This window comes from Magnolia sinica, chromosome 9, assembly GCF_029962835.1.
Source record: "Magnolia sinica isolate HGM2019 chromosome 9, MsV1, whole genome shotgun sequence".
Taxonomy (NCBI): domain Eukaryota; kingdom Viridiplantae; phylum Streptophyta; class Magnoliopsida; order Magnoliales; family Magnoliaceae; genus Magnolia; species Magnolia sinica.
The window spans coordinates 37,022,204-37,094,292 of NC_080581.1; the positions used below are offsets into that span (position 1 = coordinate 37,022,204).

A 72,089-nucleotide genomic window follows, 5' to 3' on the forward strand; every position below is an offset into this window, starting at 1 on the left:
TCGAAGTGATATCGAAATGTCATCGAACGATCATGCAGAGTTACACAGAGTTGCATAAATGTGGAATTATTTCTTATTCTAATTGCGATTCTGATAAAGGCTATATATATATGTGTGTGTGTGTAATTGGGATTTGGAAAGAATACAGAGGAGTTCTAGGTTTTCTAATTCATTCCAAAGGGGTTCAAGGGCTTGTAAGGGAGATTCGAGGCTTAATTAAATCAAGTAATCTCCATCTCTTATAATTTCTTCTTTCATAGTACATTATTGTCGCTTCGTGCGGTAGTTTTTTTTCCCGAAAGTGTTTTTCCACATTAAAATCAGATTGTTTGTGTTTGAACTCGAATATGCGATCAGAATACTTTGCTTAATTTATCTTTGTATGCTTCCGTAGTCGCCCAACAATAAATACATGAAGAAATGCACCGGGCAGTCCAAATTCAATGGAGAAAAGGAAGAAGATTTGATGGTACGGATAAATCAACCATCAGATCTATGGCTTACATAAATGAACCATGCATTGGCCCCGCGTGAAAAGATTAGGTGCCAAACAAGGAAGTTCCAAGTTCCCAGCAAACAGGAAAACTCAGCCTCAGTATAAAAGTTAAAAATCAAAAGCATACCTAATATGTTGATCACCGGCCTAAATTGTAGTCTAAGACGCTCAGGCATCAGGCATGGCTGATGAATGGATCTGATCTTGTACACGTGTACCATGAGCCACAGGACGTCTCATTCGATAGTGTGCAGCCGCCATCACTCTTAAATAGTATAGTCTATCCTCCTCTAGTCAACAAAGACTTTGTTCATGGACTTACACTGAATTGCTGCAGCAACTGCTAATTTCTGGTGCATTTTCTCCTTCCTCTGAACAGCGCGAAGCTAGACAAAAATCAGAGGTAATCACTTATTATTATTATCTTTTTATTCTATGTTTTTTTATATAGGATGGTGCTAGCTAGCTTCACCTCCATGGTAATACAGATATTGTTTTTGGTGCTAATTAAGCGCTAAGTAGGATAATATCTATCAGATCTGTGTCGTCCATCAGTTCAAACATCAATTTTCACCATAGATCCTAAAAATCGATTAAATCAAAGACTTGGGTAGGCCATACAATAGGGAATGGTGTAAAATCATTCCTAAAACCTCTAACATCACATGGTTTAGCCACCTTAATTTTGAAATGTTCTGATTTTCAGAAAATCCATTTATCCTGATATTGTATCCACAACCGCTGCATCATCATCCTTTGGATTGCATTTATGTCTTATTTTTCTCTTTTCTCTTTTTTTTTTCTTTACCTTTTTTTTTTTTTCAGTGCTGTTGAACACAAGTATCCAACCTTAATGTCTGATGGTGACGAGCATGACCTTCTCGTCATCTGCCCATTGTTAGCCAATCTATAAATCCTTGGATTTCAAGCCTCCTTGGAATTCAGGTATCTCCTCTTCATTTTGGCCATAAAAGTTGGTAAGAAAAAGCCAATTTAAGATGAACTACTCAAATAACTCATATACACATGCACATATTCTTCACACATCAGGCCTTCATGCTATGCCAATCCTCATCTTGTTGTCTGATGCACACAACATCCTCAGTTTGACCCTTGACTACATGATTATGTTCTCGGCACCATAGACACAGCCTCACCCATGTTAGGCATGGTGATTGTTGCACAAGTAGAATGATGGTGAAGGGCCGGTTGAGATTGTTGAGGTGCACCTGTAGAGCACCAATGAGAGGAAACAAGAAGATATGAGTCATTCTGTCCAGTAGTATGGACTAACCCAACCACTATTCTCTTCTCCTTTCTTCAGGGAGGCCGGATCCAATACAAATGATTATAGGATATCATTAACATAAACATACAATTTTATTTGGTCCAATTAACCTAATCACAAGGCTACAGAGGGTAGGCAGGACCTATAAATTGGACGTGAAGTAGATGTATGCTGGACGTTTGAGATCGAGGTGCATTTATGCCAATGGATCCTCACTCTCTCCAGTATCAATTTGCTCTTCATTCTCTAAAGCAGCTTGTGTTATCGTTACACTCTGCCTGAGTCAACATCATACGCGGATAGCGACGCAGGGGATGACGTGTTGAGGTTGAGCACCGTGCTCCTCAAAGGGATAACTGTTCCAAATCTGCCCAACTTCTTCTAGAAATTCATAAATTGATTGATGATTGGAATAGAGGAGTTTACCACCTCTTAAAAGGATACTAAGCTTGGAATAAGTTTCGGAATTAAACTACAACTAAAACTCGGGTTACTATAAATAGTAAACTTATTATTTATAGATGGTCCTGATTTCTACCAGTGCACATGGTTTTCAGCCAAAAATGGTAAGTGTCCTGTTTATCCGAATCATGATATTCTTCTAAAATGAAAATAAATAGGGAATTCGGCTGTAGATATGATGGAATTTGGCAAATTCAGCAGTAAATACTCATTCTGATTGGCAATATGCACGTCCGTTTTAAATTCTGGTGGTCCAAATCACCTCTGTATCCTATCAGACCTTTTCTAGTCCATCTCGGCAATGAAATTATCCGCGAACCGCTCTACATGGATCCTCACCACTCCCTTATCTCCGTTATCCTATGCCCTTCCATGCTCTTGGTTGTGTGGTTGTAATTCCAGCGCACCATATTTTAGAACACAGGAAGCTGACAAACATCTTATTCAAGGATCCTTTATCTTCATCGTATGGTTAAAGATTGCATTGCACTAACTACGGGACATAACTTTGAAGTCCATGCCAGCTAGTGGAAAGCGAGGAGAAATAAAGGACGCGGATTGCGTCCTACCCCGCCCATCTCCAGCTGGCATGAGTTTTAAGTGACTACCAAGATGTATGGGTCTTAACCACACGGTCCATCTATTTTTTCTTATAATTTTAATAAATAATCTCAAAAAAGAGGTAGATCCCAGCTTCAAGTGGACCACACCACAGGAAGCAGCGGTAATAATGATTCTCACTGTTGAAACTTTTCTAGGGCCTGCCGTGATGTTCATTTTCCATCCAACCTATTCATAAAGTTACCAAAACCTGGATGAAGAGAAAACACTAATATCATCTCCATCCAAAATTTCTATGGTCCCAAGAAATTTTCAACGGTAAAAGATTAATCCCCATTGTATAATCCACATATCTCTTGGATCTACCTCAATTTTGGAATTGTATCCTAAAATAATACGAAAAACTGGATAAACCGTATGGATAAGACCCATACATTGCGGTGGCCACTTAAAGAACCTGCCCGTTCCCAGCTAGAGACGCTGGGTAGGACGCAATCCGCGTTCGGAAAGAAAAGGTTACTGTCTTTACTAATTAAAGGGGACGCTGCTGGGAACGGATTAGGTGAGACGTCGACCGAGAATCACCCAATACGATGCAGCCCCTAAATACAGGCCCACCTTGATGTATGTATTCTGTATCCACGCCGCAGTCTGTCTGTTTTTCCATGTGATTTTAGGGCATTATCCCAGAAATGAGGTAGATTCAACTATCTAGTGGACCATATCATAGGAAACTGTGGTGATTGAGCGCCCTACCAATAATAATTTCTCAGGGTGAACCTTAATGTTTTGGTAGCATTTGTTTCCCATCCAACCTGTTCACGAGGTCACATGGAATAAATGAAGAAAAAGCATACATCAGCCAGATCCAAGACCTCTATGGCCCCTCATTGTTTTCCGTAGTGTAGTCCAGCTGAGGTCTGGATCTGCCTCATTTTCATGATCAAGCCCTAAAATGATAGGGTAAAATGGATGGACGGTGTGGATATAAAACATGCATCATTAATCGGGACCACAGAACTAAGCCACGTTAACACACACCAGGCAATCTGCTTACGCATGGCCTGTCATTCCCTACATCGGTTTGGGATACGGATTGGCCACTCCCCCTGCCATCGGCCCCGTGGCTGGTGGTCAGTGATCTGTCGGCCCCAACATGATGTACGTGTTTCATCCATTCTGTTTATCGATTTTTACAGATCATTTTAAGTCTTGATCCCAAAAATCAAAGGGATATAAATCTCAGGTAGACCACACCACAGGAAAACAATAGTGATTGGATATCCACCATTAAAATCCTCCTAAGGCACTGTACTGTTTATTTGACATCCAATCTGTTGATTAGGTCATACAGGCCCAGATGAAGGGAAAAAACAAAGATCAGCTTGATCCAAAACTTTTATGGCCCCCAAAAACGTTGTTAATGGTTGACGCTCATTCAACATTTTTTTTCCTGTAATGTGGTCCACTTGAGATTGTGATATATTTCATTTTTCTTTCCCTTACATAAAATGATCTGAAAAAATAGATGGACGGCATGGATGAAACACATACATCATGGTAGGGCCCACAGAGCACCGACCACCAGCCATTGGCTGTTGTCAATGGCCGGTGTCAGGGTAGTAGCCAATCCGTTTCCATCGGTTTGCAAGCCATAGACAGATGGTCTCCGCTTATCCAATTAAAACTTTTATAATATATAATGGAGGATCAGGATCGATGTACCGTAGATATACTGAATAATTTTATGTGCCATACTAAACTTTGGGTTCCAAGGAGTGGGGATGAAGTCTCGTGTCTTTTTCTTTTGGTTTGTCATGTTTGGGGTTTGCATATGGTTGCATACGATAGGCGGGACTCTGGCCTTTTTAGTGGAGCTTCGCCTATATGTCTGTGTATCCTCTTTTCTTTCTTTAATGAACTTTTTTACTTTTTCCCTTAAAAAAAAAATATTTCAAGTTCTGTTTGACCTTATGCTTGGTGTGGCCCCGGTAATGCCATTACTATGCCATATATATCCACTTTGTCCATCAGTTTTTGTAACTCGTTTTAATATGTAAACACAAACACAGAGAAAATCCAACTGTCTAGTGGGCTACGCTACAGGAAACAGTGGGGGATGTAAAAGCCCACCAAAGAAACCTTCCTGAGGCCCACCATGATATTTATTTGGCATCCAACTCTTTCATAAGGTGACTGAGTTGGGATGAAGGGAAAACACAAATGTCCAGCTGGGATTTATATCCCTCAAATTTTTGGGATCAAGCCATAAAATGATACGTAAAAATTGATTAACGGAATGGATGAAACACATATATCATGGTGAGGCGCACAGAGCACCGACCACCAAGCTTGTGGCAGGGGGGAGTAGCCAATCCATTTCCTTGGCAGATGTGAGTTTGTGGATTTCTTTTGATTATCCTCTTTATTTTCTTCAGAATAGGATGCGGATTGCGTCCTACCTCGGCCGGGAGTAATCCGTCCGGGCAGGGCTTTATGGGACCCACCGTGATGTAAATGTTTTATCCACGCTGTTAATCACTTTTCTAATATAATTTTAAGGTATTAGACAAAACATGAAGCAGATACACAACTCCAGTGGACCACATCAAAGGAAGCTGCAGTGATAATGACACCCACCGTTGAAACCTTTCTAAGGGCCACCGTGATGCTTTTTTACCACCCAACCTATTAATAAGGTCATGCAGACTTGGTTGAAGTGAAAACACAAATATCAGCTTGATCCAAAATTTCTCCAGCTCCCAGGAAGTTTTTAATGGTGGACGTTCAATACCTACATTGTGGTCCATTTAAGCCCTTAAATTATCTCAATTTTATTCTCATACCTTAAAATGATATGATAAAAGCGATTAACGGCATGGATAAAACACTTACATCACGGTGGGCCCCACAGAGCCCCATCCGGGCAGGGGTAGGACGCATTCCGCGTCCTTCGGAATAGCCCTGCTGTTTACCCATCAGATTCTGGTCGGTGTGTCTGTTCATATCCAGCGCCCGCTTTGAGTAGAAGAGGACTCATTGGCCTTGAATTTTCCTGATGTTAGTGGTAATCTTCATCTGGCCGTTTAGTTGGCTGAGGTACGTGTTGTTTTATTTTGTTTCATAAATTGTTATACCGTGTGATTGATGGTAGGAGGATCGTTGGTTTTTGTTGTCATCCAGCCTTAATGGGAAAAAGTAATTTAAAAAAAAAAGTTTGGCATTTAAAGAGGTCGGAATGAATATCATGTGGGCCCACTACAATGTGTAAGTGAATGTTCTTTGCAGGCAATTGGAGATCGTTCATGCAAGAAAATTAGTGGGGCCCACCGTGATATGTATGTGAAATCAACTTTGTCCATAGGGTGCATCAACCCAGGTTAGGCCTGAGCAAAAAATCCGGTGAACTAGTGATTTATGTATGCCCAAAGGAAAATAGTTGAGAGGGGGATGCATGATACCCAGTCAACCGATTGGATCGTACAACTACTTTGGTAAGTAGTAAATAATTAATTTTAGTATGATAATAAATTGGAGAATAAATTATGGGAAGGAAAAAAGGGTCAACAGCTCACATAGGTCTCACCAGGATGTTTACAATCCACGAGTGCTCACCCCATGTTATGTTGTATTTGGTTTTACACACACACACACACACACACACACACACACACACACACACATATATAGAGAGAGAGAGAGGAACGCTCCACCGGTTTGCACGTCATTACATGCGAACCTTCTTATCAACTGTCAAATAAGATAGACGGTTGGGATAAAGGCACTCTTAACGCGAGCTTAAAAAAGCGAGTTTCCTTCTGTCGCACCCCTCTTCACCTACTCTCCAAAGGATGCGGTGGAAACCTTTTCACATAAAATTCTTCTGCTGGAATGCTAGGTGGGTCTCACTAAGATGTTAGTGATAAATCTACACTATCTATACATTTTTAAAAATAATTTTGTGGTATGAACCCAAAACTGAGATAGATCAAATTCTCAAGTGGGCCACACAATGTTGATTGAACTCTCACCATTAAAAACTTCCTGGGGCTACCTAAATTTTGGATCAAGCTGATATTTATTTTTTTTCTATCATCCAAGTCTATATGACCTAATCTACAGGTTGGATGTCAAATAAATATCACGGTGGACCCTGAAAAATATTTAATGGTGAGAATCATTATCACTGCTGCTTGTTGTGGTGTGGTTCACTTGAGATTTAGATCTGCCTCAGTTTTGGGATAATGCCCTGAAATGATAAGGAAAAATGGATGGACGAGGTAGATTTTTCAAAAACATCATGGTCAACCCCACGTAGATTTCTAACAAACTTTGCAAAGTAGGTGCGTCATTAGGGGCAGATTTGATCTACTGTGAAAGCCTTTCATAGGAAGTTCCTCGTTTCATATGGTTGCATACGATAGGCGAGACTCTGGCCTTTTTAGTGGAGCTTCACCTAAATGTCTGTGTATCCTCTTTTCATGAAGTTTGGCGGATGGAAACGGATTGGCTACTGCCCCTGAAAGCAGCCTATGGCTGATGGTCGGTGCTATGTTGGCCCCACCATGATGTATGTGTTTCATCCATGCCATCCATATTTTTTAACAGATCATATTACGTTATGAATCTAAAAATTGGGTATATCCGAATCTCAAGTGGACCACATTACAGAAAACAGTGTTGAATGAGGGTCGACCATTAAAAACATTTTGGTATAAAAGTGTTGGATCAAGCTGATCTTTGCTTTTTCTCTTCATCTGGGGTTGTATGACCTAATCAACAGATTGGATGTCCAATAAACAGTATAGTGGGCCTTAGAAGGATTTTAATAGTGGATATCCAATCACTATTGTTTTCATGTGGTGTGGTCTACCTGAGATTTATATCCCTCTCATTTTTGGAAGCAAGCCATAAAATGATATGTAAAAATGGATGAACGGAATGGATGAAACACATACATCATAGTGGGGCTCATAGAGCTCCGACCACCAGCTACTGAGCTAGTGGCAAGGGGGAGTAGCCAATCCGTTTCCTTGGCAGATGTGAGTTCATGGATTTCTATTGATTATCCTCTTTATTTTCTTCAGAATAGCCCTGCTGTTTGCTCATCAGATTCTCGTTGGTGTGCGTCTGTTCATATCCAGCGCCCGCTTTGAGTAGAAGAGGACCCATTGGCCTTGGATTTTCCTGATATTAGTGATAATCTTCATCTGCCCGTTTAGTTGGCTGAGGTACGTGTTGTTTTATTTTGTTTCATAAATTGTTATACGGTGTGATTGATGGTAAGAGGATCGTTGGTTTTTGTTGTCATCCAGCCTTAATGGGAAAAAATAATTAAAAAAGAAGAAGAAGTTAGCATTTAAGGAGGTTGGAATGAATATCATGTGGGCCCACTGCAATGTGTAAGTGAATGTTCTTTGCAGGCCATGGCAGATTGTTCATGCTAGCAAAGTAGTGGGGCCCACAGTGATATTTATGTGAAATCAATTTTGTCCATAGGGTGCATCAACCCAAGTAAGGCCAGCAGAAAATAGGTGAACCCTTGATTTTTGTATGCTCTATGGAAAATAGTTGAGAGGGGGATGCATGTTACCCACTCAGCCCGTTGGATTGTACAACTACTTTGATAAGTAATAAATAATTAATATTAGTATGATAATAAATGAGAGGATAAATTAAGGGAAGGAAAAAGGATCAACAGCTAACATAGTCTAACAGGGTGTTTACATGAAATGTACATGATCCACAAGTGCTCACCCCATAGGGAAATGGTACCATGCGATCTAGCGCCTTATATTTCACCGTTCCAAGCGCTTTAGAAAAAGGCAAAATGTATGATGCCGTTAACAAGTTCTGTGAGCTCCAACAAGATGTATGTGTTGTATCTATACCGTCTATCCGTTTGGAAAGATCATTTTAGTACATGAGCCAAAAACCTTAGGTAGATCCACAACTTAAATGAACCACATCAGAGAAAGTAGTGGGACAATGATGCCCACTATTGAAACATTCTGACAGCCCACCATGATGTTTTTTTTTTTCCATCCAACCTGTTCATAATGTCACACGTATCTTTCAAAAGGTTTAAAACAAAAATCAGCCTGATCCAAAACTTTTGTGGGCCCCAAAAAGTTCTCAATGATAAGAATTCAATCCCCACTGCTTTCTATGTTATGGTCCACTTCAGATTTGAATCTATCTAATTTTAAGGCTAATGGCTAAAATGGTCTCGCCAAATGAATGGAAGGTGTGGATTTAACACTTACATCATGGTATGGCCCACGGAACTTGGTAACAGTAACACACTACCATGGTCAATGGTTGTGGCACACCCGCCATTCAGCTTCCAAAGCCGATGGAAGAAAATTTAGTGAGGCTCAACTTGATCTTTCTATTCTATATCCATGCCGTCCATCTGTTTTAGAAGATCATTTTAGTACACGAGCCCAAAAATGATGAAGATCTAAAGCTCAGGTGGACCATATTATCAGAAACAGTGGTGATTGAATGCTTTACCATTAAAAACTTCCTAGGCCCACAATAATATTTACATAATGCTTATTTTTCATCCAAACTATTGATAAGGTCATATAAACTTGGATGAAGTGAAAAAATATATATTAGATTTTTTATTTTATTTTATTTTTATTTTTTTTTTTTGACGAAGGTGGTCTCTTGCTACTAAGTTCAATTAACTCGGAAAGAGATTTGTACAGCCCTTCGGGCATAGCCAGACAAAAAGAATGGGCCAGACCTATTGTGAAATGCTAATTACAAAAGCGGCCACCCAGCAGACATTGAGCAGGGAGCCCAGACCCAACCTGACTCTCACAATACACAGGAAACTCCCAAAAAACAAACAAAAACCAGAGCACCAGCAAAGGACAGGGATAACTAAGAAAGGGAAGATCTCACCGAACCAATGCCAAGTCTATCCAAGAAGAGGAGGCCACGAACAAGAGGAGAGAGATCGTTGGCATCTTCAGTAACACTGGCAACCTGCTGCTGACTACCCTCCCTAGCCATGCCATCTGCTGGCCCATTTCCCTCTCTAGGGATTATCATAAAAGAAATGGACCCGCTTAGCACCAGCCTCTTGATTCTGGTGATCACGGTCTCCATTTCCAGGGAACAGGCGACGTGGAGGTAATGAGGCCTATCGCCACAGAGGAATCCGATTCAACTACAATATATTTCAGGAGACGCTCCATGCAGAGCAGAATACATCATGAATTGCTCTAACTTCGGCCCTGTTGTTTGTGCCCACCCCGTATCCTGCAGAAAAAGCAAACCATAACTTACCATCCTCTTTTCTACAAACACCCCCTCCACCTGAGCGCCCAGGATTTCCACTAGCCGAGCCATCAACATTCAATTTCACCCAACCTGTAGTGAGTCTCTCCCACCGAATGACCTGAACGATACGAGAGGGGCTAGTGGAAAGGGCCCCCACCAAACTGTCCCCCTGAAATCTGTGTTGGACATCGACGTTACCTTCAAGAAGATGGAGCGCCCTCCACATGATGCGGGCGATCGCAGCATACACCTTCATAAGATGGTCGTTAAATCTGGCCCCGTTGCGGCTCGACTAGAGCTCCCACAAGATCAGAACCGGCACGACATGCGTGACAATCGCAGAGGCTGCCCCAGGCGCATTGGCACCCTTCCAATGGCGCAGCCTGTCCTCTATCGAAAGGTGAATGAGGAAAGAGATTCCACAGTGAACCGAGAAATAGCGCCAGATAGAGGTTGCTTGCTGACCCAGCAGAAACAGATGGGAAATGAATTCCTCCTGAGGGCTGAAGGAGGGGCCAACCTGATAGCAGGAACATCTGGAAGCAAGGTGAACTCCTTTGCTCTGAACCCGAGTATCCACAAGAAGAGCTCCCTGTAAAAGTCACCAACCAAGCAACGACATTTTATGGGGAATGTTAGGATGCCAAATCCAGTTGTTCCACCAATGACCTTGCCCCATATCCCTACCCAGATGCCAGGCTGACTTAGTAGAAAACTTTCCTGAAGAGTCTAGAGGCCAAAAATAGGAGGGAGGATCCTCAGTGATCGCAAAACCAAAGCTGACGATGCTATTGAAGAGGTCCCCCTAGCAAGAGAAGATTGACAGAAGAGGACGGGCAAGGCCCCGCCGGGCCCAAGAAATCGCTGACCTTTAAGGGGAGGAGCACCTGAGGGATGGGAGTTGGGACCATGGATTGAAGAGGCCCCATCCCCGTCCAGTTGGAAGTCCAAAGATTCATATTGCCATCACCAACCTGCCATTGGACAGTATTTGCTAAAATCGGGAGCTCATTTCTGACCTCTTTCCAAAATGGGGACACCGAGGACGAAGGACCGGACGTGTTCCCCTCCTCTGAATCCTTCCGCTGCCTTGCACGCATGTACATCACCCCAAGGACTGACAACCTATCCATATTTGACGTTCCAGGCCATTTTCCTTCTCAGCGCCTTCATCACTTCCCGCAGTTTTCGAATACCTAAACCACCTTCTTCAATCGGGTGGGAGATCTTGTTCCACGCAATCCACTGAGTCTTTTTCTTGCCTTCCGCCCAGCCCCAGAAAAAATGGGCAAACCTGCGCTCCAGCTCTGACAGCAAACTGAGAGGAATTTTTGCCGCAGCCATAGTATGGAGGGGATGCTACCCAGCACATACTTTATCAGCGTCAATCAACCCGCTTGTGACAACAACCTGGCCTTCCACCCTGATATTCTGCTCCCCATCTTGTCTATCAGAGCGATGAAGGATGTTGTGGTAACTCTACCCTTGAATAGAGGAATGCCCAAGTAAGGCACCCCTGCTTGAGCTTTTGGAATTCCAAGAGTCCACTCAGTACACCATATACGCCCCATGGACAGCTTGGCAGAGCAAATGAAGCTGCTCTTTTGGAAATTTATCCGCTGACCAGACTCTTCTTGGAAAGACATCAAGAACACCTTAATAGAACGCAGGGATTCCTGGCTGCCATTCACAAAAAATAAAGTATCGTCAGCAAATAGGAGGTGAGAAATAATAGGGCACCCATGGTGGAGCTTGAAAGGAGAGCACCATCCCCGCACCATAAGCTGCTTAAAATTCCTAGAGAAGACTTCTGCAGCAAGAAGGAATAAACCAGGGGAAAGAGGATCGCCCTGGCGAAGCCCCCTTGACGATTTGAAGAAACCAATAGGCTCCCCGTTGAAGAGGACCAAAAACCAACAATTTCCCCAACATGCTTCCATCAAAGAAATCCACCTATCAAAAAAACCAAATTTCCTCATCACCTTCTTTAAAAAGCCCCAATCCACCCTGTCATAGGCTTTTTCTAGATCATGCTTGATAATGAGGTTACCACCTCTAACTTTCCTGTCAATGTTTCTCATCGCCTCTAACACCATCGTAATATTTTCTGTAATGGACCTACCCTGCACAAAGGCCCCTTGCTCCGTAGAGGTAAGACTAGGGAGGAGCTTTCCTAGCCGAGAAGCGAGGAGCTTGGAGAAAATTTTATAAATGATGTTACACAGGCTGAGCGGGCGATAGTCAGCAAATGTAGCAACAGACGGCTTTTTAGGGACCAAGCTGATGTATAAAGCAGTAAACGCTCTCAGCAATTGACCCCCTTCCAGAAAATAAGAGATTTCTTTGTGAATATCCTCCCCTACCGTCTGCCAGCAGTCCACAAAGAAGGAGACAAGAAACCCATCTGGGCCAGGAGCACTGTCCATAGTCATAGACTTGATCGCTTCAAGCGTTTCGGCGGGCGAGGGAGGAGCAAGCATGTCATCTGAGGAAGAGCTGTGGTCTGCTTGAAAAAGCGCAGAGAAGAAGTTAACAGCTTCAAGTTTCATTTGAGACACGTCAGAAATAGTCGCCCCGTTAGAATCCTTTATCTCGAAAATATTAGCTCTCCTAACGCGCTCTTGTGCAGGAGCATGAAAAATTTTTGTATTTCTATCACCTACTAGGAGCCAGGAATTTCGGGCCTTCTGTTTCCAAAAGACCTCCTCCATAAGGTGCAGCTGCACCAATTTCCTCCTAGAAGTCATACTTTGAAGCATAAGGTCCTCCGAAACGTCATCCTGCATTCGATTTTCCAACTGAATATATCAGCCTCTGCCGCTTTAATCTGGTTGAACACGTTACCGAACACTTCCTTATTCCACATCTTCAAAAGCTGCTTAGTCTTCTTCAATTTTAATTGAACATTTATCATAGGATTATGGGAACAAAGACCCTCCCACGCTTTCCTCACCACAGGTTGGAAAGAGTTATGCATAGACCACATGCGCTGGTATCGGAAAGGTTTTATAGACGGTTGAATAATGGGGGAGGGAAAGAAAGCAGGAGGGGCGAGTGATCCGAGCAAACACGTGCCAAGTGGGTGACTCTGAAAGAAGGAAAGGCAGCCAACCACCTGTCATTTACTAGAATCCTGTCCAGCCTGGCCCAGATTCTTGCTTGCCCTACTCGGTTGTTACTCCACGTGAAGGAGTTCCCAACAAACCCCGCATCCAACAGACCAGAATTCTGAATGGCATCTGAGAACTCAGACATGCTGATGGAGCCAGCCAAAGTCTCGCATTTTTTCTCACTAGCATTGGCTATGGCATTGAAGTCACCCCCACAGCCCATGGACCTGCCACAGTTCTACTGGTATTAACCAAGTCTTGCCATAGCTCTCGACGGAGAATGTGAGAACATTTAGCATAAACAATGGAAAGTAGCCCCATCGCTGAGCCATTCTGAAGGGATACATTCAAAGAGAGCAGCTGATTTGACGAGGAGTGGACGGAGACTAAGAGCTGATTAAGAAAATAAACCTAGATCTTACCTCCCACTCCAACATTTGAGAATGAGGATTGATATCCCAACTTCAGACCAATAGCAGTACATTTTTTTTCCCTAGCCATAGGCTCCAAGATGGCCAACAGCATTGGATTATGAAGACGAATAAACCTCGTTAAGGTCCTAATCGTTGCTTTGTTCCCTACCCCCCGGGAGTTCCAAATAATTGCACTATTCATCAGAAATACAACCTGAGTTGACTGTCCTTCTTTTGAGTCTCCTCAGATGACAGAACCATTCCCCTTCCTCTGTCAGTCTGGCCATTTTCCTGGTAGAAACAAAGCGTCTTCTGCCTCTTCCTAGATGTCTGTCGGCACGACGGGGACATACAACTATCTTTTTTCGCTGCTTGGTGATGGCCTCAATGTACCCATCATTCTGGATCATTTCCATCGTAGACTCTACCTGACTATTAGCCCTGTTCATCGTTGCCTGACCCTACAGCTGATCCTGCGCATAGAGCTTTTCACCCGACCGAAAATATGGTGAGAGATTAACTTGCAGTTGGTAGATCAACTCCTCTGCACCATTTTGAGACTGAACCTGCTCCACCTGCTCCCCCCTAACTCACTGGTGAGATAGCCGGTGATGAAATTGCCCCTGATTACTGAGGATGGCACCTGCGTGCTGATCAGGTCGGAGAGGCGAACTGCCCACAGATCAGGCCTTAAAGGAAGATGGAGCAGTTGAGTTTCTGTTGAGGTGTCCCCATTGCCAATTTGCCCTTAAATTGACAGCTTTTGGGGAGAAAGGTTTACTCTTGCCGCTATTCTGTCGCATATCCTTGATCTGGTGCCGATCATCACCCACAGCCGATTCGTGGGGTATTAGGGCGATGACATTCTGCCCCCTAGACGAAGAGGGCCCCAGCTAACGATGGCCAGGACTGAATTCTGCTACCAGAACAGGGTCCGTATGAGCGCCCGAACAACCCCTATCCTGCTGATTTGCATGGGAAGGACCAATGACAAAAGGAGGCGATGTAGGCCTGCCGCCTTCGCTGAAGCTCCTAGGCTGCTGATTACCAAAGGAATGCAGCCCTGCCACATCCTGAGAATCCGTCACGCCAGCAAGAGGGTGGGGGTTAACCTTGTATACTTCATTTTCACAAACATTGACTCCTGCATTCTTCCAAACAATAATATCTGCATTCTGACGATCATTGACACCAACATTCACACCTGCATTCTCACCATCATTAACACCTGCATTCTCATAGACGTTGTCACAAACATTCACACCTGCATTCTCACAATCATAAACACCTGCATTCTCACAGACGTTGACACAAACATTCACACCTGCAATCTCACAAACCTTATGACTTACTTTCCCACAGACATTTTCACAAATAGGTGACGAAGGAGGAACCGATTTACCTAGCCCAGCAATATTCTGGCAAGCATTCTCCCAAGCAGAAGGAGGACATTTTCTCTTGTAGCCTCCTGGTTGGTAGAAGGACTTCTCCACCCAAGCTTTCGTCGACTCCCTACCAGCCGTCGAGACTTGGGTTGCTGAAGAAGGACCATCTTCAGTAATCTGACTCTCAATGAGCCCAAAGATCGAATAATCGCGACCCTTCACCTGAAGTATTCTAACTCGCTGCATTTCTGAGAAGGAAGATAGCTTTACCCGGACCCGGGCAAACCCTTGAAACAATCCCCTAGCAGTGACACTATCGATCTCCACTACCTCTCCGAATGAGTTTGCAATCCCCTCAATGGCATCAAGGAACCACGCATTGGAAGGGATACCCACCAGGTGGATCCACACTCCGCGACGAATAGTTGTTTCCCGCTCTGACCGCTTAGCGATTTCCTCTAGTCCCAAGAGCTTTTGGAGGTCATGGTCCACGAGAAACCTCTCCAGATCTGAGGTGGATTTGAACTTAAACAGAAACTTCTTTGAGGGTAATCTAATAATCTCTGACTGAGATGAAGCCATCTCTGAATTGCGCAGGGAGTCTATGAGGTGGACGACAGAAACTTCCAAGGATGAGAAAACAATGAAAGCTAGGGCTAGCTCTTTCTCCATCTTTTCTACTTGCCGGGGGTCGACGTGAATATAGAAGGACTTAGGTCCCTCCGTGGGAGGAGAGATTGGATTGGCAGTGGATGGGTTGACAGACAAACCTTTCCGATAGGCTTCCTGAGCAGCTGCCACATAAGAGGGATAAACAGTACCTTCCTTCAGACGCACTGCGACCAAACGGGCAGTCGCCATAGCCCCCTGACTCTGATTTCGAGCAGGGCTCTGCCTTTTCCCGTGGCCAGATTCAACAGGGGAACGTTTAGCCCAGTCCAAATGGACAATCCGTCCATCAATCCGCTTGCCATGGAGGCAGCTTGCTGCATTGAAGGCCTTCTGTTCGAAACAGAAGGACACGAAAGCAAACCCTTTAGATTTTTTTTCCTCACATCATCCCTGGGGATATGCACCCCTTCTATCTTCCCAAATCTGCCGAAAATCCTGCGCAGGTCTTCTTCCGAGGTGTCAAAAGTGAGATTTGCCACGAAGAGGGTGAAAGGGAAGTGTTGCTTATGGTGCCGACGAGCCTGAACTCTCTCCCAAGCCAGCTCCCATTCCCCTTCTGTAGTGTTTCTTGTGGTTCAGTGCATTTTTCTTCAACCTCCTTTTGCACTGAGTTGGTGTGAAAGCATGCGGGCCAGAACTTTGGAAATCATGTTAAAAGCCAAGGGGCAAGTGGGAGTAGAAGACGGGTCATATTAAACTAGAAAAGAAAAAAAAGGCGTAGAAGACGTGTCACCAAAAAATATATATTAGATTGATCAAAACTTATGTGACCCATTAATTGTCAATCACTACGGTTTCCTATGATATGGACCACCTGAGAATTGGTTCTACTTTGGTTTCCAATTCATATCTTAAAATGATATATAAAAATGGATGGCAATGTGGATATAGAATACATACATCAAGGTGAGCCCATGGTAAAGCTACACCGACTTGGGTGGGGCCGCACCTAATCTGGTACCGACACGGGCATAAGCGAATTTCTTGCAAAAAGCTTTGACAGCAATGCATTGGGAAGAAACGCCTACAGTTAAGACCCTCATCAGCTCCATTTTGATGTTTATACGATATCCAAGCTGTTTACAATGTAACCACTACGATGAACTAAAAACACAAAAAACTTGACCTGATACAAACTTTTTGTGACCATAGGAATGTTTCAACGGTGGTTGTTCAATCCCCTTTTTTCCTCTCGTGTGGCCCATTTGAGTCTTGAATCCAGCTCGTTTTTAGTCATGTGTCCTAAAATGATCTCATAAAACAGATGAACAGAATGGATTTATCATAAACATCACGATGAATCCCACCTATGCTCCCAACACAAAAAACTTATTGTTAAAGGCTCTAGAAGGAAATCCCATCCGTGTGCCCATTGCCCCGGTTGTGTTGCCATCACGTTGCCCCGGTTGTGTTGCCATCACCAAGTTCTGTGGGGCCCACCATGATTTTAGTGTTATATCCACACTGTCCACCCATTTGGAGAGATTATTTTGGGGCATTAGCCCAAAAATGAGGTAGATCCAAAGTTAAAGTGGACTACAGCATAAAAAGTAGTGGGGATTGAATGCCTACCGTTGAGAGCTTTTTGGGGGCCACTAAAATTTTGGACCAAGCTTATATTTGTTGCATCGAGTATGGGTGATCTGACGCAGGGGAGGACGTGAGGTCGAGCACCGTCTTCCTCAAGAGGATAACTATTCCGAATCCACGGAACTTCTCTGGACTCCTCACAGAGACTTCTCGAATCCACGAGGAAAGAAAAGCAGAAAATAGAAATAAATTCTAATAAAATCGAAATTGATTGATGAATGATTAAAATCGAGTTCACAACCCTTTAAATAAGGGTATCAAGCAATGGGAAAGAAATCATAATCAAACTACAACTCAAACTCCTAGAATCCGCGACTTACTATAAATAGTAAACTTACTATTTATAGACGGTCGTGATGTCTACTAGTGCGCAAGGTTTTCGGCCAAAAATAGTAAGTGTCCTATTTGGCTTCACCAAACCGTTCCCCTAATTATTCTAAGCTCTTTTCACGTTGGGCGCAACTCCTAAAGCCCAACGGATGAAGAGTTATAATCAAACTAAAACTTACTATTTATAGTAAAAACGAAATTAAAACAGGGAAACGACCGTCAATCAAGGGGTTTTTCGCAATTCCGGGCAGCGCAACCCGGCGTAGCGGGGTTGGTTGGCTAAAGTAGCTCGTTCTACCCCAAAATCATATATTTTACGTCAGCTAACTCATTCCGGATTGCGAGATACGCCCGATCTAAGGTCCGATGGTCCGGATCACTTCTGTCGTCGACCGGGCCTTTTCTGATCCATCTTGGCCATGAAACTGTCCGCGACCCGCTCTACATCAGATAACAAATAAACATCATGGTAGGCCTTAAGAAGGTTTCATGAGATTTTAATCTAGCTCAGTTTTGGGCTCATTCCCTAAAATTATCCTAAAAAATAAATAGATGGCGTTTATAAAACATATATACATCATGTTGGGGCCCATAGAACACTGTCCAATGCATAGATGTGTCTTTGGACCTAGACGGTAAGGTTTATGTAAATGTAGGGAATGTACCGTTATACCTAAAGCCATCAATGGTTAGAATGTTGCAAAAATGTTTTGGACCATTGGCTTATTAATCCAAATGTTTTAGACCATTAAATCCTTAATCTAGTCATTTGGAAACTAAATGCCAAGTTGTTCACACCGTTGGCATTAACCCGCTTCAGTTTCTAGTTTTTCTCAGCAACGTATGGATCTAGCCATTTCAAAAAATCCATACAAACTGTCCGTTTCTCATTTTGCACCACAATCACACAGCCTCGTGAGGGTTTGCATAAGGTGGCGAGGGAGTGACTACTCATGACATGATGCTCATGTGCGAAGCATGCCACTAGCGCCTCACCTCACGTATCTTTGGCAGCACGCACACATCACTGGAAAACGCAAACCCAAGCGCTCTCTCTCTCTCTCTCTCTCTCTCTCTCTCTCTCTCTCTCTCTCTCCTTTTTCCAAGTAAACAATCTACTAGAAGGTTTATAAATCACAAAAATATTCCATCCATAAGCCGGGGGGGGGGGGGGGCACAAATGAAAAGTTTAATTTTTCACAAAATTTTAAAATGAATTTGGAGGGAAACGAAATTATTTCAAATGCACACTTGTAGAGTGAAGTTCATCTAAACATGTGCCATGCTAATTCCATGTGGTGAATATCCAGACCATCCAACAATCCATCCTTACGAGAGTTTTACCCTTGTGTCAGTGATTCCATAAGCAGTTTACATCATTAAAACATGTCACAAGGTCGGATGGCTATAATCCCAATTTAACTTCGGTGGTCCCAAAAAAGGCTTCAATTGCAAGCATGCCCATCTACAGTATTCCTTGTGGTGTGGCCCACCTGATCATTAAGATCATCTTTATTTTTGCAATCACATCATAAAATTAATCTGTCTCAAATGATGGATAGAGTGGATGTCACACAAATGTCAGGGTGGACCCTCAGCTTTCTATTGCACGGGTTGTAGGATATTTACATTATTGGATTGGTACGCATCTACTGGAAGGTTAAAAATGGGAGTCGTCCATTGCTTCTATTTCCATAGAGAAATATGCACGTACAAATCAATAATCTCTCTCCCTTTATAGAAAGATTTACATATTTCGGAAAACCTCTTTGTTGTATATGTAAAATCCTCTCCGTCTATCAGGTTTTATATTGATGCTAGGCTCTAAGGCCAAAAACCAGATAAATCCACAACTCAAATGGGCCACACATCAAGGAACAATGGGATGGGATTCCAACTGTAAGTTTTTGTGTGGGGCCACCATTGTATCTTTCATCAAATTCATTAGGGATCCAAATAATGATTCTGACCTAGTCAATGCAGTAGAGTTTACATATACAATACTCCTGCTAGGTATTTTAGGGGCGGAGGGAACAAATTAGAGGCTTGTTAATACAACTTAGGTGGACCCCACCAAAGGGAAGAGTTGGGATGTGAATACCCTATAATTCTAAAACTTGGGTGACTAGACCAGAAACTCAGCCGAGCCAACCCAACTTGGGGAGAGTTTGAGCGCAAACTCTTTGGTGAACTAAACTCGATCCACAGTTGTCGACTCAGCTCACTGAATTGGTTTACTCGACACAACTCTTTAATCGGCCTAATTTTCTATACGTAGCATCTCTTTAATCGGCCTAATTTTCTATACGTAGCATCCAAATAATGATTCTCACTTAGTGAACGAAATGGACTCAACATAAACATGAACCTTGCATAGGTGGTTTAGGGGCTACGTTCGTGTGGAGATTGCTACATAGGGCAATAGTTGTTGATGAAAGAATTCAATCTAGATGCGTGATGCTGGAGTCAAGGTGCGTCTGCTGCGCAAAAGAGATTGGATGCTACCCAAACGTGGAAGATCTGGACCATTTTTTCCTCCATGGGGTGCTAGCTTCCAAGGTTTGGAAGCATTTTGGAGACATATTTGGGCTCCCTGCCCTTCTGGCCCACTCGATCGAAGCAAGGTTAAAGCAGTGGTGGTTGATAGAGATGAGAGGCAATAATAATGTCGATTCTAGAAAGATGGCTCCCTACCTGATTAGTAGGGAAATTTGGAGGGCTAGAAATTCCATGAGGATGGGGGGAGGAGGTTGTCACAAGTGCAGCCACCATCGCCAGGGTGAAATGGTGGTTGGATTCTCTTTGTTGTGGAAGGACCCAATGCACCCAGAGAGTAGGGTATGAGGTGGTTAGGTGGATTAGCCACAGGGCAGTTGGACCAAGTTGAATCTAGATGGGTCGGCACGAGGTAACCTGGGCCCATCGGGTGCGGGTGGAATTTGCAGGAACTCAACCAGGAACCTCATTTTTATGTTTTCGGTGGGGTTCGGAGTTGGATCTAGCAACAAAGCGGAATTGCGCACAGTTTGGAATGGGCTCTTTATATGTCTGAGTCTAGGGCTCTCCAGGGTGGAGGTGGAGTCAGATTCGAGATTTGTGATCGATCTCGTGAATAGAGGCTCACATCTGAGTTGGGTTTGGAATCATTGGTTAAAGATGATTGATACTCTTAAAAATAGTGGCTCGTTTTCCTTTCATCATATTCCAAGGGAGGAAAATGGCCCGGCAGATGGCTTGGCTCGTTTAGGCTGTTCTCAAGGGAACTCGGTTTATTTTGTCATGTTTGATCTCCCAATTGAGATTAGATGGTAATTTTGTTAGATAAAACTAGGTCAGGGGGCCATTAAGAAGAAAACTTAGGAGTTAGTGCGAGGGCTAGTTAGATGCCTAGTCATATGATAGGCTCCCCTGCTTTTTGGGTGGGAGCCCAAATTTTTGTCTAGCTCCCGTAAAGATAGCTTTTTTGGAATGAATATATTATACTTCTTTTAGAAAAATAAAAATAAAATCCGGTATGGTAGACAATTCGTCCATCAATAAAACTTAGGGGAAGGAATGTTGCATAGTGCTAAAACTCAGTTCACTAGACTTGAAACTCGGCCCTGTTAATTAACTCACTTGGGGAGAATTTGAGCTTGACTCAGTCGACACTTGACCAGACTTGTCAACTCGACTCACTGACTTGGTCAAGTCGACACACTTGAGCTATGTGTGTATGCTCACTTCACTTTAAATAATGTTACAAATGTTGAGTTGGAGTATTATGAGATGATAAACTTCCAAAGTAATTGAACAAGTATTTCAAGAGTAATAACTCCATAATGATAGTGTGGCATAATAATTTAATTTCTTTAAAATTTTAAATTTGGTGATGATTTTCAGTTAAGGTGGGTGTGAATGTTTAATTAAATTCAAATGAATATATGTGACGTCATGAAAATTAAATAATTTAGACCACGTGCTTGGTATTTGGGCCTTGAATAGCTATATTCGGATACCCCGGATTTCAAATTTTGAAAACTCTAATCTAAGCCTTTGTGTTTCAATTGCATCTTTGGTTTTGGTGGTGTGAGGATTCTTTGTAGGATTTTGTGGGACTAATCTTTGCTACGAACAGAAATTTTCTATTCGTTGCCCTGTGATTGGGCCACATCATCACAAGCCACATTTAATGCAGTAGTGCCCCAATCAGTGATGATGTGGACCAATCACAGTGCAGGGAAATACGAAATCCCTATTCCTGGTAAACAGACTATGGGGACTAAGGCACGCCGGTGTAAGGATTCTGTGAGACCCACAGTGGTGTATGTATTTCATCCACGCTGTCCATCCGTTTTTATCAATTCATTTTATGTAATACTCTCAAAATTGAATAAATTGAATGACATTCGAAGCTCAAGAAGACCACACTTACAGTAAGTAGTACGGATTTAATGCTTACCATTAAAAACTTCTTAGGGTCACATAAGTTTTGGATCAAATTGATATATATGTTTCCCTTCGTCCATGTCTTTAAGGCGTTAAGAAGAGGTTGGATGGTAAATAAACATCGTGGGCGTCATTGTCCTGTGAAATGATCTTCTTCGTTTTTGGGCTCATGCATAAATCTGATCCTGTAAAATGGATGGACAGTGTGGACATAACACATGTATCATAGTAAGGCTCACAGAAGTTTGCCACGTCAGTACGTCTGTTGCTATTTTCTGTAATATGCAGTCCGATTCCAGGGAGAGAAAAGGGGGGAACCGAATGCGAAAATAAGTATAAGAACAAAGTTTAAATATGTAGGTATTTATTTTTTATTTTTCTTAATTTTCTCAGCTGACTAATAATAGGAGGCACCACAGGAATTTGTTGTGCCTTCAACATAGAATATCCGCACTCATATATTTGACATTGGTTGTCTTCATTTCTTATTTTACAGAAATTCCGATGACGGACAGTATCGTTCAATTCGGGTTAGAAACTCTGAGTGCCCTTCTATCTCGAGAAGCATCACTAATAAGAGGAGTGCGCAATGAAGTAGAAGAAATCAAGCTGAAACTCGAGAGGATGCAAGCTTTGTTGAAGGATGCTGATAAAAGAAAAGAAAGCAATGAAGGAGTGAGAACCTGGGTGAGGCAAGTAAGAGATTCCACATATGATGTGGAAGACATCATCGACGAGTTCATGTATCGCATGGACAGACCACAAGGAGGTGGGCTCCGGAGTTTTCTCCTTAACATCGTTTGCCTCCCGAAGAATATCTACAACAAGCATTGCTTCGCCATCCGACTACAAGAAACCAAGGTTAAAGTTCATAACCTTTTCGATACAGGAGTTGCTTTCGGTCTTAACCAAATAGGAGAAGGAACAAGCTCTCATGATGTTAGCAAAATGTGGCAACGTGATGTAGAAACTTCTCTTTCCTTAGAGGAAGATGACATTGTGGGGATGAAGAAAGAATTAGATTTGATAGTCAGATGGTTGGTGGAGGAAGAACAGCGGCGCACGGTGATTTCAGTGACGGGTATGGGCGGGGCGGGCAAGACCGTTCTTGTCACTAAAGTCTACAAGAACAAACTAGTAAAGAAGCACTTCGACTGCTCCGCATGTGTTTCGGTCTCACAGACTCTTAGAATCGATGAAGTACTGCGAAGCATCATAAAACAATTCCTTGAGGCTACAAAGGACGTTGTTCCAAATGACCTAGCCACCCGTGATGCTAGCGACTTAAGGCAGATGATTAAAAGACATCTCGAATCGAAAAGGTATCTGATTGTCTTGGATGATATCTGGAGAATGAATGATTGGAAAGAACTAGGTGTCATATTTCCAGACTACAGATGCGGAGGCAGGTTAGTAGTTACAACAAGAGACAGTGATGTGGCTTTGGCAGCGGGAGAGGGAAGCCGTGTCTGCCAGCTTCAGCCTCTACATCCAGAAGAGGCATGGCAGCTATTCTGTAAGAAGGCATTTCGGAACAAACCCTGCCCTTCAGAGCAGGAGCCATTGGCTCTATCCATAGTAGAAAAATGTCAAGGTCTGCCTCTTGCAGTTATTGCGATGGGCAGCCTCCTGTCATTGAGAGATGCGAACGTGTTGGAATGGAACCGAGTCTATAATAACCTAAGTTGGCACTTGAATAACAATGAAAAGCTTGAACCAATAAAGCGCATCTTGTTGCTTAGCTTCTACTATCTGCCTTACCGCCTAAAGCATTGTTTCTTGTATTGCTGTATGTTTCCAGAAGATTATTTAATTCGCCGCAACAAGTTGATAAGGTTATGGGTGGCGGAGGGTTTCGTTGAAGATGCAGGTAAAGTTCCAATGGAAGAGGTGGCGGAGGACTACCTAATGGAACTCATCCATCGTAACACACTTCAGGTTGTCAAGACGAATCTCTCTGGTAGGGTGATTGCTTGTCAAATGCACGATATTGTACGTGAATTGGCCTTATCCTTATGCGACGAAGAAAAGTTCTGCATCACATACGATGGGCAGCAAACAAGGCAAGGGGGCAAAGTACGTCGCATGTCAATCTACAATTCTGGAGAAACTATTCAACATAGCATGAGTATGTCACAGCTTCGCTCTCTTTTAGTGTTTGAAAGAAGCACATCTTTATCTTCTTCTCTAAATACCATAGCATCAAGTTTTATGTTATTGAGGGTCCTAGATTTACAGGGAGTTCCTATTGAAAGCTTGCCGGATGAATTGACAAATCTATTCAATTTACGGTACCTTAACTTGAAGAATACTAATGTTGGCGAGCTTCCAAAATGTTTAGGAAGATTACGGAACCTGCAAACATTGAATGTTAGAGAAACAAGGATAAAGACGCTACCGAGTGGGGTTGTGAAGCTACAGAAACTACGCCACTTAATCGGGTATCGATATAATATGGAAGATCTAGGGACTTTCGAGTTCGCGAGTAGCATCCAAGTTCCTATAGGAATATGTAATATAACAAGTTTACAAAGTCTAACTAGTATCGAAGCAAAAGAAGGGGAAATTGTGAGACAAATTGGAAACTTAACCCAACTGAGAAAACTTCACCTTTCCAAGGTCAGAGCAATCAACGGAGCTGAGCTGTGCACTTCCATCGCAAAGCTGAAATACCTTGTTACCTTGAGTGTTAAGGCAATCAACGAAGAAGAAGCACTTCAATTGGAAGAGCTCTCTCCTGATCATCTGCCACTTTTTCAGAAGCTTGTCCTGTGGGGACGTTTGGAGAAGGTGCCTCAATGGTTTAGGTACCTTGCGCATCTCACTGTTTTGAGTTTGAGTTGGTCAAAGCTGAGAGAAGAAGATCTGCTTTCATCACTCCAAGCATTGCCCAATCTGGTGCGCCTTTTTCTTTTGAAGGCCTATGAAGGGCAGCAGTTGTGTTTTCACGATGGATGGTTCCCTAAACTCAGGGGACTAGAGTTATGGTATTTGACACAACTAAATCGGGTAGTGATAGAGAAGGGAACATTGCCAAGCATCCAAGAGCTAACTGTGTTCAGATGTGAAGAGTTGAAGACGCTTCCAGAAGGGATTGAATACCTCACCAAACTCCGACTTCTCAGGTTATACGACATGCCAACAGAATTGACAGAGAGGTTGCAGCAAAAAGATGGAAACGAGGAGGACCGTAGAAAGGTGGGGCACATTCCCTTAATCTACGGTGGACGCTGGAAAGAAGAGGGGTGGGATGTGCATCGACTCAACTAATCATCCATCGATTCAGGTAATCCTTCTTTTGTTGATGTGGTAAGGCTAGCTGTACAAAATTTCGGTTCTCCATGAATTTTCAAATTTCCAAATTTATTTCTTAATTCTATGCATTGGGTGCTTTTTGTGCATGATCAACGGTTTGGATCATTGAACATGACCAAGATCCAACGGCTATATTCCTGAAGGTGGCCCATGGTTAAAAGGCCCGGTAACTCAACTCGACTCGTTGTGCCCTGAGTCGAGTCTCGACTCACCTGACTCCAGGCTGAATTGGTATTACTCAACTGATTCGGGAGCGAGTAATGGTATTAAACCGGATCGATCGGTATGACGAAGACCGAGTCCACTTAAATGAGTCGCATTAGACTCGTCAAACCATGAGCTAGCCCAAGCTCCACCTGATTCTCAATAGGGCCTGAAAGCATGGACCATCCTGGCTATTCCATTGATTAATGTAGGCCCAACTCAGCTATTATCATTGTTAATGGGCCTTCTTTTGGGCTCAGTTTGGATTTCATCTGGCTAGGGTCCCAAGTTCTTTGATCAGGAAATCCTAGCTGTCCAGAGTTCCATTAATCTTACTGCATTATTCTTAATAATCTATGAGTTGGTGGAGATTCAGTGCATGATTATCCTTAGCACAGCCCATTGAACCAACAGTCCAGATCACCAAATGATGAGCACCACCCGTGGAATTAGAGAAGGATGCCCCGCCCCCAACTATACATGCACCGTAGCTGTTAATACAAATAATAATAATAATAATAATAATAATAATAACTATATATGCACTGTATTTTCTTTCCAGTCTTGTACACTTAATGCCCATGATTCACTGATCCAAACTGATTAATACTAATTATCCATTGTTTGGCCTTCTTTCAATTTAATGTGGACTGTAGATATATTTCCTAATTATTAACTCACTTTTTTGGCTATCAATCAAACAGTCAGGATTACATCATATCAACCATCTAAATAACCGAGAAGTGAATATCAAATGTACAAATAAAAGGTGCAACCAAAGTTCTATGGTCTATAACCAACCCATCAATTGCTAGTGTTCCCTTTGTGTGTATTTTGGTGTATAGCTGATCTAACGTAATTCAACAAGAAGCAATCAAATGAACGGTCTAAATCTCATATGCATGCCACATGTAAAGATATTGCATATTGGTCTAATTTCAAATTACATATTTTTTCTGCTTCTAATTTATTCAATCAGGTTGTTGGTCAAACATCCCATCCCTATAAGTAGTCTACCGTTGCGTTGTTTTGGTGCATATGTACCCTGTTTTAACCCAATAACATATATGATGGGTCCGACCTGATCTATTCAATGGCTGTACATTTGGGACCTCGTTCAGTAATCCAAACCATTGATCTCATAGTTCAAGATGAATGGATCTGTTATTCTTCTATCATGGATCTATTTGTGAATCTATTATGGATCTGTTATTATATATTTTTTGAATTTATTATTTGTCCACTATTGATCTAATACTGTATCATGCTAGTTGTGAGGAGATTAGAAGGATGATGAACATTACAGGAGCAAAATATCTGAGGTGGTGCTACAATCATGGAGGATGCGGAGTTGAAGTACGTGTTCTCAACCATTGACTCAAGTGAGGGGCTAAGGAGGTTGTTGATGTCTACTGAATTTGAGATCTATTTGGTGCTTTGTGTCCTGAACATTGGACATGTGGTGTTTGTGATAAGTGTGGCTGTGTGTACACAAATAGAACAATGGTTACCACCCGAATGGGTTTTATGTGTGGCTATATGCCTTGCTCAAGATGATTGTTATCTAGGCATGATTATGTGTTAATAAATGTGGATTTTTTATTAGCATATATAGGTGGAAAGTGTGTTTTAGACATCCACTGTATTGGACATGTTGGAATGTATGTCATTTTAATTCAATGAATCATATATATTTTTAAAATTAATACTTTGTTTATTGTTCATTATCATTGTGTATGCATGGAAGGATGTAATCAGGAGGGATTTGTATACATTGCGAGCTTTATATTCCTAGGGAATGAGGCAGGACAAGTTTAATGTGAAATATATTTTAAGGTATATAAGACTTATTAGGTTATTCATATATTTAAAATATTGCCATTGCCAAGATGAGATAACTTATCTCCTTGGGTATTATATATTTTGTGTGGCTGTTGTTGATGGTAATTCTCTACCATGGGATGGTGTTTCCACACATGGATAAGCATGTGCATGCATGCGCATTGACTAAATTGGGGAAGTTAAGCTAAATTTAGCTGTCTGATATTAGCTTCTACCTTCTAATGCTTGTTTTGTCTTTAGATTTGGGAGAACCTAAGGTCCTATTAGGGATGTGATTGATTGCTTTGATTCATAGAAATCCATTCAGCACAAATCCTGGAATCATAAAGAAAACTAAGACCCACATCTCATTTGAGTTAATAGTGAGAGATTTTAGTTTGATTCAAAAATAATATTAATAATCCATAATTTATATAAGGTTGCATTTTGTTAGGCCAAATATCATGAAATTTCATGATATTTAGTAGTAAATGAGTCCAAGTCGATCGGCTTTGATATCACAAAATTTCATGGTGCAAAATATCATGATTTTTTTATTTTATTTTATTTTATTTTATTTTTTGCAATGAATATAGCCTAATCTCAGTAGAGTGCATTGTAAATATAGTTGAACTCTAGATTAAGGTGTCGAAATTGCAGCTCTTCTCTAAATAATAATGGCAAGAAACGGGATAAGAAATGGTGGTAACAAGGTAATTTGGAGGAAAAAGGATCTGCTAAGTTATTTGTGGGTGCTTAAATCTTAGATAGAGCAGGAATTGCCAATAAAAGGGTAAATGGTTAAGAAAATAAGAACATGGTTTGAAGTAGGAGTGGTGATGGGATCTGGGAGTTGCCCCTCTTCTCGAGTCCAAGGGATTATTCATGTGTTGGCTTGGAGCATCTCTTGTACCTCCATCACAGCAATTATTACATTATCTTGATCCCAGGAGTTCAAATTCCAATCATCTTTTTGAAGCATCATGGTAAGAAGTAGCCCAGATTTGTTGGAGAATCATGAAAGCAAACCCAAATTTGAATTAATTATCAAGAGAAAGTCAAACACAAACAAACCACGTAGAGAATACATAAATTTACGTGAAATATCATTGTGCAAAAAGTTGTTGTCGAATGTCTTCAATCTGGCTGGAAGATGGTCTGTCGATGCCATCGACAGACTACTCGATCCCATCGAGCATAAGTCGATGCCATCAACAAACATCTCAATCCCATCAAGAAACTCCTGATTTATTCCAATTACTCCTTGGACAGTTTTTGAAGTGCTACTCAATGCCATCGAGGAAGGCTTCGATCCTATCAAAGGACCTTCGATGGCTATCGATCCCATCGAAAAAAATGCGCAATTTTACAAAATTGCGGGAATTATTTCCTATTCTGGGTGTGATACTATATATATGGGTGTAAATAGGATTAGGGTTAATTTTAAGAAGGGCTAATCATTTATAGGGTTTGGGGATGAGAAAATGAGGGTTATCCAAGCATTGTAAGTGATTTTATCTCTTGTATTTTTTGCTTTCATAGTAATTCGTTGTTGCTTTGTGCCATAGTTTTTTTCCACAATGGATTTTCACTTAAAAATCATGTGCTTTGTGATTGTTTTATGATGCAGAGAGGTCTTGATGAGGTCGAGCACCATCTTCATTGATCAATGTTTACCTTGAATCCACAAGGCGCTCTTGAATTCAAAAGAGATTTCTCAAATCCACGAGAGAAAATAGAATAACTTTTAAGAATTTTACTAATTGAATGATAATTAATTGCTAAAAAATGAGTTTAACATCCTTAAATAAACGTAAAAAAAACTCTAAAAATATAACCAAAGAGTTTTAATCAAATAAGGAAAAAAATTCTGAAAAACTTGTAGATTTCCACCGTCAGTCAACCTCTCATCGACCGATCAAATTGACAGGTCAAAATAACAAAAAAGTGTCCAGAGATTTATTCTAGAAATTTTGTGATTTTCGACCCGTCGACCCATTTTGTCGACCTGTTGAACAATATTTTGACCTGTCTAAAATGGGAAAAATCAACCAACAAGCAATTTAGAATTTCTGGCGAAATTTCGACCTGTCAACCACAAAGGTCGACCGCTTGAACTATGTTGGTTTTGTTTCAATTTTTCCTTAGGCTTCTTCTGGTCCATGTGCATTAGGGACGTGCTTAATCCTCGTCCTACATCAAACCCCTCCACTTGGGGAAAAAAAAAAAAACTTGTCCTCAAGTTTGTCTCCCGATATGTGTTCAACTTCCTCGAGTTTTTCGACGAACTTGGTTCACAATACGTATTCTAGTCTATTACATTGAATGTCCTTAAGATCTCCATGTCCTCTTGAAGATTAAGAAGAAATGTATTATCATTGTTTTTCTTAAGAATCGAAACATAGCCTATATTCTTGTTGATGCTGATTTCTAGTCGTCTCTGCTAGATCATCGTGTGCCTGCAAAACCAAATAACAATGGAGACCCTGACTATAGCAGGGACCCTCTGATGTCAAAGTTAGAACAGATGCTCTGGGTCTAGTAGAACTAAGGTTTTCGTGCCTAGCTTCTATTATACGTGGGGTTCCATTTTATAGCCCTTTGGTGCTAGCTATATATATGGCAATGAATTTGTCATACAGTCACGTATCATGCAAGGGATCATCCCCGGGATATTAGGCGTTATCCTCAACACGATTCTTGGTGAAGATCTTGAGGAATTAATCATTCTTGTACACAAAGAAGATCTCCTGATGGTCGGCTTCTAAGGAGGTCGTGGTCGACAGTCAATGTCGACCTCTAAGTCGGGTTAACTGAGGTCCTACAAACCAAGTTGAATTGTTAATTATGGTCGGAGCCTATCTTAGAAGCCGAGTGGGACATCAGCCAGAGCCGGGGTCATCAGCCCGGCTCTGGCTGATGTCCCACTGATGGTCGGCATCTAAGGATGCACTATTGTTATCATCTTTTTGTCTTGATTACAAAATAAAAAATAAAAAATTCTCAATTTAAAGATGCTTTTGAATCTTTCAAAAGTAAATTTTTCAGATTTATGCATTAGTTTCTTCTTATAATCTTTCCAACTTAGAAGTACCTTAGCGATTATGGCCCCAATGTAGAAGGATTTAGATAGATCAATTTTTAAGACTTTATTTTATTTATAATCACTTACAATTATTGGATCTTGACTAGCAGAGGCTCATCATCTACTATTTGAATTTGAAGTACCTGACACTTCATTCATTCTCTTTCAAACTTGTATTCCAATGCATTTCAAATTTCTTTAATAGAGGTTGTTTGTGTACAGGTCATATAGACGATCAGATGGGGTGTTCAAGATGTGACCATGATAGAACAAGTCGTCTTCTTGTTGTTTGATTCTTGCAGTGATCAATTCTATAGAATTGTTGTCAGTTGCTTCTGAAAATGGTTGTAGGTTCAAGTACAGGATGTAAAAATATATAAATAAATAAAAAATAAATAAATTTAGAGTGGTAAGAAGGAACTTAAGATTATCTTGCCACTTGGTGATGTTTTCATCGTCGAATCCGTCAAGCCTTATTAAATCATGGTTCATCAGCTTGATTAATGCAATACTTTTGGTATCTATGTCAATCACGCTATAAGATTGTTGAAAAAAATAAAACTAAACTTTTGAGAAATGAAAATAATTTTAATAGATTGGCTAGAATCGAGCTTAAGCATGTATTAGATATGCTATCCTTAAAGCATTCGGCCCCTCTCCTTTGAGATTAGAGATCACTTGCAGGTTGGTGATAAATTGCTTACAGGATCGGACAAGCTAGCCTTTTTTGGTCCTGCATGCAGAAATTATGAAGGAACCACCTTAGGAACTTGACTAATGCAATTAGTCTTCTCCAACAAACTCACTAAGTATTCGAACTCAAAAACTCAATGAGTTTGAAAACTTAGTGTTATATAAAAGAAATAGAACTTTTTTCTATAGACAAGATCTGGATTGTGATGTTGATGCATTGGACTTGGAGGGGTCCAATTTTTATAGATGGAGTGGACAATTTCTTCCAAGGCCATCAAAGTTTAGAACGTTGCAAAAGCAGAGATCAGATCGTTTAGATCACTGAATGACTAGCCATTTCAAATCATTGGCATTAACCAGTTTTTAATTCTACACCACCAGCGCCGCTACAACCACACTGCCTGGGCACATGTGTGTGTGTGTGTGTGTTTCTAGTGTTACATGCAACCCAAGCTCTCCCTCTCTCCCTCTTTTCTTCAAGTTAACTATTCAAAAGATAGCTTATAACACTAAAATGTTTTCCATCTCTAAGTGATATGGGGTAAATGAAAAAATTATTTTTTTTCACAATTTTTTAAAAGAATTTTGGAGGAAAAATAATTTTATTTTTGAATTTCAAAATTCAAATGCATTTTTAATTTAATCACCATTATGAGAGAAATTCTCAATAGGTGCGGCCTCTCTCTCTTTCTAGTGTGGAAATGAGAGGTTGTCCACACCTTATATGCATGGGGGCCTATTGAACTCAAATTGAGAGAGAATCTCTCATTTTTAAAGTTTAAAGTTTCTTCCTTTGGCAAGGCTCTTATATCTAGAGTACATGCTATCCAAGCCAACCAAAATGTGGGCCACACCTTGAATATAGTAGATTTCTCAAAAGACATTTTACAATGGTCAAGATTTTTCACCCATCATATGGGCCACAATTATGAAAATAATGGAAATGTGATGTAGAGAGGGTCGCAGACACTTTCATGTTCAAGATGGATCAGAGAAGGCCCGATCAAAGGAAGTTCATCAAGACCGTTAGAATCGTAAAACAGGCATATCTTGCAAATCGGAATGAGTTACTCGGCGTACCATATATGATTTTGAGGTAGGACGAGCTACTTTAGCTGACCAACCCAGCTATGCGAGGTTGCCCATGCCGAATTTGCGAGATTCCATTATATCGACGGCCGAATTCCATGTCTAGCTTTGTTTTTACTATAAATAGTAAGTTTTAGTTTGATTATAACTCTTCATTCGTTGGGCTTTAGGAGTTGTGTCCAATATGAAAAGTTCTTGGAATAATTGGGAGAATAACGTGGTTAAGCCATATAGGACATTTACTATAAAAGTAAATTTACTATTTATAGTAAGTTACGAATTTTAGGGAGTTTTAATTATAGTTTGCTTCTGATTTCTCTCTTATTGCTTGGTATCCTTATTTAAAGGGTTGTGAACTAGTTTATTTGAAAGGAATTAATCAAAATTTGAATTTATTAGAATTTATTTCTATTTTCTTGCTTTTTTTCATCATGGATTCGAGAAGTCTCTGTGAGAAGTCCAGAGAAGCTCTGTGGATTCAGAGAAGTTATCCTTAAGGAAAATGGTGATCGACCTCATCACATTCATGCTGTGTCAATTGGTATCAGTGCGAGGACTCCCCTCGGGCCAATGACAAATAATGAAGGTATGAATAAAAATCTTGTGGACGGTGATCCAGAGATACATTATCTTTCGGAAAGAATGGAAGCTTTCCACCGGGAAAGTCAGTTGACCATGCAAGGGTTGCAAGCAACCCTCAACCGTATTGCGGATGCGCTAAGTCCGCAACGAGCCCTATATGATGCTTAACCACCCATGGTTGCTATATGACACAGTCTCGATTTTTGTTTAGCACTACTAGTGGTGAATCATAGGGTTATACCAGATAATGCGAGTTCTAGCGACGAGGACCTCGATGATGGCTTTGCCCAATGACCAGTCCATGGAGAAAATCGTGTATATCATATTGAAAGATATTATCAAGGTAAGGCCGAACTTCATAGTTTTAATGGATTATTATGTATAGAAGATTTACTCGATGGATTGCTCTCCATGAGGGATATCCAACATCACATAGGCCTTGTCCCTTGGACTAGTTTGCCAAACCACCTTCACTGTCAGGTGAGTCAGAAAGAATTTCAGATCTTAAAGGCAGGAGTGAAAGATCTAATCGGTACTAATTAAGTCAAGGAAAGCATGAGTACATGTATTGTGACAACTCAAGAGCCTAATGCCAAGTACAAGAAAAAAGGCTAATAAACATCGGCATAAAAAATTATCTCAGAATCATGAACAAAGTCCCTTGAGTAACTCGAGGACGAGTTTTTTTCCAAGCGGAGGGGTTTGATGTAGAATGTGTCACAAATACATTCCTAGCATAGTTGGACCAAAAGGTGGACCATAAATTGATCATAACTTTTGATCTGGGTATTGTTACGGCGCACCAAACCGAGTATCATGAACCGAGGCAGCATGAGAACTCGAGTACGAGTTCTTTTGAAGTGGAGGGGACTGATGTAGAGTCGATCACGGACACTTTCATGTTCAAGATGGATCAGAGAAGGCCCGATCAGGGGCAGAAGTCATCAAGACCATCAGAACCTTAAAACAGACATATCTCGCAAACCGGAATGAGTTACTCGACGTACCATATATGATTTTGGGATAGGACGAGCTACTTTAGCCAACTAACCTAGCTATGCCAGGTTACCCACACCGAATTTGCGAGATTCCATTATATCGAGGGTCGAATTCCATGTTTAGTTCCATTTTTACTATAAATAGTAAGCTTTAGTTTGATTATAACTCTTCATCCATTGGGCTTTAGGAGTTGTGTCTAATATGAAAAGTGCTTAGAATAATTAAGAGAATAACGTGGTTAAGCCACATAGGACACTTACTATAAAAGTAAATTTAATATTTATAGTAAGTTACGAATTTTAGGGAGTTTTAGTTATAGTTTACTTCTGATTTCTCTCTTATTGCTTGGTATCCTTATTTAAAGGTTTGTGAACTCGTTTATTTGAAAGGAATCAATCAAATTTCAAATTTATTATAATTTATTTTTATTTTCTTGCTTTCTTTCCTTGTGGATTCGAGAAGTCTCTGTGAGGAGTCCAGAGAAGCTCCACCTCCCTGCGTCAAAATGCAACACATGTTACTCTTTAATGTAATTTGGTCAGCTCTAAATTGCACCAAACCCACAAGGCGGAAGAGTAACTTCGCCTATACCGGCTGTGCATGACTCTTGATACAAGCGAGCAGATTAGGTGTTACCATGATAACACTTTAGTGGCTGTTACCCTTACCTTGTGGCGCCCATATTGAAAATGTGTTGTATATCCGTAAGGGCCATCTGTTTTTTCAGCTTATCTTAGGACATTATCCCAAAAATTATGCAGATCCTAATCTTGGGTGGACTACACAATTGGTAAAAGTAGTGAATAACCATTGAAAGCTTTTTACAGGCAACAAAAGTTTTGGATCAAGCTAATCTTTTTACTTTCCATTCATCCGTTTGACCATTGATGACCTTATCAATAAGTTGGATGGTAAATAAACATTCATGTTGGGTCTTAGAAAGTTTTTAATGGTGGGTGTTCAATCATGACTGTTCCATGTGGTATGCTCTACCTAAGATTTGGATGTGCTTTATTATTATTTTTTTACCTGTCCTCAAATGGACTGAAAAAATGAATGGACAACTCGGACAAACAACACATTAAGGTGGGCCCCACGCTGAGCGTAAGGTAACAACTAATTGGCTCTCTTGATATACATGCACCTATAAACAGTACAATTGGTGTACCAAAATTAAACTTCTTAAAATGTAGAATTCAATTTCATTAATTTATATAAAAATCAGGTTAGTTGAACAATCCTGTCAAAAGTCAAGTTGGTTGAACAATGCTAACATCTTACTTGTGAACACTTATTCATGATACATCTAAGCTTTTAATTTCCTGTAATTTAAACTGTTTATTTGAGTAATTTCTAACTGCTTGTGTATCATCTATTAAAATCTGCAGAGCATATCAATGTATTCCTCAGTTTGAAGAATCCTCAAAGCAATGACAGACACCTTCCTAAATTATCTTTAGTAACAGGGAGTTCATGGTAATTTAAATGCGTTGCTTGGACAAGGATTGTCACATCGATGTATCTCTCAATTTGAAGACTCCTCAAAGTAATGACAGACACCTTCCTAATTTAATTATCTCTAGTGGAGTTCATAGTAATTTAAATACATCCCTTGGACAAGCATTGTCACATCAATCTATTTCTCAGTTTGAACACTCCTCAAAGCAATGATGGATATACCTTTCTAAATTATCTCTAGTAATAAAGAGTTCATAGTAATTAAATGGGTCGCTTGGACAAGCATTGTCACAACAGCAGTGGAATAGTTGTGGCCCACCTAACAGGGTTCGCTCTGATAATGGAGCTCACCCTAATATATGTGTAGTATATTCACACCATTCACCTTTTTTTTCCAGCTCATTTTTAGGGCATAAGGCTGAAAATTATGCATATCCAAATCACAAGCGGATCCCTTGGTAAGAAATAGTGGTGATTAAATGTTTCACCATTAAAAACTTATTAAGCACACCTTAACAACTGTAATATTTATTTTCCATCCAGCCTGTTAGTAAGGTCAAGAAGACCTGAATGCATGCCACCTTATGGCTTAATAGTGGACTCACATGAGTTTCAGTATGAGGTCATGGGTTTGAGCACCCACCCATTGTGGTGTGAGTGCCCAGAGGTGAGTTTAGGGTGTGTGAGTGAAAAAAAAAAAAAAGGGGTAACCAAGTCACGGATAAATGGAAAAACAAATATGAGCTTCATCTAAAACTTTTGTGCTCATAAAAAAGATTTTAATGATCAAAAATATCGAAATAGGATTGCGTCTTTTATCGTATTGAGTAAACTCATTTGGGCCTACCATGAATGTACGTGGGTTATCCATGCCGTCCATCCATTTTTACAGTTCATTTTAGTGTTTGAGCTCAAAATTGAAGTATTACCAAAGCTCAAGTAGACCACACCACAGAAAACAAATAATGTCTTCCACTGTTGAAACCTTGGTAGGGCCCCTAGTGATGTTTATTTGTTGGATGAAGAGAAAACACAAATAACAACTTGATCCAAAACTTATGTGGCCAACAAGAAATTTTCAAGAGTAGAATATCAATTCACACTATTTCCGTGGTGAGGTCCACTTGAGATTTAGATATATTTCATTTTTGGGCTCAAGCCCTCAAATTATCTGTTAAAATGGATGGACAGAGTGGGTTAAATATGTAAATCATTATGAAACTCACAAATTTTACTCAATATGCTAAGCATACTGAGTTACTCTAGTACACAATCGGCTTCTCAAACACCAGGGTTTCATGTGGTGTGGTCAACTTAAGATTTGGAACCGCTTCATTTATAGGATCATTGCCTAAAATACAGCACGGATATATCACTACACGCATCTAGGGTGAAGTTCATTCTCTCTAGGATGTGTGTTTAGTGATGAAGTGAACACAAAAAACTTAGCTACAAAACTTTCATGGCTATGTGAATGTTTCAACGGTAGTCATTGAATCCTCGCTATTTTCTCTTCTCGTGTGGCTTACTCGAGTTTTGGATCCTTTTAGTTTTTGTCATATATCTTAAAATAAAGTCCCGGTGAATGGATTGGATTACTCAAAAACATTACCACCATCTCAGCCGATTTCTCACCAACATTACCGTAATCTCAGCGATGGAACAACCTGTGAAAGGCATTGGCAGGAAATCTGCGTCCAACCCAAAGCTCCTGGTAGCCACCTCGATATCCAAGTAAGATCCTATCCGTCCATCCTTTTTTAAAGATAACTGTACGGTTTCAACATAAAAAATGAGGCAGATCAAACTCAAATTGAGACACATTTCTAGAAACAGTACTCAGGATCCATCTCTCACCATTGAAACCTTATTTAGGCCCACAGAAGTTTCAATGGTCGACGTTTCTGTGACGTGGCCTACTTAAGCTTTGGATCTGCCTTATTTTTAGGCTCACATCTTAAAGTGATACGGAAAGAACGATGGACGGATTAGATTTCACATAGACATCTCTGCACCTCAGAGATTTGAGTTACATGGGCTCCGTGTAATGGGTGTTACACGCATCTCGCGTCACTCAAAAACCGATTACCGAACGGGTAGGGATTTGGTGGATCCCTGACCGTGGGGCTGCCATTAATGTATCCTTTTTTATATCATTCCGTCCATCCGTTTTTTAAGTTCATTTTAGGAGACTGGTCCAAAAACTAAACAGATACAAATCTCAAGTGTACCACACCACAGGAAACAACGGTGATTAAATGCCCACCATTAAAAGTTTCTTAGGATCTGCTGGGAAGGCCACGTAGGCCTGGATGAAGAGAAAATACAAGTATTAGCTTGATCGAAATGTTCTATGGCCCGAAAGAAGTTTATAGTGATCAATCACCCCCTTTTCCTGCGGTGTGGTCCACCTGATATTTGGATTTGTCTTTTTTTTTTTTATAAACATTCCCTGAAATGAGCTGTAAAAAGGGATGGACAGCGTAGATATACAACAAACATATCTAGGTGGGCCCCATAGTCAGGGATCCGGGTCCCATCCTCACCCAGCTGCCGAGTACGGGATCTGTCTTCTTCTCGACGCTCTTTGCATGAGATTCCTGAAAAGCTCGCTATCTGATCGACACGTGGCAGATACAACCATCATCTCCTGCTGCGTAACCGCCTTTTCTTCTTTGATTTCTTCTGTTTTCAATTTAATTTCTTTTGCCCTCTCTTCAAAACACTTCTGCTCTGTTTCCAATATTACCCCTTTTATTTCGCGCTATTTACATTTTAAATTTGGGTCTTTGATTTCCCTTTCTGCCCTTAGCATCTGATGGAGGTTCCTGTTGGGTTTCTGGCAACGCCATGGAGCTTTATGTCTTTTCTGCCCTTCTTCTTTCTACTCTTGATTCTCGGCCTACTGAAAGGTAAGCAGGCAAGCTCGTCTGAATTTGGTCCATTGCGTCTGATCAGGAAGTGGCGTTCGCCTCCCAATGTTCGATCAGTAGCTGGTGCGGAGGTGGATCTGGACCGTCCGACAATAGGGTCGATCCGTTAGTTTCTCCTGTCGAGTTCAGATGGACAGTACAAAATCGGGCCTCATCCATCATATATCCACCATCTCATGCCACGTAACCGCCTTTTCTTCTTTCTTCTGTTTCAATTTAATTTCTTTTGCCCTCTCTTCATAACACTTCTCCTCTGTTTCCAATAGTACCCCTTTTATTTCGCGCTATTTACATTTTAAATTTGGGTGTTTGTTTTCCCTTTCCACCCTCAGCACCTGATGGAGGTTCCTGTTGGGTTTCTGGCAACTCTATGGAGCTTTATGTCTTTTCTGCCCTTCTTCTTTCTGCTCTTGATTCTCGGCCTTCTCATAGGTAAGAAAGCAAGCTCGTCTGAATTTGGTCCATCGCGTCTGGTCAGGAAGTGACGTTCGTTGCCCAATGTTCGATGAGTAGCTGGTGCGGAGGTGGATCCGGACCGTCCGACAATAGGGTCGATCCGTTAGTTTCTCCTATCGAGTCCATTTTCATCTCGACTGCCCATTTGAATCCGACAATCGATATGGATCTAATCTTCCGATCCCTCTGATTTGGGTCATTCATGAGAAGGATCACCAAATGGACGGTCCAGATCCACTACTTCATATGCCAGCTGTCAGGTATGAGAAGGATCACCATTTCAAGCCTTTTAAATTTAAAGGACTAGTTGTGGGGCCCACCTTCTTACTTGCAGTTGACGCATGGAGCCAGCCCAATCAAGCAAATGGCCCTGATTAAAGGCATGATCAATGAATGGGCCCAAACTCACCTCTCCAGAAACATGTAGCTTAAGGCCACAGGCTGGCCCAGCAAATCTAACCATGCATTGGGTGGGCCCCCCCTTGTAGATGAACCAACCAAAATTTCAGGCGGGCCACTCGTGTATGTGGGCATTTGGCTTTTTGTTTTGAACTGTTACACGTGGCCCGAATGATGATTTGGTTGGACTGATTTTGGGCCAGCTCATCTACACGAAGGACCCCACCTAATGCATGGCTTTAATGTGTCCCACCCATGTGCTAGGCATTAGGCCAAGAGGTGTGTACGCGTAGCTAAACCTTTTGAGTGAGAAATGTGTCAAAGACTAACCAACACAAGTAGAGCTATACATGAACCGAGTTAACTGAACTCGGTTAACTCACTCAACTCGACTTGGAAAAGCTCAACTCGACTCAGCTCGAAACTGGGCTCGAGCCGAGTTGAGCTAATTTTTTGAGCTCGAAAAAGTTTCCGAGCCAAGTCCAAGCTAGACTTGACTTTGACTCGGTTCGAATCAATTCGACTCGAATTGGATTCACTTATTATAAATATTTGGTAAATATTTATATATTTAAATAAATTATTTTATAATATTATATATATAAAACCCTAAAACCTAAACTCTAACTCAGCTCGCAGACTCAAACTCAAACTCGACTCGAAAGATCGAGCTCAAGCTTTGCTCAAGTTGGCTCGATTTGCTGACCGATCCAAGCCGAGCTGGCCATTTAAACTCGAGGACTGAGTTGAGTTTGAGCTGGGATAGCTTGTTGGCCAAGCTGGGCCAAGCTCAACTCGGTTTGGCTTGTTTACAGCTCTAAACACAGGTCCTACACATGCCAGGTCAGCCCAATCATGGTTTGTACCGTCCATAAATAGGCATGGACCTGTCCCATGATGGGCCTCCATAGAAACATTGGTCCTACCCATTTAATAGGTGGGCCTAGATCCATCTCATAGTGTAGAGATGAGGAGGAGCCTAGCCAATTGATGTATAGGCCCGGAAATCTAATAGGCCTTCGAAAGTGGTTGTATGCTCCATCATTTCGCATACCTGGTCACCTGTCTAACAATCCGCATCATGCATACATTGGGGCCCACATGGTTTGAGCATTGAATATGCTCACAAACTGAACAATCTTATTCATAAATATGTTATGAAAACTACAGGTTAAAAGCATCAATCCCACTTAATGGGGAGATGGTCCATCACCAGAGTGGTTAGGGTTGTTCAATCAATCTAATTTTCTTTTAGGGGGCATTTCGATCATAAGTTACTTACGATAAGCTACTTATGCCTTAAGTAACTTATCTTGATTTTTACTTATTAAATTGAAGGAATTAAGTAACTTTAAATAATAATAAAAATTACATATAATTGATCATAAACCAAACTTACATATCTTAAATAAGTTACTTATCTACTACTGGTAGTAGAAAAAGTAACTTATTTGGTGGATTCCAAACGGGCCCTTAGTGGCCCATCCATGATGAGGTCTACAAGATGGATAGTTTGGATCACTATTCATATGGTCAGTAGCAAGGGGCTTTAACCATTTTTCACACTACTTATATAGTAGAGGTGATGTACATAGTGTGTAATGTTGTTGAAAGGATTCTAAAGAAAGCTAGAGTCAAATAGAATTGTGAGATCTCTGCAATGTTCTCGAGTCCTCTAGTTGATCTTTCTAAGGATGATAGTGTAGAATTATCCAGAAGGTTTCTAGATTATTCTTGGCTATGGTATCAGTGCCACATTGGGCATGGCAAGAACTACAGTGATGGGACATGCAGGACCTTGCGATAGCCATGGAAGTGGCAGAGCGATTGATGGAGTTTACAAGTAGTGACTCATCAGAGCTATTATTTTCAACAGGTGACTAAGGCAAGGGTCAAATATAGCATGGATAGATGAGACTTACCCAAGCCATGAGGTTAAATTCTTTCTCTACAATTGGCCTCATTGGGCAAGGGATTTCTGAAAAGACAAGTTCTCAATGCTCTTGCAATGAAGCCAATTAAAGAAGAGGATCGAGAAAATAAGATTTAGTGTATGCAACTCCTCAATGCTATGGAAGGCAAGATCCAAGAGCCAGGAGGAAAGTTGGAGTAGCTTCATTTGTGACAGCGATCAATGGGCAAAGTGCTACCAACATAACAAACCTTTGAACTCGGTCCAAGTCGAGGAGGAAGAAGAGGAACTGCGAATTAGGTTCTTAAATGTTTTGCAAGGATGAGCGAAGAAAGCCAAGCCACTTGGATGGGAGTTAGTGTATTATACACATCAACTTGAAGCGTAGATATGAGGGCAAACATGACTACCAAGATGGTTGGGTTTGATGTTGGTGCAGGACTCAAGCAAGAGAAAGGTGGTCAATTCAAAATCCAAACCTGTTCAAGGCATGGGTAAGGATGTGGAGCTACGCATTGAAGGGTGTGTTGGCAAGACGAGTCTCTTTGCTATTTCACTAGATGATTTTAAGGTCGTCTTGGGGCACGGATTTCTTAAGCAAGGAAAAGGTGGTTCCAATGTCCTTCCTTGGGATAATATGCATCGTGGAAGGGCATCTGTAAATGATACCGATGGTGCAAAGAAGGAGGCCAAGGTTCAGCTGATTTGTTGATCTTAGCCTTACAACTAAGGGTGACAAGAAAGAAAAAACAACACATTGTGATAGTTCAAGAAACCAACTCACAGGATCATTGTCAAGAGGTTGGTGAGGGCATTAAGGCAATAGGTAGGTGTGGTTTTCACAAATCGGTCATTCATAAGAGGCTTTTCAAGGGAAAGCCATTTTCAGCACTAGCACACTAAAGCAGCATGCATAGTGTTGTGTTGAGGATTCTAAAGAAGGCTAGAGTCTTGTGAATTTGTGCAGAGGATTCTAGAGATCTCTAGAATACTTGAGATTTCTTTAGGGGGTCTTTGTAGGGAGATAGTTTAGAAACATTGGCCATTAGATGATCATCATATGGCATCATCTTAACCATGCATGTATAGTAGTTGAAGGTTCTTAGGTCGACATAAAGAAGAGAGGCCATCACTTGTAACCTCAAAACCTCAAGATCCTCAAAAGTTGTAAGCTCTTGAGTTCTTAGTGAAGTACAAAATATTCTATTCAACTCTTGTTTTCATGGTTAAAAGAGGTGACTTTGACCAACTCATCCCATCTTAAGTTGTATTTGGACTTGGCGGAGTTTGGGGTGACTCATGGTCTCAAACCGGATTGGGTCCGACCAATTCTGAATTGACTCAAACGAGTCACAGAAGGCTTGTCTAGGTCTTAAAACCATGCTTGTGTCTCTCTTGCATACCTAGTGGGGTTTGACACACAACACTTGGTGTTTGCACTTTGGCAATAGGCTGGTGTTTGCACTTTGGCAATAGGCTGACTCATCCATGACGGGACCGTGAGTTTGCATAGTCTACACTTGAGGAAGCACTTGGGCCTTGGAAGAATGGATACAATGTTTGAACAAATTACAATGTAACAAAGCTCATCATGAAGCATAGAGCTGGCAACGGGTGGGCCTGGGTTGTCCAAAATGCCAAGCTTGAGTAGATCCAGCAGGTTGCGTCCAGCCCCGAGTAGTTCAAAAATATGAGGCCTGCCACCCCTAGTGAAGCTACATTTTCTGACCTGTATTCAGTTACAGGGTAGAGGGCACTCTCATGGACCTGCCAGAAAATACCTTGTATGACCAACCTCCTCACTGCCAGTTCTGTTGGTAGTAGATCTCAGCAAGCAAAGAGCAATGGCCCCCCTGTTTGTAGTAGGATGCAACAGAACAATGGCCTGGATTATAGAACTGTCGATGCCAATCATCGAGAGCGAAAAAATCCTATGCCAGCCACATATCTTATAATTCTGAGTTAGAAGACAGGCATCCTATTAGCTAAGGACCCAAGCCATGTCCATCCCATTCTGCCATAAAAGGAAATGGGCGTGGGTGGCTCCTACAGAAACACTACCACAAGATAGGCCAGGCCAACAGGACCACCCGATTACTTATCATCCCTAAGAAGTCAAATCACCCCTGACTTGTGGACCTCTACATTCAACCCAAGGCGGGCCAAAGCTTATTTAATCCTTTTTATGCACCATTTATAATGCAGGGGCATTTTCACACCGGGCTCAGGTGGAGTGGCCTGTGGGATGCAAGGGCATACTTGGGGTGGGTGGCCCGTGTGAAGTGGGTGGCTCATGTGAAGCGGAACCTATGTGAAGTGGGGCCCACGAGGGGGTTTTGGCCGAGGTCCTAACCCATGGGATGTGGGGCCTAGGCTATTAGATAAAGGGATTGATTCGCCATGCTCTATCAGTTCGAGCTTTTTGAGCAAGTGTAAATTGTCCTGCATCAATTTAGTGGTAAACAATTAACCAGTAGTCTTTCCTAAGCAATCAACAATCTCCAGATTAGTGAGAATTGTTGTTAGATTGTCATTTCAATGGGAGCAACTGCTATTTCATGATCAAATGAAGATTGAAGATTGTATTTGAACATGAATGGTATGTTAATATGAACATTTAGATTGATTATTTACTGAAATTCCAGAATTTTATTGTTAGCAGTTGATGCACGCATTCATGTGTGAGCCCATCTATGTAGTTATAGCTATGGACATATCTTTGCAAGCATGCCTGGATGAAAGCATATATGGATGTATGTTGGTAGGTATCTACATATAGTAAATGCTCTGTTTCTAATATTTATTTCTTTTGCAGCGGCGATTATCAGCCCATTTGCAATAGTTATGATTGTCGTCGGAAACTCTTCTGTAATCTTGGGGCTGTGGCCTGCACATTTCATCTGGACTTATTACTGTGTAGCAAAGTATGCTGTTTTACTACGGAACAGATTAGCTTTTACGAGGCCGGATAGTTCCTATTCGTTTATCATGGGGAAATTCCCAGTGCAGAACTTAGTTTGTAGAATTAAGCCCATGGTTCGTCTATCCAAGCCATTGATCTGACAACCCACATGGACCTTTTCCAAACAATCCCCTGAAATAATCTGGTATAACCTTCCCATTAATGCCATGCAAATACATGATTAAAAAGGAATGCATGAAGAAGCTGCATTAAATGGAGGAAGACCAAAGATTTGATTATGGTCCTCCATGATGAGTTCCATCAGATCAATGGCTTCGATGGACTAACCATGGGCCCCACATCTACAAACTGAGTTTCCAACATGGAACTTCCCTATGCAAAACAAATAGGAAACTTGGCCTCAGCTTTACATTGAAGGAATGATTGAATGTTTTCTCTGCATGTCAATGATTCTGTATGAGATATGCCATCATATTCAGTACTTGATCATGGACTCCACATAACATTGCTCGACTTGCTTGTAATCTTTTTTTGTTCATGATGAGAGGGATTGTATGATGGTATGTTGCAAGATCATGGCATGCCCATCTTTCAGTTAACTAATTGGTCGGTCTGATTAATCCCACAAGGTATTTGGTCATGCCCCAATTTTTTCCCATCTCAACTGATCTTAGCCATCCAATTGAAATGGGTACCTAAGGATCGAATTTTAGTTGGTTTAAGCATTGTAGCATTAACTGCTATTCTGTTATTCTTATTTGATCCTTCCATGCCTAATGGCAGAACAGAGAGGCTTGGACTAGTATTGAAGACCTTGGTATTGCTATTCCTGCCCGTGCCATTACTTTTGCGGCCAGTTATCGGCATTGCTGGAAGCCTTCTAGTTGGAATAGGATATGGAATTTTTGCTCCATTGATTGCAACTTTCGTGGCGGTTGGTGAACATGTCATAGACAAGCTTTTCCATTATTTTGTTGTGAGCTCTCTTCGAATCCGTTTACAAAGACTACTCATCATTCACAGTTGTATGGTTTCTTTATAATCCGATCCCATTATTTCAACCTGGCAGTCTATAATTTCATGTGGATTTCAGGACGGTTGCTGGAGTACAATACTGGGAAGTTGTACGGTAGTGCATGATTTCACGGATTTTTGCTTCCACTCCTACTTCTCATATATGGATGAATTGAGTGAGAAAGTGGCTGTAGACGAGGCGCCCTTCGACATCAAGTAAGGAATGCGGTTAAAACATATTTATAAAATCTGTAGTTGTCCTAAGTCTGCTAGACTTGCTCAAACTTCAAGTCAAATCTCCATGCATAATTTGTTTGACAATTTTAACAGAAAAGTGTGGGATTATTTTTCCACTTATGTTTTTAACTGGAACTTTGCTACGTCCACATGCATGTGCAATAAAGCTCCTGTACACACCACAAACGTGCCAGCATGGCACAATAGGTCCGAGACCAATACATCCATCAGAATGGCACCACTATATTGATGCCATAGCCCAAGGATCAGGTTGATTTGGTCAGGTAGAAAACAGTTTGCAAAAACAAATGTACGGCTCCTGAAAATGTGGCTGAAGTTTTCTAACCAATTCACCTGTTTCCAGTATCGGGGCCCACATGTTTAGTGGACCAGATCTAGTACTATTGGGAAAACATGTAGAAGATTGGACCAACCTGATGGATGGATTGGATCTCTCACCTATGCTCCATGCTGGCATGTGTGTGGCATGTACATGAGCTCTACTGCACACACCTGTGGGCAAAGCAGAGCTCTTTCAATCAATAGCAGTGTAAGGTATTCTTCTGACTATTTTTGTACGGAGTACTTAATCATGCTTAGCATTCTCTCAGTTTTTCTATATTATTGATTTACTTCAGAATGTTATTTGAATATTTACTCGATCCAACTGAGTTTTCAATTTAACCTAACCAAGTAGGAAATCGAGTCAAATTGGGTATTCTAGGATTTTGAATATTGCTTAAAGAAATACACAGTTATCTGGTTTCCCATCAATCATTGTAAATGCCAATTCACTGTATTGAGATTCAGCAAATGACTTGCTACCACCAATGTATTGTTCAGGGAAATCTGTTGATTACATGTGTGTGCTTCTTTGGAAGGTTATCCATGCTACCGAGTTGTTTCCTTGTCAGCCTACTCGCTGTGGCTGTAGATGTGCCAATGATCACTGCCATAGCACTGTGGAAAAGCCCTTACATGCTTTTGAAAGGATGGCGACGGCTATTTCAAGACTTGATCGGAGGAGAAGGCCCTTTCTTGGAGACAGTTTGTGTACCGTTTGCGGGTCTTGCTATCATTTTATGGCCATTAGCAGTGATTTGAGGGGTGGTCTGTGCTTTCATATGCAGCTTCTTTCTGGCCTGTTATGGTGGAGTTGTTGTCCATCAGGTTCGTATGCATTTAGCCTGCTTGGCAATCGACTTTAATAACCAAGTACTTGTATACACCGGCCCAACTGAATGACTGATGTCTTGAGGGAGAGTAGGATTAGGGCACAACTTGGGTGGGTTGGGTCACATTGAGGGTCAACCGGAACCCAACCTGACCTCAAGAGGACCACCCAAATTCAATCTGAGATGCCCAACCCAAAATCCCCTACACTTGATGAAATCCAACCCACCCCACCCCAAAATACATGTGATTATTCCCAACCCCACCCAAATTTGCTCAACTCTAACCCAACCGGAATTCAAATTGGGTTGGGGTTTTTTAACCCATACCCAACCCAAGGATTTCGATAACCCAACCCAACCTAACCTGAAATTGGGTTAGTTTAGTCAGGTCTGGTTGACTCTAACCAAGTTGCAGCCCTTAGGATGATTAGTCAATCACATTTCTCATCACTTTATATCAAATATGAAGTTGGGTATGTTATGCCATTTAGGAATGCTCATGTTTTCATGAAATTCATTGTTTTCCAGGAAAACTCTCTTAGGATGGGACTCGCCTACATCGTATTGATTATTTCAATCTTTGACGAATCCTCAAATGATTTGCTCTATTTGAGGGAAGGGTCCTGTTTTCTGAGGTATTATCTGAGGTTTTATCTTGTTTAATATTGCTTCAATGCTCATGATCAGTTTCATTTCTATCATGGGCAAAAATCTTCCTCTTGCAGAGTTTCCCGACACTTGAAGATTAATAGTTTCTATTGCTACCTACTCGAGGGAGATCAGCTGTTTTATTGATGGGACTGTCATTGGTGTCTGTGGGCACACTTGCCAATGGGGGCACATGTGTACGAGATCCGGGCTGTTAGTCTAGGTGGCCACCCTGGCCTAAAAATTCAAATATTGACCAATGGACCAGCTGATCGTTGGTGCTTGCTGACTTGTGGGCCGCTGCATCCACGGTGTGGAGTCCACCTGATGATCAGCCTCAATGTCACTCGTGTGCCCACAAGTTCCAATCTTACGTGTGCGCCCCATTCACATTTTCTATACTTGTGCATGAAAAAGTATACAAGCCCTCTTATTTCATCCGAGTGTTTGGATGCTGACTCATGAGGCTTATGACAGCCAGGCCTGTATACCGTAAAAGAACTGAAGCTTATCGCGGAACAGTTAAAACCCATACAAGTAAGAAACACATACACGGAGTCTCCGTGTTGCTAATTTTCTTCTTAGAGAAATGCTGCAATGGCATGTCACTACAACAAAATCGGGCAGTGATGGTGCTTGGGGCTAACCTTTGCCGGAACCGGCCACCGGCAAAGGGTCCCTATATAAACAAAACTCTGAAGACTTAAATCTCATTTGCGACCCATGCCTCTGCCCACCCCTGACTCTCTCTCTCTCTCTCTCTCTCTCTCTCTCTCTCTCTCTCTCTCTCTCTCTCTCTCTCTTAAAAATCAGAAAACCCTAACGCCCCTCCCCCACACAAAATCCTGATCTCTCTCTCTCTCTCTCGGCTGTAGCCCCTGTTTTCCTTCTGCCTCCGTTTTCTTGAGAAGATAAGAGAGATCCTCCACATCCAGGGCGGGCAATGTGGCAATCAGATCGGGGCCTTCTTGGAGATGATCTGCGACGAGCATGGCGTGGACCCCATTGACATGTACAGCGGCGACTCCGATCTCCTCTCCCACTTTGTCTCTGTCTGCGCCTCCCTCTGCAAAATGCCATATGCTTACCTCCTCTTCCTCCAAACCCAAAACCCGAATATCCTCCTCTTCAATTCCATGATCAAGGGATACTCTGTCTGTGGGCCTTCCAAAGAATCTGTCCATCTATATTCTCTCATGAAGAACCGTGGCATCTGGCCTGACCAATTTACCTTCGCTCCCTTGCTTAAATCCTGTTCAGATCTTTCTGACCTTGGTCTCAGCTGTGGGGTCCACATTGAGACCCTCACTTCTGGGTTTGAAATGCATAACTTTGTTCAAATCAGACTCATTGAACTATACACAAGTTGTGGGAAGATGGATGATGCACAATGCTTGTTTGAAGAAATGCCGAGAAGAGAGGTGGTGGGAATCTCATGATTCGTGGGTTTTGCAAGACAGGGGGCGTTGAAAGTGGCATTTGTTTCTTTCGGGAAATGAGTGAACGGAGTATTGTTTCTTGGAAGTCTATGATTGCAGGGTTTGCTCAAGCAGGCAGGGATAGTGATGCTCTGGAGCTTTTCCGGGAGATGTTGTATGCATGTTTGGAATTTTAAATTCTAATTATATTCTTTGAGAAATTTTACATTGTCGAATAGGAAGGAAGGTTAGGACAACTTGGGGAATGTTTGGAAACATTATCTTCAAGTTCAAACACCTCTAGAACTGCTGGAGACTCTAGTTCAATGCTGGAGGTTGCAGAGAAGATGATCCTGGAGGATATAGAGAAGGAGAAGAATATGCCAATCAGTTAGGAGCCCTTTCTTGTGCAAGAACCGCATGGCCACAAACTTCAGATGTGGGATGTGGCCTGGATCATTCTCTAATGATTTTCTATAAATATTTACTGGTATATTGCTGTTTGATACTCACAACAGACTACTATTTTGTTTGATGATGTTGGAATATTAGTAAAGGCATTGATGTCAAAACCCAACCTGATTGATTTGCTCACCCTCCATTTTCCATTTTGGTTATTATAAAGAGTACATTTGTGGTAATCTTTCAAGACCCAAAATTGAAAATATGGTGCAGCTAAATCAATTGGAGCAGGCATTAATAGCGACTCCCCTGGTTAATCCAATAAACTGCAATTGATTGCTTTCTTTCAACTCAAAAGGAATGCCATAAATTTGTAGTAGCTGCATGAATCCCTACTTTTAAGGTGCTGGCCCACTTCAACCACACATGGTCTCACTACCTTTCGTTGCAATTCATGCTTTCTTTCATTTCTGGTAATTAAGTCACATATATTCAACTCCTAGAACTGTATGAGACTTGGCCCATTATGTCCATATGCCATACCATTGTAGCATAATGCCTATGTTACATTGCAACTTGCAACCAACCATGATTTTCCATGAAGTGTATGAATCATGTACGCATGACACTTGTTTACAGTGATCCAGATCATTGAGTTAGTCAGCTACTAAGTGGATGGTCCATGGCCCAAAGCTCCAAGGCAATGTCGATAATAGCCATTTGTCAGTGTCCTAAAAAGTAAAAACGTTAACTAAAAAAGAAGTCCTAAATTCAGCAGGCTACACAACAATCAGGTGGTCAGAGTTGCACAGTTGCTGCAATTTTGGCAATGGCCCATCCATGCAGTACTGATCACCATACATGCTTTTCGTTAAGATTGCATGGTATTAGCATTTCTCTTAACCTAAAAAATGTAAGCTTGCTGAGTGTTAATCTATTGCCATTCAGACATGGGATTGGCTCTTTCGATCTTGTGAGATGAACGGTTGGAAGCTACTCCGTGATGGTCTCATAGATGTGGCTGACATAGAGGATTGCATTATCAAGGGAAAATGCAAGAAACTGATCATCAAGCTTCTGGCCTATTGCATTCTTCAGTGTCTTCTTAGATCAGCACAATCTGAATCGCCTGGATTGCTCATCGGTATGTCTTTCTTCCAACTTGGGCTGTTTATTTCAGTTCATTATCTGAACCATGCAATGGAAGACACCACAATGTCAATGACCTGGCTGAAAAATCTGGCTGCCTGCTCATCAGTAGAGGCACACCCACATGTGCATATGAGCTGTTACTTCAGCCAAGGAAGGGACATTCCACCTCAAAAAAAAAAAAAAAAAAAAGAAAAAAGAAAAAAGAAAAGAAAAGAAAGGCCCGAGTTGTGTAGTTCACCTGAGCCATGCATCAGGTGCGCACCATTACATAGATGACCTCACCAAAAAAAAAAGACAGGTCCATTCATCACATGAGCCATGCATATATGTTGAACATGGACTGTCAGTGAACTTTCTAATGCGTTCACGTTCTTCAGACATGCATGGCTCACCTAAGGAGTTGGCTACCCTGGTTTTCAAGCCATCTGGATGGCAGGGCTCACACCTGATGCTCAGCTTGAACAAAAGGTATTCGATTACGGTAATGGCCACACATGTATGTTGAATGTGAGCTGTTGGTGAACTTTCTATTGTGTCCATATTCTTCATACATGTCAGTTATTAGCCCATAATGGCCATTACATGCCTGTTATAGGCCAGCTTTTCCAGATCGGTCATTGCAGCCCTATATTGTGTAACGAGTCCAACTGTTACCATTACGCAACAGCCATTGCAACCTTCATATAACCATTTTTTAATACCTTGCTTGAATGTCCCGAACATGTGCTATGCCGACACGTGCAGAGAAGCTCTTGCTTTTGTCTAACAATGGATCTAATTGAAAATTTCAGCTGATGATGTAGAGTTGACAAAATCTAACTGGCCCAAGGATAAAGTGTTTGAGTGGTTTCTCGGTCCGTTACTTATCATGAAGGAGCAGATCAAACGGCTCGAATTGGATGAGAGCGAAGAGGACTACTTGTGCAAGTTGATTATGAGTAGCAACAATGAGAAACCACAGGACTGGAATGACAGTGGATTTCCATCTGATGACAGCATCCGGTGAGCTCAATTGCAGGCCATAATTCGAAGGTATGTTGAACAGTATGAAGTGAAATTCAAGAGGATGGTAGTGCAAAGAAGTTCAGCTCCTAAATAAGATACAGTGATCATTCTTCAACTTGCCGCTGACTAGAGAGTTGGGTAACACAACGCAGCTCCATTTCATCAGATGGGGCCACTGTTTGTGCATCGACCAAAGAATGAGGCTGGTGTGGGCCACAAGTATTAGAAAGATGGACAGTCATAAAATGGTGAATGGTAACTGAATGCGACCTCACTTGGTGGTCATGGCTCCACATAGGCCACAAATATGAGAAAATGAACAGTTATAAACGGCCAACAGTATGCGTTGGGTGTGTCTGTGCAGCACTTCTTGATGACCAGACCCAGATCACTTGATAGAAACAGAACAAACAAGGTGGGCCATGCATGGATCTCATACACATGCGAAGATGCGATTGAGAGATATACTGCAAACTTGTTTGTTGGTTGATTTCCACAAACCAGAACCGCCCATATTTTCTCAAATGCATCTTTTCATTTTGATCCAATCTTCAAGAATGCGGCGATATTAAGAATATGGCATTTCAAGAACCTTGGACTTTCAAAACCTGATACTTCCAAGAATCGTATTAAAGTTTCAGATGTTGGTATTCCCTAGTGTGCATGCTATCATCATTTAAGGATGCATGTGTTCATGTGCAAGATTTTCCTTTGTAGGTTACGGGGGATTGTCAGTTCCATGTCCTGAATGCCGACGTTTAGGCCGGTTCAGGAACCTGGTGAAGGTGTTGTATCTGGATGCGATAGAAAGTGGGGCCTTAAGCTCTGATGGAGGGAGCTCTAAATACAGACGCAAGACAGGTGGATCAGTGGGCCGTGGAGGTAAACATGACGTGGAGGCAGGCTCTAGGTCTGAAGGAAATACCATTCGATCGATCAACAGTCCAAATAGTCCAGACGAAGAGATGGCAGGAACCAACGGTGCGGATTGACTGGAACGACCATTCAATGGTGGTGACATTGTCTAAGACCTGATTGGTCTTGTCACGAGGGAGCTCCAATCATGATACTTGGGCATTGCTCAATTCAACACAATGCTATCAATACTATATAAGTTGGTGATGGGTATTCAATATCCAGGCATGAAAGAGTCACTAGCAGAACTGTAACGAGAGAATGGAGGAAACCGGGTGACCTTAGCAGACCGTTGCCCCTCATTCTTCTCCACCCCCAAATCTCTCAATTTTCGCAGGCAACCTAACCTTCGATACCTCGGCGGAAGACCTTCACCGGATTTTTGGGAGGTACGGGGAGATCTCCGAAACTTTCATCCCTAGGTATAGGATTTCCAACCGATCCCAGGGTTTTGGCTTCGTCAGATTCCATTATGAGCAAGATGCCCTTAATGCAATTAGATGCCTTAATGGCAGGAGGATAGATGGCCGGATTGTCTCCATGCATATGCTAAAATCCCAAGGAAAGGGGTTGCAACATCTCCAATCCCCAATCCCCCTCCATTGGTGTAGAGAGAGATCACTGCCCCCTCGTTGAGAACTTACCTAGAGACTGCTAATCCACGTCCTCAGCCCCTTGCCCAGGCCCCTGTTCTTAGCAATGAGAATCCGCAAGTTAGAAGACAAGCTATGGTAGACCGATTTTCGGTGACGGCTAATCCCAGAGAGATAGTGAGGCTTCATGCTACCCTATCCTCTGCCCTGGTGGCGACTGTTGCAGATGTATCGATTTCCATACTGCATCTCGTTGATACTTTTTGCTCCAAGCTCTCAGCGTCCCTAGCATACTTCACCAGGATAGCAGCAGATAGATTCCTTATTAAATTTCAATCGAGGGAGGAAATGTCGACTTTCTTGGGAGAGTCTGATCTCTACCGCCAGATGAAACTATCAGGGGTTGATGTATGGAACCCGTCTGATAATGCTCTTTCTCAAGGTGTTTGGATTCGCCTGATGGGGATCCCGGCCCATTCCTGGTACCCTGATGCCATTAAACAATTAGCCAGGACGTTTGGCGAGGTAGTGGAGATCGATAGTGCTGCGACTAACGGTACGTTTCAAGGATTTGCTAGAGTTCAGGTCAGGCTCCACACCGGGTCGGATGTGTCTAATGCAAGAAATCTCACTGTTAACGGTAAATCCTTTCCTATCTTAGGTTTCATTGAGGATTGCAGCGTTATGGCAGGAAGGAGGCCCATGGCAAAGGATAATTGCAGAGATTTTGGATCAACCAAAGAGTGGGTTGAAGCAACTTTCTAGGAGGTTCGAGTCTCCAACAATCCTCGCCCGACCTGTTTGTGTTAATTCCCACTTGAATGTTCCTCCCACCAATGCATCCCATAACCCCAACCTGCCCCTGAGGACGCAGCCAAGTTACAATTGCCAGCCCAACCCCCTACCCATGCTCCTATTAATCCTGCATCTCCTCAAACCTCTCTGCCCACCCCCACAATCCAATGCTCACGACCCCCTGTAGCAGCACCAGACCCTACCCAACATCTTACTACCCGTCCAAATCCCTCAGCGCTACACAAATCCTCCCATTTCCTCTTCCCCCCCCCATTGTATTTTCTCAAGATATCTTTCCTGTTATAACTGTTCATAGGCTGGAAATTCCAGCTTCTTTAGGGCCCCTTTCGTCAGCAATGACTTTGGAGGAACTCCAGGGTCTTGCAAACTGTGAGGAGACGAGAGCAGAGACTGTTTTAGCCCGCTGTTCGGACTACTCTACGGATCACCAGACCATGCACATTCAGACTCTGGATGAAAATAGCATAAGCAAGCCCCTACCTTTTCTGTCAAGATCAGTAGGAAACTCACCCATCAACCTCTGGAGAAGGAAACCTTTCAAAGAGGTAAATCAGAATCATCTTCCTACATCCACTTTCTCTCAGGCAAGACAGAACGTTCAGGTGTTTGAAACAGAGATACACCCACAACACATTGTGGTGAACCTTCCCCAAATACAGGGTAATCAAGTAGTAGGATATGACAATTCCCTACAATCGGGGGTACAGAGTGCAATTACCAATCTTCCTTCGGCTACAGAAGCAGCTCCATGTATTGACCATCTGCAGCAAAGACTCATCCAAGCAGAGGAAGATAGTGATGACTTGATTTCAGAGGCTGATCTAGTCCCTCATCCCGAACAGGCTGCCATTTCGCTGAGTATGGTCCCCCGTACCAGAATCCTTCCAGAATCATGGAGAGCCCCAATTACGGGGAAAAAAAGAACCGGAGGAAGAAGAACATCGAAGGGCAGAAACATTGGGGTTGCAGTGGAATGGAATGGGAGACTCGGGAGACTACAAAGACGGGCATTCAACTCGGGCAATGTGACTGATGGATAAAGCTATCATTTGGAACGCTAGAGGTGTGGCCAACCCCGCAACATTAAGATCTGCGCATAGACTGATTCGAATCCACAACCCTTGGTGGATAGCGATTCCGGAGCCAATGCGAGAGAGGAAAAGAGAGTTACCGTTGGTTTGAAGCTGGGTTTTCACTCCTCCAACGCGGAGGTTGGGGGTAAATTTTGGTTCTTCTTCAGCTCCTTATTTGTTTCAGTTTTACAATCCTCTTCTCAGATGATTTCTTTTTTTGTCCATGTTAACAACTCCCTATCGCATTACTTTCTTTCCATTGTTTATTCCAAATGTTCGAAGTTGCAGAGGAGAAATCTATGGACAGATATCTCCACATTGGCCAGCAGTATCTCAGGCCCGTGGGCCATTGGTGGTGACTTCAATGCAGTCCTCTCCATCACCAAAAGAAGAGGCAGCAGGAACTACGATCACAACAGTTCGACTGAGTTCACTGAGGCGATAGACAACGCTGCTCTCCTGGATGCAGGTTATATGGGCAACAGATTTACATGGTGCAACAATCAGGCGGGTAACGCTCGTGTTTGGGCGAGGCTGGACAGAGTCTTTTGCAACGGGGACTGGGTTTCACGTTTTCCTCAATTTCAAGTTGAGCACCTGCCCCGAGTAAACTCCGACCACTCTTCTTTGCTGCTGGCGGCTCCCAGAAGCACCCCATCAATTGCCAAACCGTTCCGCTTTCAATGAATGTGGCTGCTCCATCAGGGCTACAACTAGGTGGTAAAAGAAGCCTAGTCGGATGACCTCTTCAATCAGCCTATGATCAACATCTTGCTTAAAACCTAGAAGCTCAAGAACAGATTAAAGGACTGGAACAGGATTGTTTTTGGGAATGTTTTCCAGCAACTCAAGGCTGCCGAAGAGAACTTAGCGTTTCTGGAAATTCAGGCACAACTCAGCTCAATCAAGATCAGTCAAACATCTCTCTCGGATGCTAAGCTTCATCTGGCGAATATGGAACTAGCGGAGGAAGTCTTTTGGAAGCAGAAAGCTCGCAACAACTTGTTGACAGAAGGGGACCGAAACACCAATTTTTTCCACTTACAGGCCATGGAGAGATCTAGGCGGGCTGTCATCAGTGAAATTTAGCTAGAATTAGGTTCGTGCACTTCAGATCCTACGCAGATCAAGACAGTAGCGGTAGAGTATTTCTCCAAGCTCTTCCTATCGGAAAATCAGGCTCAGGATGATCATCTTCTGGACAACATTCTGCGTTTGCTGTCTACTGCTGATAATGCTCTCCTGATGCAACTCCCCTCCATGGAAGAGGTCAAGGACGCGGTCATGGCCATCCCAAAAGATGGGGCCCCTAGCTCGGATGGCCTCTCTGGCGCATTTTTTTGCGTGTAGTTGGGAGACTGTTGGTTCGGATATCCTTAGGGCTGTCACCCACCTGTTTCAGGTGGCAATCTTCCGAGAGCGTTCATCACTACTTTGATTTGTATGATCCCAAAGGTGGCAGCCCCGAAGAGATTCTCAGATTTTAGGCTAATAAGCTTACGCAACTATGTCTATAAGATTTTCGCCAAGGTCATTGCTAGTAGGCTCACTCTTCTGCTCCCCAAATTAATCTCGCTTGAACAAGGGGCATTCGTGAAACGCATATCGATTGCAGAAAGTATCGCTTTGGGTCAAGAGTATACCGAGATGTCTGTCGAAAAGTCCGTGGGGATAATATTATCCGAAAGCTAGATATGGAGAAGGCATATGACAGAATTGAATGGGTGTTTCTCAAGCAGGTGCTTGAACGTTTCAGCTTCGGTACTTCTTGGATCAAAATGGTGGAAAAATGTTGGAACAATGTTTGGTTCACAGTCTTGATCAATGGGGAAGGTATCTCTATTATATCTCCATTCAACAGAATATTTCCATTGTATCTCCATGACACCGCTTACTCATGTCTTTCTGCAAGATTGGGAGAGAAGGAATGGCTATGGCATTTTCACTATGGGCATCTTAGCTTTGGCAGGTTGAAGACTTTCCAACAGAAGAATATGATGACTAGTCTTCCTCAAATTACAGCTCCTTTTGAAGTTTGTGAAGAATGTGTTGTTAGCAAACAACACCGTAATCAATTCCCACATAGGAAATCATGGAGGGCGAAGGCTGCACTGGAGCTTGTTCATTCTGACATTTGTAGGCCAATAACTCCATGCTCTAATGGAGGTAAGAGATATATACTTACCTTCATTGATGATTTTAGTTGCAAAAGCTGGGTTTATTTTTTGCAAGAGAAGTCTAAAGCCTTTCTAGCCTTTAAAAGCTATAAAGCGCTGGTTGAGAAAGAAGTTGGTAGTCCCATAAAAATTCTTCGCACGGATCGTGGTGGAGAATATAACTCACATGAATTTGCAAGTTTCTGTGAGACTCATGGAATCAAGAGGCAGCTTATAGCAGCTTATATGCCCCAACAGAATGGCATTTGTGAAAGGAAGAATCGCACTATTCTAAATATGGTGCGAAGTCTTTTAATAAGGAGTTGTATTCCAAAGAGCTTCTGGCCTGAAGCAGTTAACTGGAGCATTCATATATTGAATAGAAGTCCCACACTTGTTGTTCAAAATATGACACCAGAGGAAGCATGGAGCGGACGGAGACCAGCTGTTGATCACTTCAGAATTTTTGGGTGTGTTGCATATGCCCATATTCTAGATCAGAAGAGGAAGAAGCTGGATGACAAGGGAGAAAAATGTATTTTTCTTGGTGTTAGTGATCAGTCAAATGCTTATAAGCTTTACAATCCTAACACTAAGAAAATACTTATCAGTCGAGACGTTTTTTTATGAAGATCAAATCTGGGAATGGAGCAAAAATGTAATTGGAGAGCCAATTCCAACTAGTTTTGTTGGAGAAGATAGTGATGAAGCAAACCAGCCGCAGCAACACCTTGCTTTAGCAACTGATGCATTTGAGAATCCTCAAAATGAAACTCCTGTAGCCTTTGAAGTCACTCCAACAGCACCAGAAGCGGCAGCTGAATCACGTTCTCATCGTGTTCGAAGGAGGCCAGCATAGATGTCAGATTATGAGGTAATCAGAATTGATCAATCTGAAGACCCACTCACTCATTTTGCTCTATTTTCAGATTGTGATCCTACAGTGTTTGAAAGTGCTGTCAAAGAATCTAAATGGCAGAAGGCTATGGATGCTGAAATTGCAGTCATCGAAAAGAATGACACTTGGGAGTTATCTGATCTTCCAGAAGGGCACAAAACAAGTGGTGTGAAGTGGGTTTACAAGACAAAGCTGAAGGAGAATGGTGAAGTCGACAAGTACAAGGCATGCTTGGTGGCCAAGGGCTATAAGCAAGAGTTCGGTGTTGATTATAAAGAAGTCTTTGCTCCAGTTGCAAGGCACGACACAATTAGATTGGTGATTGCATTAGCAGCTCAGAACTCATGGCCTATCTTCCAGCTGGACGTGAAGTCGGCGTTCCTCCATGGAGATTTGAAGGAACTGAAGTGTTGCAGTCCTCTACTGGCATTCTTATTTCTCAAAAAAGGTATGTGAGAGAAATCTTGGACAGGTTTCAGATGAAGGATTGTAATCCTGTGAATACATCGTCTGAGTTTGGTTTGAAGCTAAACAAGGATGATGGAGGAAAGAAGGTTAACAGTACTCTTTACAAGCAAATTGTGGGGAGCTTAATGTATTTGACTGCAACAAGGCCTGATATAATGCATGCTGTAAGTGTCATTAGTAGATACATGGAGTGTCCAACAGAAATTCATCTTTTGGCTGCAAAAAGAATTCTTAGGTACTTGCATGGTACTAAGGAGTTTGGGCTGTTCTTCAAAAAGGGAAAAAAGTCAGATGAAGGATTGTAATTCTGTGAATACACTGTTTGAGTTTGGTTTGAAGCTAAACAAGGATGGAGGAAAGAAGGTTAACAGTACTCTTTACAAGCAGATTGTGGGGTGCTTAATGTATTTGACTGCAACAAGGCCTGATATAATGCATGCAGTAAGTGTCATTAGTAGATACATGGAGTGTCCAACAGAAATTCATCTTTTGGTTGTCATGTTGACTTGAGCTATCAAGCCCAACTTCTCATCTTCAATTCCGCAGACTCCATTTTTGATAGAGATTCCATATCCCTTTTCTTGTAGCTCACCAACACTGAGTACATTTGTTCTCAAATCTAGAACAAAGAGAACGTTAGAAATAGTTTGAATAGAATTTCTGTTGGTTTGAATTGCTACCTTTCCCTTTCCCATAATAGAGACTGTAGAGCCATTAGCGAACTTCACAACATCATGAAAAGCTTCATCCAATTCAGAGAATACAAACTTCTCTCCACTCATATGGTTGTTGCAGCCAGTGTATAAGTACCACAAGAATTTCTTGTGGGTTTCCTCCTTCACGTGACAAGCCATCAACAAAGACACTTCTTCCTTCTCAGCAAAATTGGACTGCTTTCCACCATCTCTCCTTAGATTAGTACGACACTTTGACTTGTAGTGGTCAAACTTGTGACACCTGTAGCATTTAACTCTTGATTTGTCTGCTGACTTTGACTTGAAAGGCGATGAATGATTGTTGTTGTTGTCATGGCATTTTCCTCTCCCTTGAGAATCAAAATCTTCAGATTTCTGATTTGAGTGTCTGCCATCATTGCCGCCTCTGCCTCTTCCTCGTCCTTGATCTCCTCCTTTTGATGTCGAGGCTTGTAACGCTTGCTCCTCCTTGTCTTGCCGTTTCATTTTCTGCTCATGAACTAACAAAGAACTCTGCAATTCATCAATGGACATACTGTCAGTGTCTTTAGATTCCTCAATCGAACAAACAACATAGTTGAATTTTGTTGTCATTGAACGAAGAATCTTCTCAATGATAGTGACATCTACCATTTTGTTGCCATGGATTCTCATCTTATTTGCAATTGCCATCGTCCTGGAGAAGTAATCTGACACCGATTCTCTAGACTTCATGTGTAAAGTTTCGAAGTGCTTGAAGCTGTGCCCTCTTTGCCTTTGCTGTCCCCTCATACTTCTTCTTCATAGAGTCCCAGATCTGCTTGGAAGTTTCTTTACAAAGAATGGTTTCCAGGATGGAACGATCAATTGCTTGGAAGAGATAATTCTTTGCTTTGAGATCCTTCAACTTTTGCCCTTCAAGCTCCACCTTCTGTGCATCTGTCAACACAACACTTGCTGTTGGTTCTGCTACTCCAGAAACAACAACTGTCGAATATTCTTTAGACTTCAAAAAATTCTCCATGAGCATGCTCCAATGGTCATAGTGACCATCAAAGCGTGGAATGGCTGGCTGCACAAAAGTTTCAGAAGCCATTGTGGAACTCTAACCATGCTCTGATACCACTAATGTAAAATGGAAGAAGAAAATGATAAACTAAAAACAAGGGGAAACAGAGTTGGATTGAAACTCTACTTCTTCATTGATAAGGAAATGACCATTATATAGGCTAAAAAACAAACGGTTACAAACACAAAAATAAGCACCACTAACATCATGCTAAACAACTCTTACAAACTAGGCAACATACAAAAACAAACTACTGAACTCCTAAAGACTAGGACAACCCAAATCAACACATTCTAACGTGCTGCTACTAATTTATTCAACACACAAGTCACCCATCTTCTTTATGTGGATGATACTGTGCTTTTTCTTAATGGAGGTAGATTGTCTATCACAGCTATGGCCAGATTCCTTTCCTCCTACCAATCCGCTTCAGGTCAAAAGATTAACCTCTCAAAAAGCTGTTTCTACCATGCATCCTCTCTCCCTACTTGCAGAATGAGAGAGATTGAAAGAATCCTTGGAATTTGTGGCTTCGCAACCTCCTTCATTTACCTCGGTGTTCCCCTAATCAAAGGTAGAACCAGATGCTCTTTTTTTCCAGCCGATGATAGAAAAAATTGAGTCTAAAATCCTTTTCTAGACAGCTCGCTACCTGTCCCAGGCCGGCAGATGTACGCTCATCAATCATGTCCTCTACAGCATCCCGATTCACACGATGGCGGTAGCTACTATTCCTGCACAAGTATTGGCCAAGATTGTAGCTAGAATGGCAGATTTTTTCTGGGGCTGGCAGGATGGCAAGAAGAAATTACATTGGTTGAACTTGGAATAGGATTGCTTTGCCTAAAGAGGAGGGTGGGCTGGGTATTAGAATGCTCAAGGATGTTTTTAAAGCACTGAGGCTTTAGATGGCTTGGACGCTGGTGAGCAGCAACGGCTCAAGCCTTTGGGCTGAGTTTGTGATCTCAAAATATGGCCTGCCTCAGTCAGATGAAGCAGGGAACATCCAAAGTTATGGTGCTTCACCCCTTTGGAAGCAGGTGGTAAAAATGTCCCATCTGATAGATAGCTACTCTCAATGGTATGTCGGTCAAGGGGAGATGAATTTTTGGAGCTGCAACTGGTCAAACCTTGGCCCCCTGGCAAACTACATCCCCCACACGATTCCCCCTTACGTCCTTCTACTTAGAGTCAAGGGTGTCCTCAATCATGACAGTCTTCAATATCTGAATCATGTTAATAGCCTTCTGCCGGATGAGGTCATTCATCACATCAACGCAGGAGGATTTTGCATCTCGATGGACCTCGATGAGCGTTTCTGGCCACACGATCGCACAGGGGCCTTCACGGTCAAGTCTGGCTGGCACATTTGTAGATCGAGAAATCAGGATATGAAGTGGGCCAGCAGAATCTGGAATCCTATTCTCCCCCTTAAAATTTCAATGTTGATTTGGCGATTGATTCAATGGGCGGTTCCAACAGATGACAGGATTCAGAGAAAAGGTGTCAGTATCGCTTCTAAATGTTGTTGTTGTGGCTTTGATCAATCATCATCAACCCCCCATTCAGAATCCATTAACCACCTATTCATCAGTAGACATCTTGCAGATAGACTGTGGACAGTATTCAATGGCATCTTCAGCTTCCACCTTCCCTGCCAGGAATCGATTTGGGAGAGACTAGGATCTTGGTGGAACGTCTAGACCTTGCGTAGCAGTCCCTCCCGAGTTCAGCGTGTAAGTCCCTGTTTAATCCTTTGGGAGTTGTGGGAGGCGAGAAACGCGGCTCGTTTTGATGGGATCAACCCCAATGTGAACAAGGTGGTGGACTGGATCAAATGGTGGTTAGCAAAGCTCAATAGCGATCTCCCTAGTCCCAGGCCTAATAACCGATCAGTTTTCACTCTTTTCCAGAGACTGGATATCCAGCACCAGCCCCCCATAGCGAAATCATTTCAGATTGTTAGATGATCCAGATCGCGGGAAGGTTGGATTAAGGTGAATGTCGACGACACAGTTATGGGAAATCCTGGGGGGGGGGGGGGGGGGGAACGGTTGGGACTCCTCCGGCTCCCTTCCTTTTGCTTTCTCCTTTGGGTATGGGGTAGGAACGAACAATAGAGCTGAACTCCGGGCCCTTTATGACGCTATATATGGTTATTTGTGTGAGACGGGGATATAATCAGATTATTCTGGAATCTGATTCCAAATGTGTGGTGGACGCTTTCATTGGGAAATCAACTCCAGTGTGGAAATGGAGATATTGGTGGGCTAGGATCAGCAATTTGAGGAATAGGGGCATGTTTTTGGCTTCCCTAATTCCGAGAGAAGGTAACGGCCCTGCCGATGGGCTGGCAAAGGCAGCTGCGATGAACCAGCTTCAATTGAGGTTCCATTCAGTTTCAGACCTCCCGTTTTGTGTTAGGGGCCTATATAGATTAGATAAGATGGGACTAGGCTCAATTAGGGAGACCTAATGGTTGGTCTTGGTTTTTTGTTGAGGCTGTACAGGGATATTTAAGGCTCTGCTGGTTCCTTTTTGTCCCCAGAAGACCCTTGCTGCTGTAAATCCTTTTGGAAATTAATATACTCCTACGTAAAAATTTTAAAATAATAATAATAATAATAATAAAATCCAGGCATGAGGTGCATGTACATGAGATCTGGAACTTTCATCTAACTGGCCCCTATGTGGATTAGTAACATCTGGAATATCTTACTAAAGGAAAATGGCCAGTTGAGAAATGTGTCCAGTTGGAGTTAAATGGGAAAAAATCCTCAGCTAGGATCATCTGTATGTGAGACTCTCAATGTATGGGCCATTTCCCATAGACTACTGATGGTCTGGATCGCACACGTGTGCCACATGTATGGAGATTGAGTGCTTGATAACTGACTAGGGTATTAGTATGTAGCATAGATTCTTTGTGGGTGTTTTTGTTTCATGTCAAGATCAGTTTGTAGCTGCGTGAGTAATACAGCCTAAAAATACATGTCAATAGGTGGAAAAGTACAGTGAAGCACCTGTAAATATAGCATAATTTTGTCCACATATATATATATATATATATATATATATATATATATATATATATATATATATATATATATATATATATATATATATATATATATATATATATGCCATCTAATTCATTTATAAAAAATGCTATAAGACTATTTTTAGGGGTGTCAATCGGCCGGGTTGGGGCTGGACCAAGCTGTCCAAGCCCAGCCTCAATTGTTCGATATAAACCCGAGCCTGGCCCAGGCCTATGACAAACCAAAACAGCTTAGCTTGAGCCCAACCCGAAATGTCCTGAGCCTGGTCTGGTTGGAGTAGTAACATGAGTACATGAAGAGCCTGGGCATCCAAATCTGGCACCATTGAAAAAGAGGCCTGAATTTGAAGTATTGAGGCAAGCCCGGGTCTTGCGCCTGATCATGATGTTCTATCCTGACAGCTCATGGGATAGCCCAGCCTACTCATAGCATTAACCATTTTATACACTTGGTCAAAGAGTACTAAAAGTAAAAAATGGTACGTTTCTACTCTTACTATAAGAGAAAAATATGTGAGGGTATTTTGGTCATTTGTGAAACATGCATGTCTTTGTGGTCCACCATATTATTTGACCACATTATTTTATATAAAACCTACTCCGCCTATCAAGGAAGACGTGGGTATGCTGTAGTAGCAGAAGTTTGAGAACTGGTCACCTACGGGCAACCGTGTCAGAATATGTTTGGGTGGAGGAAACGGATTGGCTACTCTCACTGCCACCAGCCAATGGCTGGTGGTCGGTGCTCTGTGGGCCCCACCATTATGTATGTGTCTCATCCATGCCGTCCATCTATTTTTCTAGATCACTTTATGGTAAATGAACAAAAATGAGATATATCCCAATCTCAAGTAGACCACATTAGAGGAAACAGTGTTGAATGAACGTCGACCATTAAAATTTTGTCAGGGGCCTAAAAGTTTTGGATCAAGATGATCTTTGTTTTTTCCCTTCATCTGGGTCTGTATGACCTAGTCGACAGATTGGATGTCAAATAAACAGTACAGTGGGCCTTAGGAGGATTTTAATAGTGGATATCCAATCACTATTGTTTTCCTGTGGTGTGGTCCACTTGAGATATATATCCCTCTAATTTTTTGGGATAAAGCCTAAAATGATCTGTAAAAATGGATGAATGGAATGGATGAAACACCTACATCATGGTGGGGCCCACATAGCACCAGCCACCACCTACTAGGTGGGCCACACTTATATGTCTCCATTTGTTCGTTTAGAAAAAGATGTTGGCCACGTGATGAAGCGACGGATCCAGCTGCTTTTTGTTCCAAGTGATGGTTATGTTGGTACATGTTGGTACACGTCGTTTTCATGGTACCAGTCTCCTACTTAAGCGGTTTATTACCCAAGTTTCTCTACCACACGCGTGTGCAATGAAGCTCATGTACGCTATAAATGTGTAATGATGGATCTACAACATCCTCGACTCTTATTAGAGAATATAACGATTTTTTTTCCTTGGCTTATGTAATATTGTGAATTTGGATAACCCGGATTGCGTTGATGGTGGGGCTTTTTAAGGTTTTTTTATTTATAGGGTTTAACTAAAAAGTGTTTGAAATATTTGATTTGGAGTTGCTACTAGCTAGTAAACTCAGATTTCTGCGTTTAGCTAAATCCTATATAATCTTTAGAAATTAAAGAATTTAGAGATTCTTTGCTTTATGATAACTCTAGTATGTAATCTAGGAGCAAGGGACCTCGCTGATGGAAAAGAATGTGTCAGGCAACTTCTCTGCCCGCACGAATGTACAGCCTCTATTTTATGAGAGCCCAAGGGTAAAACAGTGAGAGCCCAAGGGTAAACGGGTCATTTAGACCTACGCATAACACTCAAGATAGGGGGCAGAATTCTCCCCCTACACCTCAACAAATCTCGAGTGTTGCAACAAACCTCGAGTTTCACAAATCCATATGGAAGGCTGCTTATTATCTGCTCATATTTTGGTTTGCACCTAAATTTCACTGAGGGCTCTGATGAGACCTAAGGGCCTCCTTGGGCTTCTTGTCTTTGAGTTTTTGTGGGACTGAGGCTAAGTGGGCTAGGGTCTAGGCTTAAGTCTAATTGATCCTAATTTTGGGTTCTTCATAGGGGTTTATTCATGCAGAGATCGGTTGTGTTATCCCTAATGGGGTGTCTACAAATATATCATGGAGACACTTCATGACTTAAAAGAGCAACATTGGAATCTTCATTATGGAAATAATTGTCTATTGATTGTGATCGCACCGAGGTATGATTTAAACAATTCATGAGTTTGATTTTATGTTGAAATATGATTTTATCACAGGCAGAATGGTCTTGATTGTTGGATATGAGAAAATAATGAATTTTAACTACATTTATATCCGAAGTATTCAACTGATATGCTAAGGTCGATCTCAACTGTTGATCTTGATGACCATGGGACGATGTGATATGCCTTAGATATATGATGCTTCCTTAAAACTTATAATTGAGGTTATTTGAGGAGTGATTTCTTATGTTCATAGAAACTTAGGATTGGACATAATGGTCATTGACTGGGAAGAGTTATCTTTCATGAATCTCAATACCCTAATGGGCTATCACTAACACAGATGCTTGGGATCTATGGACATTATGTTTTGAGATGTACGGTTATCCTATGTGAGGGGGGGATGAAAAGTCTCCGCCAGTGGGAGCCAACTTGGTTTCGATTATACCTTTATCATTACCATATATGAGAGTGTGAATGTGTCATGAATTACACTTACATTAGATTATTGAGGTTAAAATCAATAATTGGTAGCCCATTAGCGTAAATTATGATTATATGATCAAGGACTTGATGATAGACAATAAATGATCAATTTTTAGACATTAACATATGCATGTATCTGTGAACGCTTGGAAATCGGCGCCCACGTTGATTTAAGTTCGTGATAGGGGGTGATTAGGCCTGATTTGGATTGATGATGCAATGTAGACTTGGAGTTGCCACTAGCCACTTAGCTCAAAATCCTACAGTCGACTAGGACCTGTAGAATACGTAAAGCTAGAGAATCCGGAGACTCTTTTGCCTTAAGTTGACTCCTGATCTGCAATTTGACTTATGAGTAAGTGACCTCGATTACAAAGAGAGAAGGTGTTAGGCACTCTTTTTGCCCGTACGGATGTACGATCTCTACTTGGTGTGGTAAAATAGTCTTAATGGATAAGATTAAAATGGGACTAGGCAGATCTGGATTTCTGGTATGGCAAGGTCCAGAATTCCGGCAAGCTACAGAGCATACGTCCAAAGAATGTCTACAAGAATTTTTGGGTAGATGTGATGGTGCTAAATATCATTAAAAAGAGGACTAGGCTACTATGAGTTCCTGATGTGATAGGATCCGGTGTTCCGGCAAGTTACAGATCATACATTCAATGGCAACTTAGAGAAGCAAGGGGGTTGAGAAAAGAAGCAATGATGCGATTGAAAAAGTTTAAATGCTAACAATGATTACACAATCTTCGACCTGTTCTTGAAATGGCTTAGATGTTTGGATGAACCATGGTTGAGGAGGTTTGGCTTGAGTAGTGATGAGAGGGTAAAAAAAGGCTTGAAATGATGGGAGCTTGGAAACTAGGGCACTTCTTTCCCTCACTTGCTCACTCTCTCTTACTCTTCTTCTTTGTAAGGCCTTTGTTGGTTGTTTGTTGATGATAATTAATGGCATTTTGGTAATTATTAGGACTTTAGAGGGTAAAGGATGATGTGGTGGCTTGTGATTAGTTGAGAGAAGGATGATGCCACATGACATTCCCTTATAGGCTCTTGAACTTGGTAGGATAGCAAATAAGGTAAGTTTTAGGATTAATTGTGTGGGAAAGTTAACTAGACCAACCTTCGAGCGTTAGAGGTGGGCATCGAGCCGAGTCGAGTCGAGGTGGGCCAAGCTCGGCTCGGCTTGTCCATGATGTACTCGAGCACGAGCTCAGCCTCGAGCTCGAGCTCAACATTGAAGCTTGGCTTATTTGCTAAAGCTGTCGAGTCGAGTTCAAGTCGAGCTAGTGGTTCGAGTCGAGCTCGAGCTTGTTGGGTGAGAGAGTAATGGATTTTGTTCTTGATCCTCCTCCGTTGATGAAAAATTCAAAAATCTTAAGAGAATTAAAGCAAAACTCGATGAAAAAATCAAACAAAGCTTCGAATCGGATGAGGAAACTTGTAAGAACCGATCTGTTCTTGATCTTCTTCCACTAGCAGAAATCTAAGTACTAGAAAAGAAACAGAGCAGAACACAGATCAGAAATCCAAGTAAAGAGCTCTAGCCAATCAGATCATTGGATTTCCTTGAAGCTTTAACAAATCTGAAAAGAACACATCTCAAATTTCTTGGGTTTCTCACCCAAGAAGTAGATCTCAAGAGATTGAAATCATACTATTGTGGAGTTGAAATGAAAACTAGTGGTGGTGGTCCGGGTGGGCATGTGGCTGACAACGGGTAAAGAAGGAGAAGAAAGGGAAAGGAAAATGGGTGTGCACGGTCGGGTAAAGAATCTACCGTTTTTTTTTTTTTTTTGTAAGTTGAAGCTTAAAACTTATATATATAATATTTAATATATTTATATATATATATATATATATATATATATAAGTTTTAAGTTTAAACTTAAAAATAAAAAAATAAAAAACAAACCCTAGAGTTTCTACTCGATCGCACGCACCCCCGTTCGAGCTTTAAGCCGAGTTGAGCTCGAGTTCGAGCTTCAAGCTGAGTAGAGTTCGAGTTCGAGTCGAGTTGAAATGCCCCCTAGTCGAACTCGGATTGAACTCAACTCGAGCTTCAAATAATTAGCTTGGCTGGGCTCGAATCGGCTATTCAAGCCGAGTCAATCCAAGCTGACTCGAGGCAAGTCGAGCGAGTTTTTCGAGCTAGCCCGACTCGTGAACAGCCCTATCGAGCGTCAAGGCCTAAGTAACATTGGGCGCCTTGGGCCTGGAACAAGTTCATTCCTCCCAAGGTTGCTGTCTTCCTCTGGAAGGTTATGCACATGGCGGTTCTGGTGAACACTGCTATCCAATGCATTGGGATTAACCTAGCATCCAGATGTGTCTGTTGTTGTTGAGGGTCAAATATTGCATATTAGACCCCAGTTATTGCTTTGTTTTACGAGCATAATAATGTTTAATGTTGTATTTTAATCGTGTTTGTGTTGCAAGGTGAATTTAGGAAGCTTGGACTGAAAAGGGTATCAAATGCATGGATTTAACGCTCAAGAATCACCAAAGCAATGGGACAAATCTTAGGGGACCAAGATTGAAGAATTTATACATCAAAAATCCGAGAAAATCAAGTGATTGGAGTTAAAGGGGCCTAAAAGTCGTCCTGAATGCAAGATCACAGGGTTCCCACCATTCGTTCGGCTCGAAACTTTATATCTGGCCTGAGGACCCTAAATTAACCGTACAAATCGAATTTTAGCCCTTGGATCCTTGTAGAAGTGGTTCAACAGCTAGATCATCCCATAAATCATCAATCTGGGGCCCACCTAATCTTTGGATATGCTTCAATTTTGGTCTCAACCCTTAAATTAGATGGAAAACCAGACGGACATTGTGGATTTATCAAAGACATTAAGGTGGGACCTACATTACGTGAGTGCGTGTGCACAACACACGTGCACTCGCTGTGCACCACATCCACTAAGTCGGTCAGCGTGCGTGGAAGCGGATTGCGTACTGAGTAACTCAGTACCCTTAGCGTACTGAGTAAACTGCGTGGGGTCCACTGTTATTTATTTATTTTATCCACTCCGTTAATCCATGTTAACAGATAATTTTAGGGCTTGATCCCAAAAACGAAGCAAATTAAAATCTCAAGTGGAATACACCACAGGAAACAATTTGATTGAACATCTACCATTGAAACTTTTTTGGAGGCCAAAGAAGTTTTGGATCAAGCTGATGTTTGTGTTTTCTCTTCATCCATGTCTTTGTGATCTTATGAACAGGTTGGATGACAAATAAAAATTACTTTGGACCCTAGGAAGGTTTCAACGGTGGAAATCATTATTCCACACTGTTTCCTATTTAATGGTCCACTTGAGCTTTGGATTTACTTAAATTTTAGGATCAACCCCTAAAATTAGTAGCAAAAATGGATGGACAGTGTGGATAAACCACATAAATTCATAGTGGGCCCAACTGAGTTTACTCAGTACGATAAAAGCGTACTGAGTAACTCAGTACGCAATCCGATTTCAGCGTGCACTGACCCAACTTATCTTTTCAAAAATTCGAAATCCCGCCTTCGGGAGGAAACGGGAGCTGTGTATGGCCCTTATGGGCCACCTCGTGATTCGATAGTCCGATCTGGACCGTCCATTGGAATCCCACAGGCTCTCTTACAAAGGCCTAGGTGACAAAATTTCAAGAAACAGCGAGGATGGGTTTTCAGCCGTTCAAACGCAGGACGGACGGCAGCAAGGAAGATTTTGTGGGCCACACCAAAACCTATCCAAAACAGTCCCTTCCCAATTGAGTTTTCGAGGGGAGTCCAATGAACGGAGTAGATTTATCTTCCAGAGTTGATCAGGGTCCCACCGATCATCACAGCGTAGGTCCTTTCGCAGGCCCTGCGTCTAAGAAAACCGGCCCCCGTGGGCCGTTGTACGATCATGGACACGGTCGGATCAGTGATCCAGACCGTCCATAAGATGAAGAGGGTGGTCTTTACCCTAACCATGGAGAAAAATTGGATAGTGGGACGGTTTTCTGCCCGAAATTCCGACCAAACGCAACTCGGTTTGTGTTATTAAGTTGTTGCGCACGCAGCTTCTTCTGCGTAAAGCTTCTCCACCGACCTCTCCGCTCTTATAAAAGAAAAGAGAGAGAGGACATGGAGAGGATCCGAGTGCATCCGTGGAGGCGTGGTGGGAAGCATCTGGCAGATGGAAGCATAAACGTGGAGCGGCTGGCTTCTAGAGTTCTTCCATCTCCTTTCTTCTTGTTTTCCTTTAATGCTTTTATGAGTTTTAGCGTGATCATGCTTATGGTTGGCTAAACCTCTTAGCTAGGTCTAAGAGGTGAATCATGTAGCGTGATTGGGATGGTTGCTTTGCTTTGATCCATGTTTATTGAACTCTCTTAGATTCTAGTTTGATTATGAAGGAATATTTTTAGTTTTTAATGGTTTGTTGTGATTCAAATTAAAATAGATTTGCGATCACTTAAGATATCTTCTTTTCATGTATTGAGATTGTGAAATTAGATAATCCCGTTGTTCACCATTGTCTCATGGGCATGGTTGGGTGATGGAATCCTCCTAATCTTCTCAATTCTCTTATGATTGGTTGTGGGTTTGGTAAATTGCTGTTGTTTGCCTTGTCTCATGGGCATGGTTTGGTGACGGAATCACTTCCAAATCTTCACCACTCTTATCTATTGAAGATTAGATCCATGGGAAGTTCATAGATCTGACAAATCTCTTCTTATCAATTGGATAAGATAGGACTCTGATTCTTAGTTGTGTCCTTAAATTATGCAAGGTAACTTTTTGATTGCTACAAGTGGATCCTTGGCACCCTAGTTTCCTACCTTTGAATTTTACAAGTTTTAGTTTAACAATTCACCATTATTCTCGTAAATTCTCCTGATTTAGTTTATATCTTCTTCTAGTTCTAGCTCTAGTTATTTTCAGATTACATACAAGGTTCAGTCACTGTGGATTCGACCTCGGTCTTATCGAGATTATTGCTACATCGCAACCCTATACTTAGGGTAGTGAATAGCTATGAGCACCGAACACTACTCCCGTTACTCCCTCCCCTCGAGTCACCCATCCGTAGCCCCCTACCGCCTGCCTGCAGCCGACTGATCCAGTCGAACAACCATTAGCAACAGACCCACAACAGGCCCTCCTTCATCGTCCTCTTCATGTAGGGCTTAAATCCTCCTCATCATTTAGCCAATCAGCTAACAGCAACAAACTTCAAACTATGCCTGAATCCTCCTCATCATTCAGTCGGTCAGTCACCAACAACAGTCCCCCAGCAGGCCCTCTTAAATCGTCTCCATCAGTAACAAATGCTCAACAAGCCCCAAAATCAGTCTCCCCCAGCCTCTCCAGCAGGGCCTGAATCCTCCTGCAGTTACCAGCTCTTCACCAGCCAACCTCCTTCCCCCTCTTCTATGCAACAACTCCCCTCAGCCTATAAATTCTCTTAACCCTCTTCATGGAGACCAATCGACCCAGCCCTAAACCCAAATCTCCAAGCATTGCTCGCTGCCAAATTCCCCTCCCCCTCCCAGCCGTAATCATGCTCTCTCAGTCAACAATGTAGATCTCTCTTCCGTTCCTCAAGTCGAAGATCTAGAGCATCTCTTCTATCACGACAGAATTGCCTCCATGGTTTGGAGCCACTTCGCCTGCCTATTCTAGATGCCTTTCATTTAGGACCAATCTGTCCAGGCCAGAATTCAACAACGGATATCAGCTGCCTTCACATCCTCCCTGCGGCAGTTCTTACGGGGCTTGACCCCCTCCATCATAGTTTGAGAAATTAGGATTGGAAGGAACAGGGCTAGATTCGAGAATCAGAAGTTCATGGTTGCTCCCACCATCAGCAGAGTTTCCAATTGGCTCATTGAGATTGGTACTCTTCTCCTAGACGTTGACTCCTTAGTATGGAAAGAGCTGATCCTCCAGGGTTTTGGCGCAGCCCCATACTTCCCCTCTCCTCTCGATAAGGCTATGGTTGTCAAATGGTTAAGGCCTCCTGAAAGCTAGATGAAACTGAACATCGACGGATCTATAAGGAGCAATTTAGGAGCTGGAGGCGGGGGAGGCATTTGCCGTGATCGCTTGGGGAACATGATTTTGCGCCTTCCACAATCGCTACAACTTGATTTCCAATATGTAGCCGAAGCCCGAGCCATGGTTGATGGTCTCAAGCTTTGTAAAGATATGGGGCTATCCTCCATCATAGTTGAGATAGATTCCCGCGTTCTCTTCGACGCGGCCTCCCGCCCGTCTCTTTCCTACGGCTGGAAGCTCTGGTACCACCTTGGAACTATTCATAGCTTTCTTGGTCCCTTAACCCTCGTTTTAATCACATCCTCCATGAGGGAAACTCCGTGGCGGATGGCCTTGACAACTTAGCCAGCAGTGGCGCCCCTGACAGGTTGTTTCTCAATTCCTCAGGCCTTCCTCGTCTCGTTAAACGGGCCATTGTTCTAGACAAAGCAGGGATGGGTCAGATCAGGCATTGCAAGACCAGGAAAGGTGTGGAGTAACCTCGCCCACTCTTCGATTGTTCCGCTCTCCCTCCATCCACCTCCGTCTGACGCTGTTCCTGCGGGTAGCTTTGGCAGCCATCCACTTTCTAGTCCATCGCCCATTCTCATCCCTGCTGGCACCCCATTTAGGCCGCTTTTCTTTTCAACATTATTTT

At 42.0% G+C, this 72,089-nt stretch overlaps 2 protein-coding genes and 1 pseudogene across 8 annotated transcripts; 2 read left to right on the plus strand and 1 right to left on the minus strand.

Annotated features, from left to right (window-relative positions):
• Window positions 1-764: 764 nt before the first annotated feature.
• On the plus strand, window positions 765-27,256 carry LOC131254955 (disease resistance protein RPM1-like). 7 transcript variants are annotated; one of them, XR_009175983.1, is made up of 5 exons: window positions 765-899; window positions 5,820-5,906; window positions 22,528-25,317; window positions 26,530-26,624; window positions 26,822-27,256. XR_009175983.1 is itself a non-coding variant. In XM_058255652.1 (4 exons), exon 3 carries the CDS (start codon window positions 22,536-22,538, stop codon window positions 25,299-25,301), a length of 2,766 nt encoding a protein of 921 aa, XP_058111635.1. In that variant the 5' UTR covers window positions 765-899; window positions 5,820-5,906; window positions 22,528-22,535; the 3' UTR covers window positions 25,302-25,340; window positions 26,822-27,256. The 7 variants fall into 7 exon arrangements, 6 of the variants coding, with proteins under 6 accessions (XP_058111635.1, XP_058111634.1, XP_058111638.1 ...); XM_058255652.1 differs by lacking the exon at window positions 26,530-26,624 and having other exon boundaries at window positions 22,528-25,340; XM_058255651.1 differs by lacking the exon at window positions 26,530-26,624.
• Window positions 27,257-37,815: 10,559 nt separating this feature from the next.
• On the plus strand, window positions 37,816-52,035 carry LOC131254961 (uncharacterized membrane protein At3g27390-like; annotated as a pseudogene).
• Window positions 52,036-58,352: 6,317 nt separating this feature from the next.
• On the minus strand, window positions 58,353-59,237 carry LOC131254962 (uncharacterized). The gene has a single exon (XM_058255661.1). It carries the CDS (start codon window positions 59,235-59,237, stop codon window positions 58,353-58,355), a length of 885 nt encoding a protein of 294 aa, XP_058111644.1.
• Between the last annotated feature and the right edge of the window lie 12,852 nt (window positions 59,238-72,089).

What these genes read in the sequence shown, in the direction of transcription:
- LOC131254955 (XM_058255652.1), top strand. Translation starts at nt 22,536, where the DNA reads ATGACGGACAGTATCGTTCAATTCGGGTTAGAAACTCTGAGTGCCCTT.
- LOC131254962 (XM_058255661.1), bottom strand. Translation starts at nt 59,237, where the DNA reads ATGGCAATTGCAAATAAGATGAGAATCCATGGCAACAAAATGGTAGAT.